At 59.3% G+C, this 70589-nt stretch overlaps 1 protein-coding gene across 1 annotated transcript; it reads right to left on the bottom strand.

The window, feature by feature from the left end:
• Positions 1 to 28523: 28523 nt before the first annotated feature.
• UMODL1 (uromodulin like 1) lies at positions 28524 to 68158 on the bottom strand. The gene is made up of 21 exons (XM_040986603.1): positions 68017 to 68158; positions 65360 to 65602; positions 61581 to 61748; positions 60496 to 60611; positions 59985 to 60171; positions 58946 to 59089; positions 51808 to 52062; positions 50107 to 50219; positions 48195 to 48414; positions 46648 to 46785; positions 45140 to 45661; positions 44043 to 44300; positions 42019 to 42131; positions 40254 to 40467; positions 36670 to 36883; positions 35660 to 35903; positions 32618 to 32763; positions 31807 to 32043; positions 31550 to 31709; positions 29686 to 29788; positions 28524 to 28687 (listed from the first exon to the last, which is right to left on the bottom strand). Exons 1-21 carry the CDS (start codon positions 68132 to 68134, stop codon positions 28524 to 28526), a joined length of 4077 nt encoding a protein of 1358 aa, XP_040842537.1. The 5' UTR covers positions 68135 to 68158.
• Positions 68159 to 70589: the final 2431 nt, after the last annotated feature.

Raw genomic sequence — 70589 nt, 5'->3', positions numbered from 1 at the left:
CCCTGCTGATGTGCCTGGGTAAATAGTGGAGGCCGGCCCAAGTGCGGGGGCACCTACACCTATGTGGGAGACCAGGATGGAGCTGCTGGCTTCCCCCTGGCCCAGCCCTGGCCACTGTGGCCACCTGGGAAAGAACCACAGGACAGAGCATGGCCACCATGGCTACCAGGAACAGCCAATCACAATCCCTCGCCTTGGTGCTCCACTCCAGAGAGCTCAAGGGTCAGGAAACAGGGCCTGCCTGTGGCCACTGCTGACCCTTCCTGTGTGGCTTGGGGACAGGAAGTGTGCAGGTGCCTGTGAGGATGGCCACAGGGGCACAGGGATGAGGACACGCAGAGAGGGAGGCGTCCTTGCCTCGGCTCCATCACCTCGGAAGGAGCCAAGACGGACACCTGTCCACCTGCCTGTCTGTCCGACTGTGTGCTCTGCCAAGTCCAAGTGTGCTGTTCTCAGCCTTCCAAACCCCTCCTTCCCAGCTCCCAGAACCTCATCCCTCATGACCGACCCCACACCCCATCTGCTGCCCTGGAGTGAGGGCCTCAGAGCAGCCGTGCCCCCCATGTTGTGCCCTGGTCTCTGTTCTTGGGACTGTGTAGTCTCTCCTATTTCTCACCCCCACAGCCACAGCGCCTCTTACAGCCTTCCGCAGTGAGCTTGCTGAACTTGGCCCCTGCCCCTGCCCAGGGGGTGCACCACAAGGCTGTGGGTGGAGCCAGACTGCTGACAGCATCACCCGGGGCGCCTGGCTGCACCCCATCCTGAGCCGTGAGTTAAGATCCAGGACTGGGGACTTGAGTGGGGTGCTCCAGCTGAGCCACAGGACCAAGGGCCCCACGCCCCCATGTCCAGTCCCCCACTTTTACAGCTTCCTCTTTGGCTAGCTCATCCTGTGCCTGTCCACTCAGCCGGGCAGCCCGAGGTCACCACAAGGCAGAACTGGGATGCGTCTGCTGAGACCCACGAGGACCTGAAGGATTTGGCCTCGAGCTCTGGGAAAGCAAGAAGTGAAGTGGACGCGCAGGGCAACTTCCCCATGACCGCTTCCGCAGGGCCTGTCCAGTTCTGCAAGGCCTGAGGGCACTAAAACACAGACGGCCACTGCTGCCTGATGAGGACCCTGGCCACACTGGGAAGGACAGGGTTGTGTCCTGGGGATGGGTGGGGAGGGGTCTGTCCATCACTCGGTCCTTGCTATGTAAAGAGTTTGATGCATAAATAACAGTAATGGCCACTGGGGATTCCAGCGTAAAAGGATGGCTTCCCCCCAGAGCAGTTGTTTTCAAACCCCTGGGTTGTTATTCTCTACCCCCCGGTGGAGTAACCGGGACAGGAGCTAGGTGAGGGGCCGCTGGCAGACAGCAGGATCATCCAACAGCACGTTTATTCCCTAAATGACTACAACAGGTGGACCTGAGCTGATCCAAAGCCAGGAGCCAGGAGCCTCTTCTGGATCTCCCACGTGGGTGCAAGGCTCCAAGGTCTTGGACCATCCTCTACTGCTTTCCCAGGCCCCAAACAAGGAGCTGTATGGGAAGTGGAGCAGCTGGGACTCGAACTGGTGCTCATATGGGATGCTGGCACCACGGACAGAGGATCAGCATACTGTGCCACCTTGCTGGTCCCACCTAAATTATTTTTTTAAACAGAATAAGCTCCCATCTTCTGACCGCTCCCACCTCAGAAGCCCAGGTCTCCCTGTGAGGGATAGAAATCCATCTGTTTGAACCACCTGTGGGGCCTAAGGAAGCCGGAACTAGGAGCAGAGCCGGGAGTTAAACCCCAATCATTCTGACAGGGGAGTGGGTGTCACGGCCCTGAGACCACACACACACACACACACACACACACACACACACAGCCCTGAGACCACACACACACACACACACACACAGCCCTGAGACCACACACACACACACACACACACACACACACACAGCCCTGAGACCACACACACACACACACACACACACACACAGCCCTGAGACCACACACACACACACACACAGCCCTGAGACCACACACACACACACACACACACACACACACACACACACTGGGAGTCACCCCAGTCATCCCAACAGGGAAGGCAGGTGTCACAGCCCTGAGACCAGACACGTGTACACACACACACACACACACAGCCCTGAGACCAGACACACACACACACACACACAGCCCTGAGACCAGACACACACACACAGACACACACAGCCCTGAGACCAGACACAGATACACCTCTAAACTCCAAGGCAATAGACTGGGAGCACTGGGCCTGGGAGCCCAGGGGCTGCACAGCCGCCAATTCCAGCTGTGGCTTTTCTTCCACAGGCTGCAGCTCCTGGTCACAGCCCACCCGCAGCGCGAGGCCTCGGGAAGGCCGTTCAGCAAAGGGTTGGGGCTGGGACCAGAACAGGGGGAGGTGCTGGAGGAATTGGACCGGGTGGGGACGAGGTGGGCCCCCTGATGCCTCACAGCAGGTGCATGCACGGACAAGGCAATAGCAGTGGGACCCGAGCCAGAAGCCGGGCTCCGTTGTTGGTCGTGGGGCCGCTGCCCTGGCTGGCTGGGCTCCAGTCTCCGAAGGAGCTGCCTGGACAGGCCGGCCGCGCACCCACAGACAGGGTTACATCTCACACGTGCAAGGATCTCCGTCCTCACGCAGTTTTTCCCAAGCTGTTTTTTATGCAAGATTTTTTGGCCTGAGTCAGGCGCACTAAAGACCCGCTTCAGACCGAGTTTCTTGCAGAGCCCACGAGGGGGTGCTGATGGAGGAAGCGGCTGCCCGTGAATTCCTCGTGGCCGAGCGAGGAAGCCGGAGACGGCGTGGTGGGCCACGAGGCCTCCCTCACAGAGCCGCTACCCCGTCCTGGCTGGCTGCCCACGCAGGACCCCAGTGGCCAGGTGGTGCTGGGATCCACTCTGCGGAGGCCAGCCAGGGGTTCTTGTGCGTCTGCTCCAGCCGGCAGGGGCTGCCACGGAAGCAACAATGAACATGGCTGCCATCCATCAAACCTGCGGTCGGGGTTGTGACATAGAGAGGGAGGAGGCCCAGCTGCTCCACTTCTCACCCAGCTCCCTGCTAATGCTCCTGGGAACGCGGAAGAGGATCACCCAACTCCCTTGACCCCTGCACCCTCATGGGAGATCCAGAAGAAGCCCCAGGCTCCTGGCTTCTGGTTAGCTAAGCTCTGGCTGTCGCAACCATTTGGGGAGGCCATTTTGAATCAGACCCTGACAATGGAAAACTGCATACATCCCGTCCATGGACTCTGTCAAGCTGGAAATGAATGTGTGGAAGAAGTGACTGCTTCCGTACTACACACTGAGCTGCCCTGACCAACTACTCCTTGCCCCTGCCAGGCTGGGAGGTAGGAGCCCCCTGGAAATGGTTGACAGCCGCCGAGGCCACGTGCTCTGCTGGGATGCAGATACTCTTCGTTAAGGGACTCGGACACCTGTGGGCTATGGTGTCCCGAGGAGCTGGGGACTAGCGCCCACTGTCCCATGGTTGGTCAGCTGCACATGGGAAGGCCCGTGCAGTGGGCAGTGCAGCGACCCCAGGCTCCTGGCTGTGAGTTCCAGAGCCAAGCCACGCAGCCTGCAGGTAAGGCACCCTGTGGAACAACATCCCCTTCCAAGTTGGAACCGTAGAAACCCTAACTTTAAAACCTAGAGTGTTGGGGCATAGTAGGCTAAGCCTCCAGCTGTGGCTTCAGCATTCCATACGGGTACCAGTGAGTCCCAGCTGCTCCACTTCCCATCTAGCTCCCTGTTTGTGGCCTGGGAAAGCAGTGGAGAATGTCCCAAAGCCTTTGGACCCTGCCCCCACATGGGAGACCTGGAAGAAGTTCCTGGCTTGTTCAAAACCTTGTGTGTTAGCACCTTCACCAGAGTCCTGCTCAGGTCCTGGAGGAGGGACTCTTGCAGCCGGGAGCCCTGGAGTCAGGCCCCAGGCTGCACCTGCGCTGCCAGAGCCCGCAGAACATCACCGGCACGGTCCCATCCACACATGGGGCTGCTCCCAGCCCAGCCAGTCGAAGCCCAGTTTTGCTTCTTCCATCGACGGCACTGTTCACGGGCACGAGGGCTGGTGCTCAGGGTGGCAAGCTCTCATAAGGCTGCAGGGACAGGAGATGCCAACCTCAGCCTGCAGCCTCTGCGAGGTGGGGTGCAGTCATGGTGACCCCCAAGAGCTGCAGCAGTCCACGCTCTCCCTGCCCTCTGTGACAAAGGTGCGGGGGGCCATGGCAGCCCAATGGCACCCACAGGGTGGGCTGCAGCTGGGGCCGGAGCTGGGGCCGGAGCTCTGGGGACCAAGGAGGTGAGGCAGGCAGCGAGGGCGGAGGGGAGCTGAGAGCCAGGCAGGATGGCGTTGTGGGGGGCACAAGGCTAGTGCTGGACAACTGGGCAATCCTGGAGGCAGAGGCTGCATGCTGCGCTGGCGTCTGAACTCCTATATGACCAGGGTGGATGGAGACCGCCCGGCCAGAGTCCCCTGTCAGCAGGAAGCTCCTGCCAGAGGAGGACGAGAAGGTGGAGGAGAGGAGGAGGAAGAGGAGGGCTGGGGGAAGGTGGAGGAGGCAGTGTCCATCTCCTTACCCAGCAGAGCAATCCTTTCAGTTGTCAGCTGAGCTGAGAACATTCAGCCAGCACCCACACCCTGATCAGCAGGGCGGACGGTGGGGCCAGTGCGCTGGTTCCCTGCCCGGAAGAGTCAGAACCTGCCAAGGTTTGGGAAGTCCCCACGGAGGATAAGCTATTGGGTAATTAACAGCCATGGTGGGGGAGGGGACTCAGAGGCCTGAGCCGGGAAGACGGCTGGTCAAAGATGCCTCCGTTCAAGTGTCCGTTGGGAATGTGGTTTCTGAGAGAACACCCAGCTGCAGGACAGCTCTTGCCCCCTCGGGTTGGCATAAGCAGGCTGGCTGAGGTCCCTCGTGTCGGGAGGTGGCTGGCTTTTCACCAGGATCACAACCCACTGTTTTCCCTCTGCTACAAGCTGTGGGGTTGCAAGCACACTGGGGGAAGTCTGATGTCTTACGGACTCGTCACGTCATCCAAAAATGTGTCATCCCCGCGGGGTTGCCTCCTGCAGGTCTCGCTTGCACATGTCTGCGACTGCCCCATGCTCTCTCAGAGGTGCCCCTGGGAAGCCACGTGGGAGTCTCGCATGGAGCTCCCGGCTCAACGCCCAGCCTTTTCTTCTTCTTTTTCTTAAAGATTTATTTATTTTTATTGGAAAGGCGGATATACAGAGAGGAGAGACAGAGAGGAAGATCTTGCATCTGATGGTTCACTCCCCAAGTGGCCAGAACAGTTGGAGCTGAGCCAATCTGAAGCCAGGAGCCAGGAGCTCTTCCAGGTCTCCCACAGGTGCAGGATCACAAGGCTTTGGGCCGTCCGCGACTGCTTTCCCAGGCCACAGACAGGGAGCTGGATGGGAAGAGGGGCCGCTGGGATTAGAACCGGCGCCCATATGGGATCCTGGCGCGTGCAAGACGAGGTCTTTAACCACTGTGCTATTGCGCCAGGCTGACATCCAGCCTTCTGCACAAGACTGACACCAGGAGCCCCAGCACCCGGGCCATCCTCTGCTGCTTCTCCAGTCACAGGGGCAGGGAACAGGTTCCGAAGCAGAGCAGCCAGGGCTCCATATGGGATGCCAGCATGGCAGGTGGCAGCTTGACTCGCTGTGCCCTGACGCTGCCCCTGGTGCATCCACAGTTTCTGCAGAGCTGGGGTGCTGGAACACGACCCCCCCGCAACGCTCTCTTGGATGGCACAGCGCAGTGAAGTGTGGGGCAGGGAGACGGGAACAGCTCGTTTTCTTCTAATCGCTGTGGGATCGTTCTAGCCACATCATCTTATCCTCAGCATGAATGCGTGGCCACATCATCTGAATGTTGTTCCAGTCACCACGTGAGCTTCCCTGGAGTTGGCAGCGCAGTAAGGCACCCCGCATCCCCTGGTGCCCGGGCACTAAGTCTGCTGCCAACAGTTTCCCCATCCACACAGGCCACCCTGGACAAGCCTTCTCTCATTTCGGAAAAAGATCAACGATGCCACACCCTTCCTCCAATAGGTGTGAGTTCCCTGTGCCTGGAGCCGGCCTCCCTGGAGCGGACTGCACCGAACGTTCCCTCCTGCCTGGAAAGGGTTTGGATTTCCATCTTTGGGATCCATTGCTTTGCTCACCCCCCAGTTTACCTGAGCAAGAAGCTGCTTCCTGTGTTGCTAAGTAACCACGAGAGGAGGCAAACAGGAAGATTCAGGAAGCCTGACTTGGAGTCAGAAGCCTGAGAATGCTGCCTGTGGTTCAGTGGCTAGCTGCCTGCTGAGGGACACGCACGCAGCTTGTAGAATCCCCCGCCATCAGCTGGTCTCAGGTTCCCAGCGCCGCATCCAGAGCAGGGCAGCAGCAGGAGGTGTGCAGGGCGACCCACGGTCCTTACTGGGGCGTTTCCTCCACCAGGTGCCCGTGGTGAAAGCACAGGTCACAGGAGCAGTCAGTGAGCAGTGAAGTGGAGCCCCGGCCACCTTCGGTTGTAAAGGAGTTCTTCATTGACGATGCTGGGCTTGGCCGCGGTCTGCCTTGCAGTGGAGCCCAGCCAGGCGCTCGGGGGCCTGGGCCCCGCTGCGGCTCCATCCTGGGCCCCATCTGTCTCTTTTCCCACCACCAGCCTGATGGCATCACAGCGTGAGCTCTGCCTCCCAGGAAGGCCCAGGAATTGTTCAGGGACATGAGAAGCCATTCTCCTGGCTGCCAACCCAAGGCTTGTTCAAAACACGAGGCTCGACTTTGCTGCCGATGTGTTGGCTTGGGAACTACTCTGCTTTTTTATTGAGTCACAGAAGACTCGTGACACTCATGACACACACTATATACAACACATACCCACCACACTCGCTACATATAACACAGCAATGTACTACATGCTATATGCATACCACATACAACAGCAACACTACACCCACTACACGCATCACAGTACTACATACTACACACACACACCATGTACGACACACACTACACAGCTCCCACACACTACGCTACACACATACCACGTGTAACACAGCCCAACCACGCTACACACAACACAGCACACATACACCACGTACAACACTCTCACACTGTATGCTACACACATTACACACCACATACACCACAGGCACGTACCACACACATCACACACACACACACCACAGGCATGTACCACACACCACACACATGCACACACCACAGGCACGTACCACACACATCACACACATGCACACACCACAGGCACGTACCACACACATCACACACATGCACACACCACAGGCACGTACCACACACATCACACACGCACACACCACAGGCACGTACCACACGCATCACACACACACACACCACAGGCACGTACCACACACATCACACACACGCACACACCACAGGCACGTACCACACACATCACACACATGCACACACCACAGGCACGTACCACACGCATCACACACATGCACACACTAAGGCATGTACCACACACATCACACACAGGCACACACACCACAGGCACGTACCACACACATCACACACACAGGCACACACACCACAGGCATGTACCACACACATCACACACATGCACACACTAAGGCATGTACCACACGCATCACACACACATGCACATACCACAGGCACGTACCACACCACACACATCACGCACACACATGCACACACCACAGGCACGTACCACACGCATCACACACACATGCACACACCACAGGCACGTACCACACACATCACACACATGCACACACCACAGGCACGTACCACACACATCACACACATGCACACACCACAGGGACGTACCACACACATCACACACATGCACACACCACAGGCACGTACCACACACATCACACACATGCACACACTAAGGCATGTACCACACGCATCACACACACATGCACACACCACAGGCACGTACCACATGCATCACACACACATGCACACACCACAGGCACGTACCACACACATCACACACATGCACACACCACAGGCACGTACCACACGCATCACACACACATGCACATACCACAGGCACGTACCACACACATCACACACATGCACACACCACAGGCACGTACCACACACATCACACGTACACACACTTCATGCAGCACACCACACATATATTCCACACATATAAGGCAGAGCACACTGGCGGCCATCGCTCAGGGTCCTGCGGCAGACCACTGAGCCCTGGAAGACACGGGCAGGACAGCACCCTTCCCTGGGGAGGCATCCTTCCTGGGCCTCCTGCTTCTGGGATTAGAGCATCACCCAACGAAAGAGGCTCCAGGACGCAGGTGGACCCCGGCGGTCTCTGGGACGCGAGAGGCCACAGGTGTCCCTTAGGCGAATCACATACATTGAGCCCAATTGACGCAAACTGTGGAAGCCCGCTCTCATTGACCTCATGTGCCTGTGGCTAAATCAGCAATAGGTGCACAAAAGACCACCGGGAGACAGGCAGCCTGGGGGCGGGTAAGTTCCCTCTGGCTCCCGAGTCAGGACGGAGATCTCCCAGCCCCGGGTTCATCCCCCTAAATGCCCACAGAGGAGACCAGGACCCCAGGATCCACCTGGGCCTCCCACAGGATTGACAGACCCAGTTCTCCAGCCCTCACCTGCTGCCTCTGGCACGTGCACCCGCAGAAAGCTGGGATCAAACCCAGACTCGGGACGTGGGGGTCCCCGCTGCCGCCCCTAAAGTGCCCTGTGAGTGTCTTAAAGAGCCATGCAAACCCCTTAAAGAGTTCTTCAGAGCAGATAGAAAAACCATGAGCAAAGCTTCCAACGTGAAAAGCTCAGAAAGAACAATGAGGAAGGTGAAGGGTGGCGAGGAGACAGAAGAAGCCCCGTGGGCCGACTGCTCCCCACACAGCCTCCCGGGGCCTGCAGGGTGCTTCCTGCATGGAGAAGCCCAAGAGAATTCCAATCCCCCACACTACCCCAGCGGGTCCCAGCAGGCTCGGGCACAGCAGCCAGAGCAGAGCCCAACACTTCCACAGCCAAGAACGAGAAGAATGTGTGCCCTTCGGGTGTTGCACAGAAGCGGGCTAGGTCACTGCCCTGAGGAATTTTCAAGATGAAGCTGCCGCACCTGTTTATGGTGGCTGTGACCCAGAGCCCACCAGGTCAGGGTGCACTTCAGCTGGCGGGCAGTGTCATCAACACCTCCTACAGGGCTGAAAAGGGACACTCCTGCCCAAGGGGACCACACTCCTGCCCAGGGGGACCTCACTCCTGTCCAGGGGGACCTCACTCCTGCCCAAGGGGACCACACTCCTGCCCAAGGGGACCACACTCCTGCCCAGGGGGACCTCACTCCTGCCCAGGGGGCCACAGTTCTGCCCAGGGGGACCACAGTCCTGCCCAGGGGGACCACACTCCTGCCCAGGGGGACCTCACTCCTGCCCAGGGGGACCTCACTCCTGTCCAGGGGGCCACACTCCTGCCCAGGGGGACCACACCCTGCCCAGGGGGACCACAGTCCTGCCCAAGGGGACCACACTCCTGTCCAGGGGGACCTCACTCCTGCCCAGGGGGACCTCACTCCTGCCCAGGGGGACCACAGTCCTGCCCAGGGGGACCTCACTCCTGCCTGGAGTGGTGCTCAGATCAGGAAGCCCTGAGCGGTGGTGTAGGTGGCTGTCGTTCCTGGGAACAGCCCTCATGTGTGGACTTGTAGGAGCACTGCACAGGTGACCCTTGGCTCAGATGAGCAGCTATGTGGGAGGAGGGGAAGGCAGGAGAAGTGAGAGAGCAGAAGATAGACCCCACATAACTTCATCCAGGCACCCTGAGAGCCACACCGGGATGAAGGACCCAAAACGTGATCCCAAAGCTCAAACAATCCTAGAAGGGCTGCAGCGATCGAGCGGGTGGTTCCAAGGCCTCTCCAAGATCTGGGGAGGTTGTTCCCATGCGTTTTAGCAAGTCTGAGAGCTCAGTCACCTTCATTCAGGTGGAAATGCTGTGAAAGGATCGTGGTTTTTGAATGCTAGTCTGGGTAGGACGCAGGAATCAGCCAGGTGCTTCCTATGACCTCATAACAAAGAGCAGCCCGACACGACAGTGTGCAAGGTGTATGTGAACAGGGCGTTCCCAGAGGAGTCACATACATCCAACACACACACGGGTGTTCAACCATGTCAGCAAGTGTGAACTCAGACATTACAACAGCGGCATACACACGCACGCTGTGTCAACTCTGCTTGCTCACGGCTCACTCAGCATACTTCTCACACACAGACACACACACACACACACACGTCAAGGCTGATGACAACACAGCACACCTCACACACACACACACAGGCACACACACACACGTCAAGGCTGATGACAACACAGCACACCTCACACACACACACACACGTCAAGGCTGATGACAACACAGCACACCTCTCACACACACACACACGTCAAGGCTGATGACAACACAGCACACCTCTCTCACACACACACACAGGCACACACACACACACACACGTCAAGGCTGATGACAACACAGCACACCTCTCACACACACATGTCCCTAAGTGTTGAGCGATCTTTCTGCCTCTGAAAAGTAGGAGTGTTAATGTCACCCCATCCAGGCTGGCATTTGAACCTGCAGCAAGTCTAGATTTTTTTTTCCACTCCAATGATTTTTTTTTGTAACTTAAAAAAAAAAAAACCTTTCAAAATGTTTAATCGAGGCGGAAAACCTAGCCATCAAGTGTCAGCTCTTTGTGTGTGTCAATACAAGCGATGTCACACTCGCAAGCGCAGAGAAGCCAGTGGGCGTGTTTTGAGCTGCAGCGTTTGCACAGGGTGCTTGGGCTGCCTCGTGAGTGGGATCGGAGGCACAGGGCGGCCACGTGAAGGCTGCCCGGCGTGGGTCTCTGTGGAGATCCCCCATCCTAAGAGGTCCAGGCGGGCCCTTCCTTCATCTGGGGGAAGCAGGTGCCGTTTCCCTCCCGGGGGGCTGGGCTGTGCGTGCTCAGCTGGCATCCCAGAGGACACCCAGAGCCAGGGAGCAGCCCACGCAAGGGAGGCCACCGCAAAGGATTCACTGTGTCCCTGCGGCACAGAGAGCTGTGGCAAACTCGGTCCCCATGACCCAGGCCCACAGCTCCACCCCGCGTGCTTGTCCATGCTTGAACACGCCAACACACTCCTCCTGCATAACTCATGGATGCGCAGCCTTGGGCCGAGCGTGGCAGACCCCGAGTAAAGCAGGTGCCTTCTGGGCGATGGAGTAAAGCCAAGGGGGGCAGCTCTGCAGTGGAGGGAGATACGCAGGCGTCACACACCTGCCGCGCAGAGGCAGCCCCAAGTGACCCAGGATAGGCTCTGGATTTGAAAGCCCCAGAGCTCCCCGTCTCTGCTTCATGGCCAACTCTGAAAGCCATCAGGTTAACAGGTGCAGATGCAGCCGGAGAAGGCTGGAGGAGCTGAGAAGTGGAGGGAAGGGAGCTTCCTGCCCCCCAGCTGTGCCCACCCTCAGCCTGCTCTGAGCCCCCCAACCCCAGCCCAGAGCTGCCCGCTGCTTCTGGATACGCAGGTGATTCATACTCTTTAAAAAATCAGTTATTTACTTTTATTGATTTGAAAGGCAGAACAGCAGAGAACAAGAGTGAGCAAATAAGAGAGGGATTGATCCTGCTTCTACTGACTCATCCCCTCAACTGCCTCGAGAGCCAAAGCCAGGAGCCCAAGCCTCCACCCAGCTCCCCGACACGAGCATCCGGGACCCAACGGCCTAGCCATCCCCTGCTGCCTCCCAGGACGCTGGGTGGGAAGCAGACAAGACTCAAAGCTGGGCACTTCAACGTGGGGGTGTCACGTCACGTGTGCTGCCCACCCTGCTGGGCCCCAACACCAGCTCCTGAGGGGTCATGCAGGACGTTTCCAACTCTGACCGTGAATAATCCTGCAGCAGCCGGACCCCAGACCGTGCCATTGTGGACGTGCAGAGACACGGCTTTGTCCCAGGCAAGACCTGGCTGGCCACTGCCTGCCGCTCACGGGTGATCTAAGAGGCCTCCAGGCCAGGTACACAGGGTCGGCGGGGAGGGGCAGTGTGTCCTCGGAAGCCAACCACCCCTTGCTTCCTGCCAGGAATCCTGGGAACAGCATGAAGGGTCGCCTTCCTCCACTCACATGGTCCAGCCCTGACCCACCGGCTACATGGTAGCTTGGGATCTGTCCATGGGGCTTGAGCTGGGCCACTGGGGGAGCTCTGACGTGGTTAACCTGGGGGGGCAGTAGAGGACAGTCCCCAGGACTTAGAGCCCCTCTCCACCCTGGACCCAAAGGATGAGGCAGCAGAACACCTTCACCCTGGAGGGGCACCGTCCCCCGAAGATGCTCCCACCCCACCCCCTACTCCCTGTTGTGGACCCTGGCCTTGGCCTTCAGGCCCATGGGTGCTGAGAGCCTGGGGACCCGAGGACAGCCACCGCTGCCGCAGTTCCCAGGCCTCTCCCGAAGCCTAGAGGTGCCGGCCACTTCCCTGCTGGCTGCTTTATTCCTACAGGTATGCCACCATGCTCTGATGTCTGAGCCTTTGCTGACCATGCTGGCTGGGAGCCAAGACTCTGAGGAAGGGAACAGTAGCATGGCATTGCAAGTAAAGCCACTCCTGCAGCACCACCGTCCCATACAGGCCCCAGTTCAAGTCCTAACTGCTCCACTTCCCATCCAGTGCTCCTGGGACAGCAGCTGAGGACAGCCCAAGGACATCCATGTGGGGGATCCAGATGAAGCTTCTGGCTCCTGCCTTCCACCTGGCCCAGCTCCTGCCATGTGGCCATTTCAGGAGTGAACCAATGGATGGAAGATCTCTCTGTGTTTCCCCACCTCTCTCTTTGACTCCATACCTCTGCCTATCAAATAAGTAAACAAATGTTTTCCTCAGAAGACCCTGTCTGGGTCCCCACTTCTGCCGTTTGAAGGACAGCTTTGGGTCCACAGGAGGAGGAGGGCACAGCTGTGGGCCTCTGTGCCCTGGGAGCCCTGGACAGCATTTCCTTGGTGACACAAGGTGTGGACCCGGCTGCCATGCAGGACTACCCAGCTCCGTGCTCCGGGGGCAGCAGCATGCCCACTGAGCCCAGGTGCATGGGGAGGGTAGAATGTTCCTGGAGTGAAGTGGGTGCCACTCGGCGTGCAACTCAGCCCCTACTGCAGCCCACCCAGCTCCACCCCAGGTCACCCTCCGTAAGTGGCCACTAATCAACAAAATGCAGGTGGACGGCCAAGCTGGCCTCCGCTCTGATAGCAAACCCTTGCTAGTTCTTCAAGGGAGCTTATGGCGCCACAAGGCTCCCACTCTGAAATCACATCCCTTCTCCCACCAAGACCCAGGCTAGCTGGAGGAAGGGGAATGTTCTGGAAGTGCCCATCCCAGCACACTGTGGACGTTCCCGGCAGCCAGCCCTTGGGGAACTGGAAAAGCAAAGGCCAACAACAAAGAAAATGCCACGGCATCCGCTCGTTCTCACTGCTGCTTCCGCATGCTCGAAACGGTGCATGCCCGGACGGTCACGACCAAAGGCTGCGTTGCCCACCCAGGGTCTGCTCTGGGTCTTTTGAAAGCCAGATATTTTTATTAAAAATAAATGGTGAGGTTGTTCATGTATCTGAGATGCAGAAGAGAGAAAAGCAAGTCTCTCACCCTTGGGTCCACCGCCCAGATGCCTGCCACAGCCAGGGCTGGGCCAAGCTGAAGCCAGGAGCCAGGAGCTCCGGCCGGGTCTCCAGGGATCCAAGCAGCTGCTTCCTCCCGTGGGAAGTGGGGATGCACTCCCAGGTCTCCCACATGGCAGACGCTGAAGTCCAGAATCTCCGAGTGTGGCCCCTCTCCCCTGTGGAAGAAGTGGGTTGCGAGAGGGAGGGTTGCGCAGGGGTGTGCAGACGCCACCGAGAGGCGGCTGGGGGATCTGGCTCGTCCGCCTGGTGCGTCCCAGTCTGGTCAGAATCTGTGACCCTTAAGCCTTCCCTGTTCCTCGGCTCAGCCAGCTGGCCGGTGCCAGGGCGCCCGGCGGGTGTTGGCCACTGGCCGAGTGCCAGGCATTGTGGGAAGGATAAGCCACGAGTAGGTATTGTCTCCGGGCTCAAGGAGCCCATTGTCTCGGGGAGAAGAAAGGCCCACTCGCAAGGACCGCCACGAAGCCCTCCCCTCCTCTGCACCCTGCCACAGGTGCGGGCCAGAGCCTTCTCCTGTGAGGGCGGCGTCTGAGGACGCTGAGCACGCCGGGTGCTTCACGCGTAGGACACGGCAGTGGAGGAAGCACGGAGCGAAGGAGGGCTGTATGCCATGGAGGCGGCCGGAGGAAGGGGGTGTTTGACGGCTGATTGTGACAAATGACGACACCACAGCACAGCAGAGGGCAGAGCACCCGAGCATGGAGGGGTGGCAGCCTACCAGCCTTGCAAGTGTGAGAGCGGTCCAGCTCGCACACCGCAGGGGACTCCAGCTAACCCAGAGGCACAGAGGTTTGTTTTTTAAAGCCAGAGACTGAATGATCGCACATCACACAACTTGTACCTGTGTCACCACATCACAGGGTGCCCCTCCCAGTAATGCACAGATTCGTGGACTGACCAAAAAATAAAAGTTAGGGCGCGGTGCTGTGGCATGGTGAGAAAAGCCACCGCCTGCAGCGTTGGCATCCCATATGAGTGCCGATTCAAGTCCCAGTTGCTCCACTTCCAATCCAGCTCTGTGCTAAAAGCCCTGGGAAAGGACAGAGGATGGCTCGAGTGCTTGGCTCCTGCAACATGTGGGAGACTAAGACAGAGCTCCTGGCCCCTGCTCTAGTGAGCCAGTGCACGGGAGCTTTCTCTCTCTCTCTCTCTCTCTCTCTGTTTGCAGCTCCAAGTTTCAAGTAAGTGAATAAATCTTCTTAAAAAGAAAAAAGTGATAACATTAAAATCCTCAGGCTGCCCGGGCCAGGGTGCCGTGTGTGAACCACAGGCTGGAATACTCGGGATGCAGTTCTTGATCTCAGCGTTTCATCCCTACGTTCAGACTCCCCACGATCGGTGCGTGGGGGACCCTGCTGTCCCCCCACCTCGCAGGCCGCCAGCTCCGCCTCTCCTGGCGTGTGTCGCCCCGCTTGGCCGCACCAGCTCCCGGCTTGTTCATTTGCCGTCAGTGACCCAGCACAGGGCTGCTCTGAGCTCTTGCACGCGTGTTTTGCAAAGCAACACGCGGCTCCCATCAGAATGTTTCACTGAGTGTGTGTCGGTGGGGACACTTGCCCACCCCGAGGCCCCAAGCAGTGGCCAGAGCGAGCATGCCTTCAGGGCCTCCTGACCCACACCCAGTGGCCGCTGCCCCGATGGCCCGGCCACCCGTCCCAGCACTGGACCTACTGGAGCAGGCACGAGGTTTTCTTTGCTCTTCTGCTCTTGCTGTTCGTGGGTCTGAGCTGTCACTTGCTAAGAAGTTACGAGCGAATGTACTTTCAATCATTGATTTTTTTTTTCCCCTAATGATCATTACGAGGCCGGGGACAGGGGCTGCAGACCCATGCAGGCCTCAGGTAAGATGGGGCAGGAAGGGAGGGGAGGAAGGTGAGAGTGTGTCCATATGGGAGTGGGGGCGGGTGCTCCTTGTTGTCAGCCCCCGTTAATGCTGGGGGATGGGGGATGTCCTCCTGGAGTCATGTAAGTCACACACTCCATCCGTCCCTCCTGTGTAAGTTCTGAGGCCTGTTGGTGTCCGCGTCTGCCTGCAGTGTCCCCAGGCCTGGGTGCTTTCCCTGTGACTTGGTCTGAGTTGCTCCATCCTTTGCAGAGGCACTTGAGCTCTTCTGTTGGTCAGAGGCCCGTGTATCTGTGTCCGTCCTTCCTCCTTCGTCCTCAGCGGGGCTGGCCAGCCCCAGCATGTGCTCCGCGGTTGGACCACACGTCCATGGTATTTCCTGACACTGGGGATCCCTTTGGCCCAAGGCACGTATGCAGTTCTGGGGCCCACTCCTGACCAGTCACCCTGCCCAGCTGGCCCCCAGCTCTGGTTCTAGCGTTCCTCACTGGGTGCAGCAGCCTGGTCCTGGCGGTGGTTTGCCCTGTCTCCTGGACATTTCTGCACATGCTTTTGCATAATAAGGGGGCCCCTCTAAAGCCCCTGCCAAGTTAGCCCCCAGCCCCAGTTCAGGGAGGCCTGGCAAGGGCAGTGGTCTGATCTGGTCCACCCCCAGCTCTCACACTCACCAGCAGGTAAAATGGCCTATGTAGGGTGACCCCTTGAGCCCCTTCTAGACCATTCCCCTGGCTCTGGTGTCCATATGGGAGTGGGGGCCTACCCCCAGACCCAACTCTCATGCCCACCAGCAGGTGCCTTGGCCTGGCTGAAGCAACCTTCCAGAACCCCCATCAGGCACACGCCATCAGGTGCTGTCCTCAGCTCTGGTTCTCGTAGCTGCCCAGTTGGGTGGACACCGACAGACCCCCCACTAGGAAATCCACAGCTGGTTCCCATGTGCAGTGGTGGCTGTGGCAGCGGCCCTGGCTCCTGTGTGCAGTGGTGGCAGCGGCCCTGGCTCCCGTGTATGTGGTGGCTGTGGCAGCGACCCTGGCTCCCTTGTGCAGTGGTGGCAGCGGCCCTGGCTCCCGTGTGCAGTGGTGGCTGTGGCAGCGGCCCAGGTCTTCCCACTTCCTGCCCTGACCCCCCGCCCAGCACCCAGCGCTGATGGCTGCAGTCGTAGGACGGATCCACCCCCAGGCCCACTGACAGACACCCCGGCCTGGACAGGGTACACCCCACCAAGCCAGCTCCCCAACAGGTGCTTAGTCCTACCAGCATGCGTGTGAGTTTAATTCTATTTCATGTCTTCTTTCTTTTAAGACCACACAGCATCTCCCTTCAAACATCCATTCATGCTTTCTTGGGTAAATAATGATAATGCTAGGTCAGAGGTCACCAGGGTGGGAAGTAAAGCCATGGTCCTCTAGCACCAGGGTAGTTTCTCAGCATCCACATGGAGCAAGCACGGTGTCCCCGGCAGGGCCATCTCCCGGGGACATGCCTTGCTGATCAGCAGCTCAGTGTGACAGCAGCAAGACGCCGGCTGTGATGCACGTGGCCTGGCTGTGGTCTCAAGTAACTGTGTGTGTTTCGTGTGTGCCACAGTTATGGCTGTGACCACCCACACCGCTGGCCGCCCTCATAGCCTACACCCAGTAGCAGGCTCAGACATTCCATGCCCACCACCCCTTCACCCAGAGCCCCCCCCATACGGGCTGCTCTGTGCCCGGGGCCCTAGTTCTGCCCAGGGGAGAGAGCAGCACAGCACGTGGGCTCCGAAGCAGCCCGGTGTTTCGGGCCACAGAGTCCAGCCCTCAGTCCAGGCTTCTCCCAGGAGAATCTGCTACCCGTGGCCAGGTGAATGTCCCAGGGTGGTGACCTTGGCAGGGTCACAGCTTCCACCCAGCTCACAGCCAGCAGATGCAGAAGAGAACCCACAGAGGAACCCCACCCCGATGTGCTCCAGGCTGCACACTCAGCTCTCCGTCGGCTATGCTTCACCTCCCACCTCCCAGTCCTTGGCGGGGAGAACTGCACTTGACCACCATGCGTGAGAACCTCCCAAGCCAGGCCGGTGGCAGCCCCTGCCCAGGACCCTGGCTCGGACCCACAGGAGGCAGTGTGACCCTTGGAACCTACTCGGGTCCCCACCGTGGGCAGTGTCTGTGGAGTCCTGTCTGGGCTAGGTGCTTCTGTTGGCCACTGCCCCGAGAGTCTCATGGCATCAAGGGTCTCTCACTGGTGCCCAGAGCCCCCTCCTGGCTCTGGTGTCCACTGCCTGTGTCTTCGGATGCCCTGTGTTTCTTTGTTTTCCCCTTTAGCTCCTTGGGAGTTTGTAGTGGTTGTCCTCTCTCTCTCAACTCTGTCTACATCTCTCATGTTGAACTCCAGCAGCCCCGCCCCGCCCCCCAGACCCGAGGATGCCCTCACCATGTTGCTCTGCATCCTAAACACAGAGTTACCCTGCCCAGGGTGGTGGACAAGGCTTCGAAGAGCCAACCTGGGCCCAGCGATTACAGCCATGGCCCTGGCCAAGGGGTCAGAGGCTGTGAACAGGCGTGGGGACCTCCACTGCCCCCAGCCCAGGCTGTGGAGGCTCTGGGTTGGTCCTGCCTGTCCTGGAGCCCGCTGTGTTCACCTAAGGCCACCTCTGTGCAGGCCGGAGGTTCAGGACACCCTGGTTAGGGGAGGCCGATCCTTGCTCGGCCCTATGGCCATTTCTGAGTCTGCAGCAGCATGTTGGCCCCCAACCCTGGCTGGCTCCCCACGTCAATACACAGCTGAGAACCAGGGGCTCGCCCTGCCCCAGGAGGGACCCAGCTGGGGCGGCAGGAGGTGCTGACTTCCCAGCAGCGGGGTTGGGGACAGGCAGGGTCTTCACAGAACTTGAGCTCTTGGGCTGGTCCCCTTGTGCAGCCCCCCCCCCCCCACACACACATGAGCTCCCTGCCCTCGGCACCACATGGTCTGTGTGCACTCAGGGGCTCCCCCAGTGAGTAGGGGGTTCAGACTCTGCGTATCCCAAGGGGCTGCCTCTCACTGGGTCCTGGGCATAGGCTCGAGGCCCCTGGGACATCTGATGCCTGGTTTGTGGAGTCCGAGGTCTTGGCACTCTGGGGCTGGGGGCAGTGCCCGTGTGACAGACTCTGAGGTCGAGCCTTGGTGGCCGCCCAGACTGGAGCCTTGCCCACCCCGAGCCGTTACCTCGTCCTGCTGCAGGAAGGGGTGTCCCAGGGGACCAGCAGGAGAGTGAGGCCATTTCTCTCCGCTTTCTCATTACTGCTGAAGCCATCTCGGTAAGTGTGTGCTGTACCTAATTTTTTCTTTGAGTTAAAAAATGATGTCTTGGGGCCAGCACCGTGGCATTACAGAATAAACTACCTGGAGCACTGACTGCCGTGTGGGCAAGGGTTCAAATCTCAGTTCATCCATTTCTGATTCAGCTTCCTGCTTTGGCCTGGGACATCAGCAGCAAATGACCCAAGTGCGTGGGCCCCTGCACCCACGTGGGAGACCTGGAGGAAGCTCCTGGTTCCTGGCTTCAGCCCTGCAGCCACTGGGGAGTACAGGAACAGAAGATTCTCTCTCTCTCTGTCTTCCAGTCTCTTTGATTCTGTAACTCTACTTTTCTTTTTTTTTTTTTAAAGATTTATTTTTATTATTTTTCATTGGAAAGGCGGATATACAGAGAGGAGAGACAGAGAGGAAGATCTTCCATCCGATGATTCACTCCCCAAGTGAGCCGCAACGGGCCGATACTATGCCGATCCGAAGCCAGGAGCCTCTTCCGGGTCTCCCACGCGGGTGCAGGGTCCCAAAGCTTTGGGCCGTCCTCAACTGCTTTCCCAGGCCACAGGCAGGGAGCTGGAAGGGAAGCGGGGCTGCCGGGATTAGAACCGGCGCCCATATGGGATCCCGGGCGTGCAAGGCGAGGACTTAACCACTTGCGCCACCGCGCCGGGCCCTGTAACTCTACTTTTCAAATAAAACAAATAAATCCTTAAAACATTAAGCCTGAGAAGTAGAATGTGCCTAAGAAATACTTAGGGATTTAACAACTTCAATAAATCGCAGATTAAATCTTCAAATATCTGGGAAAATGTTTTCAAATACTTTTTTAATTGGAAAGGAAGATTTTTTTTTTTCAGAGAAGGAAGGAGAGACAGAAAGATCTTTCTTCCATTGAGTGGTTCATTCCCCAAATGGAAGAAGCAGCCATAGCTGAGCTGATTCAAAGCCAGGAGCCAGGAGCTTCTTCTGGGTCTCCCACGCGGGTGCAGGGTCCCAAGGCTTTGGGCCGTCCTCCACTGCTTTCCCAGGCCAAGAGCAGGGAGCCGGATGGGAAGTGAGGCAGCTGAGACTTGAGCCGGCACACATATGGGATGCTGATGCCGCAAGTTGAAGGATTTTCTGGCTGAGCTATTGCACCAGACCCAGGAAGGTGCTTTCTGTACGTGGGCACTTCCTAGGCTGCAGAACAGCACCAGGCAGGTGGCTGGCGTCCAGCAGGGAGCCCAGGAGCCTGAGTGGCGGGGGGCAGAGGTACCAGGAGTGGGGTGGAGTGTGGCCACCTCTTCCCTCAGCTCAGGCCTTCTGCCTTTCCCTGGCAGGTGCTGGCTTGACTGCAGGTAAGCAGGTGGAGAGGTACGTGGCAGAGGGGACACCATTTTTGCACCCTGGTGATGGCCACCACCCTGCTCCTTCTAGGCTGTGAATGGAACCTTAATGAGAGTACCAGGACCCCACAATTCCAGGATCCCCAGGTACCTGCACTGCTCAGAGGCTCCTCCTGGTCCTACTGCTCCAAGGAGTGGGGCTCAGGGGAGGCCACAGCTGGGTCACATGGCCAGTACCTGTGGAGTCACAGCCTCACCCTGCAGGGCCCGTCACATGTGCTCACAGCTCACACCCCCACCGCAGCACTCACCCCTGGGACAGCCTGAGGGCCCAGGCAGAAGCAGGTGTGCGAGGTCCCACCAACACGGTGGCCTGTGGCCAGCTGTGCTCAGACCCGATGGTCGCTGCTGCTGCTTCTCACTCGGGTCACCCCCCACGTCGTGTGCATGTCCTGGGTGTGGGGGGACTCAGCCTGCCCTGAAGCCAACATGGACTCTCGAGGGCTCCATTCCCCAACCCCGTGGATGCTCAAGGCTGGGCGAGCCTCAGGCCCACACAGAAGCAGGGCTGCAGCCTCATGCACTGAGTGGTCACTTCACTGGCCACTAGCCCACTGCACTGAGAGACGTGTGTCAAGGTCCCCGCTGCCCTTCCCCCACTGGAGGCCAACAGCTGGCCCTGCAAGGCACAGATGTCTCCTGTGGACACACCTGTGACCACTGGGCACTGTGCCACTCCTCTCCTGGGGCAAGGCCGGGCCAGGGATGGTGGCAGGGCTCCCTGCGGGATCACAGCCAGCCTGCTTGCAGCTCCTTGACCAAGGACAGGCAGGAACCACGAGGGCCCAGAGCAGCCCCTTCCTTCCCTGCCCTCAGGGACGAGGCAGGAACTGCAGACCCCATCTGGTCTCCAAACTTCCTGTTTGCCTAACGACCGCGGCAGACCCTGCATCACCACCCAATCACACAGCACTGGATAGGAGCGCTCTGCTAAGGGCCACGCTGCTCCCACCAGCACCGGCCACTATATCAAGCAGAGGTGTAGCCCCAGGAGGCCAGCCATGGTCTTGCCACCAGGACTGCTGGTGTGAGCCGCTGTCACTCCATCTAGCAGTCACGTCACACCCAGGAGCAGGACGGACAACAACACCCTTTGAGCTGTGTCTGTCTACAGTCTCCAGGGCCTCACTCGAGTAGGCCAGGCGCTGGGGGACAACCACACACCGGTCCAGGCAGGAGACACCATCAGCAGAGGAAGGACCTGAGAGAATCAGGGATGGGGTGCTGCTCTGGGCCACGGTCACAGGTGTCTGCTGCCATCTGGTGGCAGGCAAGGGATGTGCAGGCTGGACCACTGGCGAAGAGAACTTCCTGAGCTCATGACTGCCCCCTCCATAGGATTAAATTCCTCCATCAGACAATCAGACCTCATCACCAGACCCTCCATCATCAGACCTCATCAACAGACCCTCCACCAACAGATCCTCCACCGTCAGACCTCATTACCACCAGACTCTCCACCACTAGACCCCACCACCAGATCCTCCACCATCGGACCTCATCAACAGACCCTCCACCGTCAGACCCTCCATTGTAGGGCAAATCACTTCCTGGGATCCTGACTGGGGACATTTGGGTCCCAGAGGTATCTTTGGCAGGTGGTGGTAACCCGGCAACCTACATCTCTCTTCCCATTCCCTCACGAGGCAGCAGGGGGCATTAAGGTTTGTTCTTGTCTCTGTACCTGGTGTGGACCAACCCGTAACATGTCCCCTCCCCCAGCGGGTGCTTGGCACACAGCAGGCTCTAGGTGAGGCCAAGCAGGAAGACACCTACGGCTGCGAGCTCGCTGCACCATCTCCCTCTGTCCATCTCAGGAGCGGCCTAGGCTGCTCTGTCTGGGGCAGAGTCTTCTGGAGCCATTCCTAGGGCACCACAGTCCCAGGCAGAGCAGTGAGTGACTCCACGGGCACCCCACGCCACTTTAGAACCCTCCCTGCTCTCTCCTTGGCTCCACATGCCATGGGTGTAATGCCTTGGGCCAGTCCAGCCAAGAGCCTGGGTGAAAGGTGCTGTGAATGCTGACACAGCAGTCAGGACGCTGGCCTTGTCTCAGCCCTCCCACACACACATACACACACACACACACACACACGTACACAACTCCTGTGTACAGAGGCTGTGTACACACTCCACACACATAGCTCATGTACACATGCACACACAGTATATGCATGCAGATTCGATGTACACATACACACTCATGTGTACACACGTACAGCATACACATGCACGTGCGTGTGCACCACTTACACACTCACGCAGTCACATGCTCCATGCACAGCTTATATCCACAGTCACATATGCACACCCCTATGTGTGCACAGCTCATAAACATGCACGCACTCATACACAGCTCACATGCACCCTCATGTAGTGGGGTTTTTTTCTGGTCTTTTCCCTGCTCCCTGCAGAGGCCTGGCTGGCTTTAGTGAGTGTCATTTACTCAGGAGGGTTTGTTCACATGGATGGGGACATGAAGGACTCACCTCAGGCTTCTCAGCTTCCAAGTGTCAGTGTAAGAACGAGGACCCAACACAGATACCTGGGCGTGTTTGTTGGATGGATGGATGGATGGATGGATGGACAGACGAATGGATGGATGGATGGACGGACGGATGGATGGACAGACGAATGGATGGATGGATGGACGGACGGATGGATGGACAGATGAATGGATGGATGGATGGATGGATGGTGGATAGATGGATGGATGGACAGACAAATGGATGGATGGACGGATGGATGGATGGACAGACGAATGGATGGATGGATGGATGGATGGATGGATGGATGGATGGACGGATGGATGGACAGATGAATGGATGGATGGATGGATGGATGGATGGATGGATGGATGGATGGATGGTGGATAGATGGATGGATGGACAGACAAATGGATGGATGGACGGATGGATGGATGGACAGACGAATGGATGGATGGATGGATGGATGGATGGATGGATGGACGGATGGATGGACAGATGAATGGATGGATGGATGGATGGATGGATGGATGGTGGATAGATGGTGGATAGATGGATGGATGGACAGACGAATGGATGGATGGATGGATGGACGGATGGATGGACAGACGAATGGAGGGATGGATGGATGGTGGATGGATGGTGGATAGATGGATAGATGGGTAGGTGGAGGGATGGATGGATAGTTGAGAGGATGAATGGTTAAGTAGATGAGTAGACAAGTGGATGGATAGACATATGGACACACGAAACAGGCCAGGGACACTTCACAGCACACATATGTTCATCCTGATCAGCGCTCAGATCCATACCACCTGCTGGCCAGAACGGCTGCCTCCCCATGGGGCCTCATGCTCTGTGGGGGCCAGGCTTAGGCCACCTCTACCTCTGTGTCATCCAAGGCACCGAGTTCTGGGCCTGGGGCTGGGGGCGGTGTTCAGGAAGTGTTAAAGAGGGGGCCAGGCCAGGGGAGGTGCAATGAGGTCACCACAGAGAGTACAGGTCATTACGACTGTGCGGGAACCGTGGATGGCCGGCAGCGGGGGTGCTCGGATATGCGGCAGCTGCTCCATCTCTGAGAGCCACACGAGGCCCCCAGCCCATGCCTCACACTTCTGGTGATGAGGGGCAAGTGACAGGTGCAGGGCTGATGCTGGGATGGGTGGGGCGACATAGGAAGAGCCCGAGGCAGTGCAGTCCTCCCAAGCCTGTGACATGAGCCAAGCCACGCCAGCACCCAGCCCAGCCAGCGCCCCGTCAGCAGCTCAGGATCAGCTGAATACACGGGCCACGTGTCATGGTTCCTCACAGATGCTGAAAACACCCAACACACCACAAGGCTCCGTGTTCCGTGAATAGCAGTCGCAGCCAACAGAATCAACCTTGTGCACAAAAAAGCTAAGGGCTCAGTGGATTCTAAATTCATCTAAGACCATCACACAGCTGTTAGCTAGCTCATATACTTCTTTTTAAAGTTTATTTATTTATTTATTTGAGAGAGAGTTACAGACAGAAGAGGAGAGAGATTTTCCATCGACTGGTTCACTCCCTAGATGACCATAACAGCCAGAAACTGGACCCTTCTGAAGCCAGAAGCCAGGAGCTCCTTCTGGGTCCACGATGTGGGTACAGGGGCCCAAAGACTTGAGCTTTCTACTGCTTCCCCAGGCCATAACAGGGAGTGGGTGGGAAACAGAGCAGCCAGGACATGAACCAGTGCCCATGTTGGCGCTGCAGTCACAGGGTTAACCTATTATGCCGTGGCACCAACCCCTACTCAAGCTCTTCTAATACACAGAGTAATGGCCAGTCGGGTGATGGCAAAGCATGCTGGTGCCAGCTTGGGGGACCCCACCCAGCACGCTGCCCTCAGCCACACCTGCCCTCCCTCTTCCTGGAGGAGCTTTGTGGGCATGAGCAGGGGCTGCTGTTGGTATCTTGGGGCTCAGAGTTTACATCTGTGAGCGCTGAACCAAGGAGAGGGCTTGACTCTCGGTGACCTGGGTGGGAGAGTTGGAAGTGGTGACATGGGTGGCATTGCACGCAGTGGAGGGAAAGTACGTCTGCGCTGAGCACACCCAGGCACGCTGCCCTTGCTTCCTGGATGTCACTCAGCAGCAACAAAGTGACACAAACATGACACTAAGTATTATGGGTAATACAGAGCTGGGAGGTTATGCCTGGGTGACACACAAACCTCCCATCATTTGGCATCAGGGACCCAAGTGCCATGGCTTGCTGGGACCAATCTCCCTGGATCCTGAAGCCCCAGGAGTTAATGGTAGTGGAGTTAATGGTAGTGGAGGTGACCGAAGGGGGCTTGAGGACATGACAGGTGATTGCTGGAGAGTGACGGGCCATGCCCAGAATGCAAGGCTAGTGACTCCCAGATGCCAAGAATGAGAGCCACGAGGTCGTGAGCCACACCTGGACCTCAGCACATCAGCACTATTTGTGGAGACACACTCAGGGCTGCTCTGGGAGGGGCTGCACCAAGTTCACCACCTCGCGGGGTGCAACTGGTGGGTGGGTGGTGAATTATTGGTGCCTGGTTGGTTAGTTTGGTGCCTGGTTGGTTAGTTTGGTGCCTGGTTGGTTGGCTAGCTACTGGTTAGTGGTTGGTTGGTTGGTTAGTTATTGGTTGGTGATTGGTTTGCTACTTGGTTATTGTTTGATGAGATAGTTAATGGTTGATTAGCTGGTTACCTATGTATTAGTTGGTTGATAATTGATTCATTGATTGATTATTGATTGGTTAAGTCAGTTACTGGTTGATGGTCAGTTGGTTTGTGATGGTTACTGTGGTTACAGAGAGTGGGTGGACACCACGGTGACCTCGGCCAGAGATCTGACACACCCGAAGGCAGCCAAGGTCCCATACGGGCTGATGATGGACAAAGGCCAACATTCCCTGTCCTATCAGGACCCAAGCAGGGCCGATGCCAGCACCCATGTCAGAGGTGGTATAAACCTTTGTCTCCGCTACCCAGCTTGTCTTTCCCACTTGCAGTCCTCTCCTCTGCTGTTCATTGCTCCAGCGCATGGGAAAGGCCCAGGAACGGACTTCTCTGCTTAATGAAGGCCTGTTTGTACTTGGATGGTATTTCCTTTCTCTGGTGGTCAGCAGATCTAACAGTTTAATTGGTTAGTTAGTTGGTTATTGGTGGGTTAGTTGATTGATGGTTAATTATTAAGTGGCTAGTTAGTTAATGATTGGCTGACTCATTATTGGTTAGTAGTTAGTTGGTTACTTGGTAATTGACAGTTACTGGTTGATTGGTTAGTTGGTTAATAGCTGGTTGTTGGTTAGCTGGTTAGTTATTGGTTGGTTTGTTGGTCAGTCGATGGCTACGTGGCTAGCTATTGGTTGGTGCTTAGTTGGTTAGCTGATGCTTGGTTAGTTATTAGCTGGTCAGTTGGTTGATGACTGGTTGATTGGTTAGTTGGTTGATGCTGGTTGTTGGTGTTAGTTGTTCAGTTATTGGTTGGCTAGTTGGTTGGTTGATTGGATAGTTGGTTGGTTAATGACCAACCTCCAGGGCTGGTCTCTGCTGTGCAGGTACCAACATCCAAAGTGACGTGCACATGGTGGTTGGGTGGAGGGGCATCAGGGCCCTCAGGGAGGAGGGGCTGTGGCAGACTTGAGGCAAACATCACTCTCACACTGGGGCCAGCAGATCCCCAGCAGGTGGCACCTGCACATCCTTCAGAGAAGGATGGCCCAGAGTGACTGGCTGGCTAGAGTGCTTGGGACCCAAATTCCCTGTCTGAGGAGGGAACTGGGGTGCACCCCTGGGGCAGAGCTGTTCCAATGTTCCATGTCTCCTAAGAGCAGAGGCAGGGAGCCAGGCTGGGAAAGCTGCCTGCTTGATGAGAAAGGACACATGGGCAGCTCAGGGCTGACGCCTGGCAATGGGTGAGGGAACAGGTTGGAGACAGGAAGGGGAAGGGGCCTCAGGACCCACCCTTCAGGAGATAATCTGGGGCCTAAAGAAGCATTTTGTTGTTCAGTAGTTGATATCAGGATGTGAGGCTGCACTGGGACGTGGCTCCTGTCTGCCCCTGTTTGGGACCCTCAGAATTGTCCCAAGGCTGGGACTAAGGTGGAGAAACAGCTGCTTGCTGGGTGGCTCTGTCCCTCCTGGCCACAGTAGTGGCTCCCTCCACCATGGATACCTGGGGCTGCTGCGAGAGCCAGGAGGCTCCTCAGAAAACCCCTACACAGGAGCCAGCTCTGTGGCTCGGGCAGCAGGCTAAGGTGTTGCATGTGAGCCAGTACCCCATACTGGAGAGCCAGTGCCTATCCCGGCTCCTCTCCTCATTCGGCTGCCTGCCAATGCCCTGAACCCATGTCGGAGACCAGGACAGAGCTCCTGACTCATGGCTTCAGGCTGGCCGGGCCTGGCCATCTGCAGTGGGAAGCAGAGGATGGAAGATCCTCCCCTCTGTTGAGCTGCCTTCAAACAGCCAGGAAGGCTGGAGGGCATCGCACCAAGTGTCACCAGTCAGGTGTGCACTTGTGCAAAACACCCAGCCCTGCCACGCCCCAGGTCGTGACTGTGTGGCGGGTCCCACGCCCTAGGCTTGTGACGCCCTAGGCCGTGACCTGTGTGGTGGGTCCCATGCCCCAGCCCTGCCATGCCCCAGGCTATGACCTGCATAGTGGGTCCCATGCCCCAGCCCAGCGACACTCCAGGCTGTGACCTGCGTGGTGGGTCCCACGCCCCAGGCCATGACCTGCGACACTTGGCACCTCCCTCTGCCCAGACCCCATCAGTAATGCAGGAGTGACAAGGACAGCACAGCTGGGTGGGGAGTGGCCACTGGGAAGTAGATGACTGACCGTGTGCTGGGGAGGGCAGAGTGGGGCCCACATGCTCTGTGGCCACAGGGCCCAGGAGAGGCTGGTGGGAATGCGGTCCCCTCCCCAGAGTCCCCACTGAACGGAAACAGGTGTGCTCAGGGCTCTGCTCACCCTGGGGCCCTTGCGAAAGGAAAGACATGGCAGGCACTGGTAACACATTGACCAGGACAGGAAGGTGGGGTGCACTCCCGCCCACGTCGCTCCAGCCAGGCCCCACGTCCACCCTAGCCACATGGTCCACACAGACCACGATGCCCTGATGCTGCCTGGTGCACCTTTGACGTTGGTGGATCTCAAAGCCTTCATGCAAATGATGACCATGGCACTCCCCACTAAGCACACACACCAAGAGCCCCACACTCCCACACCTGGGACACTGTGCGAGCAGAAGGACACCCCCACGGAGGACAAGAACAGAGCACAGCGTCCCCCAGCAGAGCCCAGTGTGCCAGGTGCACCAGGACACACAACCCACATTCACTTGTACACACGTGGGAACATTCACACACATGATACAGAAACAAGCACATCTACATGTGGGCATGGGCTCATGGCACACGCACACACGGGCATTCACACGTACACATACTCTGTGCATCAGAGCAGGGCCTTGGAGCATGTCCCCTCCACCACCTCACGCTCTCCTGCACCCTTCCGTGACATGCCGGGGGACCGGGAATGCTTGCACTATGGTGGTGCTCCATAAGAGGCTCGCAGAGCTGACCTTCGGGCTGGATGCTGGGTACTGCTCCATCCCTCCGCACTGCCCTGGCCCTGAGGTGCAAAGCCTGGCCGCCTGCTCCTCGCCCAGGGCCCCTCCCCGACTGTACACGGTCAGGTCCAGGAAGGTGGACCGCGCACATTGGAGCCCCGCCCACTGCACGGTCACCACTCGCGCTCCACCCACCTCTGGGTCGCTCACGAGCTCCTATTGGCTAAACTCCCGGTAGCTGAAGTTGTCCGAGCGGAGCTTGATGCTGTAATTTCCAGTCATCCTCTGGCAGCGTACGACCACCAGGGCAGCGGCCCCCGCCAGGACAGCGAGGACGCCCGCCACGATGAGGGCCACGTAGCCAGCGCCCAGGCCTGGCGCTGGACCCACAGGTGCACCTGCACGGAGCAGACAGGTGCAGAGTGAGCAGTGTGCCCAGGGTCCAGCACTATAGGCCAGAGCCACCATGGGGGACCCAAGGCTGCACCTGGAGCCCAGCAGCTGGCTCCCAGCTGGAGCCCAGTGAAGCCCTTCCTAGGAGACCATGACCTTGTGCATTCCCAAGGAGACGCAGCAGGGGCCCAAGAGCTGGGGTATCTCAGCCAGCCTCATGTCTGGGGTAGTTTGGAGAAAGAATGTGGAAGGGGGGTGCTGAGAGGGAGGGGTCATGCCAGATTCCAGCACAGAGGCCTGGGCTGAACCCACATGGACCCCTCATAGACTCAAAAGGCTGTGCACCCCAAAAGTTGGCAACCTCAGCCACTACACACACAGGCGTGCATGCACAGCCCCGTCCCTTGTGGGAGCTAGAGATGGATGTGGCCTGGGTGCACAGCCCCGTCCCTTGTGGGAGCTAGAGATGGATGTGGCCTGGGTGCACAGCCCCGTCCCTTGTGGGAGCTAGAGATGGATGTGGCCTGGGTGCACAGCCCCGTCCCTTGTGGGAGCTAGAGATGGATGTGGCCTGGGTGCACAGCCCCGTCCCTTGTGGGAGCTAGAGATGGATGTGGCCTGGCAGGTGAACAACTGGTCTGTGCAATAGATGAACTCATCCCACCAGCAGGCGAAGCAGCCAGACACCTGTTCTGGTCATACAAACACACGCTCCCAAGCACACACAGCAGGAATAGAACCTTCCCCATCATTACCTGCCCCATGGACCCCCAACCCGTGCAGCCAAGTTCCCTGACTGGCTCTAGGAAACCTCGGCCTGGGCCTCGCAGAGCCCAGATCTTCTTGTCCCTAGCTTGGGGCTGACAGACCTCTGCTGACGGGGCTGTGCAGCCTGGCAAGCCTGGAACATTCTGCATGGGGAGCCTTGCAGAAAAGTCTCAACAGTTTCTCACTCCAAAGGCACAACCTTGGGTGTTCCAACTGCCGCTGAAATGGGGCTCACCTGTGGAGCGAACGAGGGGCCCCCAGGACGTCTGGTGCATTGCAGAGGTCTCACCGCTCCTCAGCACACGGAGGTCATTGCAGTTCTGTGGGACCCAGGAGAGAAGCCAGAAGTGAGTGCACTGGCCCAGGCGTCCGGCTCAGGCCATTCTGTCCCACGGCAGCAGAGCCGGGTGGCAGGTGATCCTGCCCCAGGTGGGGGCCCCAGGGAGCCGGGGGCACTAGCAAGGCCAAAGGAGAGGGCGAGTGCAGAAGCACAAAGGTGGAGGACGCCCCTTGCACGCCCCGGGTTCCTGGCACCTGCCCCCTGTGAGGCCCCTCCTGCCCTCACAGTCTCCCCGCTTTCTCCAAGGTCATGGCCTTTGTCTGCTCCCCACAGCCTTCACATGATAAGCACATGACGACAGACATGTGCCCCAGCGGACACAAAGACTGTCTCCATCCTGGAGTTCCCAGGTTCAATTCCAAGCTCCTGTTTCTAATGCCCTCTTCCTGCTAATGCAGACCCTGGGGGCAGCGGTGGTGATGGCTCCAGCATCCGGGTTCAGCCACCCACAGGAGAGACCTAGACCGAGGTCCTGCCTGCCAGCTTTGGCCCAACCCAGCCACGGCTGCCTCAGACATTTGGGGAGCAAACCAGTGGCTGGGAGATCAACTTAGCTAGCGTCTATCAAATACTAATTTTTGAAAGGCTGCCTGGCTTGGTCCTCCAGCTGTTTGTGATCTTGTCATTTGGAGCTGGGAGAGGGCTGAAACAGATCTTCCCCACCCCCGGGACACCCTCTTGGCACAACCCCCATCCTAAGGGCACTCGGAGAGAGCTGCCGAGGTCACACACGGTAGGGCAGAACCACCTGCTCCCGGGAGCGGTCGGGGTCCCCCCACCCCCAAGCTCTGATGGGATGGGGCAAGCTCATCAGCTCTGAGTGGGAAAGGCGACAAGTTCAACCCGCCTCCGTGGAGGCTGAGCTCGGGGGAGCCACAAGCAGGGTCCTGGGCCAGCCAGCTCAGGGGCCAGCGCCTCTTTCTCGTAGAGAGCCAGGGACCTGGAGGCCTCAGACACACAGCTGACCGCCAGGCCACTCACACAGTGGATCCCCATGGAGAAGGGCTGTGGGACACCTAGTGACGTCCACGTGACATTTTCTTCATGTATGTGTACAGGTGTGCATGTAGGCGTGTATGTGTGTGTGTGCTGGCATTGCCATGAGCAAACCTACGGAACTGTCAGCCATGGAAAGGGGCAATGTGCCCACTCACACAGCATGCCCGGCCCGTGGCAGCAGTAAGGAATGGCTAGTGGTGACCCACACGCTTGCTGCACGGCGCGATTTGGCACCATGCAACAGAGGACACCTCCTCTTCCTCCACCTCCTCTTCCTCCTCTTCCTCCTTCTCATCCTGCTCCTCATAGGGGCAAGCTTACTGGGGACAGCTGTTGGGGGGCTCGGCCAGCACCCCAAAGCACCAGACCCTTCTGGGGTTAGTGTCAAGTCCACGCCGTCTAGGGGCTCTCCAAGTACCCTGTGACGTCTCCATGAACTCGCAGTCACCTAATGACACCTCAGGCGGCTGTCAGGCACGCGGAGGCATGGGGGCCGGACGGCAGCTGGACAGGGCCGTGTTGTACCGCAGTACACCCCCTCACCAAGGCAACCTCAGGAAGCGCTGCTAGAGTCCATGGTGACTGCCAAGGGCCCCTGCCCCAGCTTCCACAGGCCGCACACACACGGATACGCGTGGCTCTGACACTAAGTCTGCAGGCCCGGCAGCCACCGGGCCCTAGGCTCTGAGGCTAAAGCGACAGCGGGGACGGGGAGGGCAGCGTCCACCAGCCGGGCACTCACGATCTTGCACGAGGCTCCGGGCGCCTCCAGGCACACACGCAGCTGGCAGTGCAGGTAGACGAGTGAGGTGTTGATGAAGGAGAAGATCCTCAGCTTGAACTGCGCCTTGTGCGAGTCGCCGTTCTCAATGACGCGGGTGTAGGTGTTGGGCACCGGGCAGCTGGGGGCAGGGAGGGTGCATCCCCCGCACTTGCACCGGCAGCCCCCAGAACCCAGTCTGAACCCCTCTGCCCCGAAGCCCTGTGGCCCACCCTCACCTGTTGTTGATAAACCCAAAGGTGACCGGGTCCTGGGCGTTGCTGGACGGGGTGGCCCAGCACTCGGTCAGCACCACCTTGAGGTTGCCCTTGTGGGTGAAAAGCCCCACCTCGATCTTCACATCATCGCTGGCAGACACGCTGTGGTTCTGGGGGATGGGGGACTCCCCAACGAACAGCTGCATCTCGGTGACAAAGCTCCCCGCGCCGTGGAGATCTTCGATGACAGTGTAAACCCTGGGGCGGGTGGGCAGCCCTTAGGAGCCTCGCCCACGCGAGCCCCTAGAACGAGGACACCAGAGGCCAGCACTGCTGCCTCTTTCATTGCTCCACTTCCCATCCTGCCGATGCTCCTGGGAAAGCAGTGGAGGACGGCCCAGTGCCTGGGACCCTGCATCCCACATGGGAGACCCAGAAGAAGTCCTTGGCTCCTGGCTTCGGTCTGGCCTAACCTTGGCTAGTGCGGCCATTTGGGCAGTGAACCAACAGATGGAGGATCTCTTTGTCTCTCGCCTAAGAGAGGGCCGGCAGAGGGAAGAGCCAGCCCTCACTCCTTCAGGGGGAGATGTAAAGACAGGCGTTGGGAGGAGTTTATGGAAGAAGAGGAAAGCCCAGGAGACCCTGGTCAGGTCGCTGGAGGAGTGGGGGGTGGGTTGCAGCAGCCCCCCGGGGCCAGGGCCTCCTGCCAGCTACTGGAGACACCCCACCCAGAGCAGCAAGGGGGAAGCTGGCGGCCGCTCACCAGGCCCCTCTCGGCATCCGCCTATTTGTTCCCAAGAAGGGTCCCGGGTGGGCCGATGCCCCTGCTCACCCCCACTCCGGCGTGTACCCTGAGGACGTGAGCAGGTGGTTGCGGAAGGCGCAGTGGATGGGGCTGAGGATTCTGAGGTGCCGGATGACGCCGTCGGGGGACAGGTCACTCCTCAGTGTGGTCCTCACCACCGTGTCTGTTTTGTTCTGAACACACACAGGCGGGGTTGTGAGCCTGAGGCCCCCTGATCCCGCTGGGGACCCCGCTCTGGGCGTCATGGGGGGTGCGGAGGCAGCTGCCCTCCTTTACCTGCCCCTCCGATGTGAACACACCCCAAGGATCCACCGCGGCGCTCACCGTCACAGGCAGCGGAGGGCTGGACACCTGCTGTCCACCTGGGCACTGCACCTGCCACCACCCCACCCCCCACCGTGGCACTGCCCCAGGGCACCTGGCTGGGAAACTGAGACAAGGCAGCTCTGTATGTGAGGAAGGTCGCAGAGTCCCGGGATTCGGGCAGCAGGACACAGCTTGCATGGCTATTGTGTCACTCATGTCACCTGTCCCTCAGACCGGGATGCCCAGGACCACCCTGCAGGCTGTTCAGATGCCGCTACTGCAGCCTGCATGTCCTCCACGCTGTCCCTGGGGCCTAAGCTGCCACTCACCCCATGCCTGGGCAGCCCTAGCCGGCGGGAAGCAGAACCTCCAAGGTGCCTCTTAAGCCGTGTGGCTTTGAGGGTTCACAGTGAGGCAGGGAAGGACGCGGTCACGGCAGATGTGGGGGTTGCTTCTGCCACTCCAGGGCCCCTCTGAGCAGGCAGTGGGCTCCCCGGGGCAGTGGGCCTGTCACATAGGAGCCCACCGGCTCTGCCCCAGCCTCAGAATCTGCTGGGCCACAGGGCACGGGAACAAGCTGGACCTCCAGGTATCTGCCCTAAATGCCATTGGTAGAACAGGTCCAGGTGCCCTGGGGTCTAGGATGCCATCATGTCTGCACACGGATCACATGGCTCACGCATGCCCATGGGGTACTGGGGCACACAACCCCTCCCCATGCCCCCTCTTGAAAAGCCTGAACCACAGGGACCACGCTGAGCTCGCTTGTCAGCCTTCCGTCCCCCCACCCCCGGCTGTACCTGCAGGCCTCATCCTGCACCCCAGGACTGGCCCCTAGGCGCTGCCTGTCCCTGCAGGGCTTGGTGACAGGGACACAGGCAGACAAGCGGCAAAGCCTGGGGCCCATACCCACAGCCCGCAAGGGTGCTGCACCCCCAGCCTGCCCAGTGGACCCCACACAGGCTGCCCCATCATGCAGCCCCAATCCAGCGGGGCTCCTACCAGCCCCACCCCGGCCCCAGGCCCCCAGAGCCCGCAAGGGAACTGGGGACACCACCACAGGCCTCCCTGGGGGGCTCTGATGAACACTTCCACACACACACGTGTACCTTACATACCATACACAGCTCACACACATGCATTACACGCCAACTACATGCCTTATACACATACCCTTTACATACCTTATACATCGTACACACGTGCCCTACACACCTTACACACATGCATGCGTCCCTAACAAACCCTTCCTATACACATGCACACCCCTTACACACTCCCCCACGAGTCCCATACACACACGTACACACATTCCTTATGCATGCACACACGTGCACACTGGGACACCCTCACAGCTGCTCCATGCTTACACCTGCCTTTCTCACACACCTTAAGCAATCTGTACACTGTACATACCTCATACACACGTGCACACACAGCACACACACATTAACAAGACTCTCACACACACTCTCACGCTCTCTCACACACACTCACTCTCACACACTCACACTCACACACTCTCACACTCACACACTCTCACACACACTCTCACACACTCTCTTACACTCACACGTTAACAAGACTCTCACACTCACTCTCACACTCAAACACACTCACATACTCTCACACACTCTCACACTCACACACTCTCACACTCACACACACACTCTCACACACTCACACACTCTCACTCTCACACTCTCTCACACACACTCACACTCTCACACGCTCACACACACTCACACACTCACAACTCTCACATTCTCTCACACACTCTCTCACACACTCTCACTCTCTCACACACTCACACACTCACACACTCTCACTCTCTCACACACTCTCACTCTCTCACACTCTCTCACACACTCTCACACACTCACACACTCTCACACACTCACAACTCTCACATTCTCTCACACACTCTCTCACACACACTCACACTCTCACACGCTCACACACACTCACACACTCACAACTCTCACATTCTCTCACACACTCTCTCACACACACTCTCACACACTCACACACTCTCACACACTCACAACTCTCACCCTCACACACACTCACACACTCTCACACTCACACACTCACACACTCACAACTCTCACATTCTCTCACACACTCTCTCACACACACTCTCACACACTCTCACTCTCACACACTCTCACACACACACTCACACACTCTCACACACTCTCGCACACACACTCACTCTCACACACACACTCACACACTCTCACTCTCTCACACACTCACACACTCTAACACACACTCTCACACATTCTCTCACACACACTCTCACACACTCACACTCTCACATTCTGTCACACTCTCACACACTCTCACACTCACACACTCACACACACTCTCACACAGTGTTCACACAGATGTACACATGCATTCACGTGTGTTCCCCACGGTCACATGATGCAAGCATGCAGTATGTGTACCCTTGAATCCCCTCACGGTGGCACACAAGCACAACCACACACACATGCACGTGGTCACACTGTGCGCACACTCACATGTGTGTACTGCTTGGACACACATGTGCGCACACACAAACCTAGACACATACACAACTCCCGTCTTTCCTGTCGTCCACTCCCCCTGCTCCTCCAACCCTCACGGGGCCGCTCACCCCTGACTCTGAAGCTGCCCCAAGCCCTTGGCTTCCCTGTGTCCCTGTTGGGACCAGAGCCCTGGGGGTGCAGATCCCACCCCTCCCATAGGCGCCCCCTCTCTGGGCCCAGGCCTTACACTCTGCACGAGGGTCCCGCACTCGCCCCAGCCGGCCACCAGGAGCACGTGGCTGCTGTTGCTGTGGCTCACATTGCAGGCGGGCTGGCCCAGGTAGAGGGACGACTCGGGGACGGCCTCCTGCCGCAGGAACTGCTTCTGCACGGCCACGACCACCTTCTCCATCTCGCACAGCACCCTGACGGCGCTGCTCAGTGTCAGCCGAGGGGACGGGCCTGAGGGTGCAGGGCTGCTTGCCCCAGGGCTGGGGGCTGGGACAGTGCTGTCAGGGGAGTCACCTGCAAGGCACAGGAGGAAGGAATGTGGGTCTGTGCTCTGGGGCCTGTGGCGGCTGCACCTGCAGGATTGCACAGTGCGGGGACCATGGCTGCACGCTTGCACCTGTGCGTGTTTCTGCCAGCCCAGGCCTCGCTGCTCCACACCTCGCTGCTCCACATCTTGGCCTACTCCTGTCTCCTGTGGGCGTCTAATGTCCAGCATGCGCCCTGCCCACCTTCACCAGCCCTGTTTTCATGGTGCGCCTGCCCACTCTGCCAGGGGCCACCTCAGCCTTCCCCTGTCAGCTGCTCCAAGACACCTCCTCCAGGAAGTCCTCCCTAACCACACTCATTGGACAGGAATAGCTTCGCCTCCCCTGTACCTCCTGTTTCCAGCCTGAGGCTGAATGTCCTCAGAGGTGGCCCCAGCCCATCTCTGGACTCCAGCTCTCCCAGGAGCTAAGGGTTGCTAAACCCGGAGGCCGAGCACATGAGGAGAGCAGGGAACACACGGAGGGCTGAGAAGTGCTGCCTCTGGGGTTGGTCACGCACACTGCACGTCGGCCAGGCAGCCAGGAGCGTCCCAGTGCACACGCCTGGGGCAAGTGAACCCCAGGAGTGCCTGGAGCGGTGCATGAGTGAAGGGACGGGAAGGGAAAAACACACATGCATACAAACACACGCGTGTGGTGCAACATTCACACATACGCACACGCGTGCACACAGGACAGCTGCCTAGGACCTCACTGGGACAAGCAGGCCTTCGTGAACGAGTGTCCTGAGAGAAGACGCTGTGGGGCAGGATCGTGGAAGAAGGAATAGAGCACTCCACCTTCACAGGATCTTCCAGAATATTCTATGGGGAAGTCGAGTTCTTCCTCGCAGTCGCAGGAGAAGGAGCCGAGGGTGTTCCTGCAGGTGGTCCCGGGTGCACAGTCATCCTCGCCTGCTGCACACTCGTCATAATCTGTGGGATATCGGGACACAAAACAGTGCCGTGGGCCCGGAGTACCACAGTTCCCACGCGGCCCAGGGGCTGCCAGCAGAGAGCAGCGCCGTGGGCCCTGAGTATCACAGCTCCCACGTGGCCCAGGGGCTGCCAGCAGAGAGCAGCGCCGTGGGCCCTGAGTATCACAGCTCCCACGCGGCCCAGGGGCTGCCAGCAGAGAGCAGCGCCGTGGGCCCTGAGTATCACAGCTCCCACGCGGCCCAGGGGCTGCCAGCAGAGAGCAGCGCCGTGGGCCCTGAGTATCACAGCTCCCACGCGGCCCAGGGGCTGCCAGCAGAGAGCAGCGCCGTGGGCCCTGAGTATCACAGCTCCCACGTGGCCCAGGGGCTGCCAGCAGAGAGCAGCGCTGTGGGCCCGGAGTACCACAGCTCCCACGCGGCCCAGGGGCTGCCAGCAGAGAGCAGCACCGTGGACCCTGGGTATCCATCACCCCACGTGGCCCAGGGGCTCCAGCAGAGAGCAGGGCCAGGGTGCCCTCACACAGCCTTGTGGGGCTGTTTCTCCCAGCGGGGGGTATAGCACAGGAGCCAGTGCAGCTCTGGGGACACAAAGGACATGTGTCTGCAGGGGCTGATCCAGAAGGAGCCTGGGCCCAGGGTGGAGTGTCCCCCCATCCCCCCTGAGGCGGCCAGCAGACAGGAGGGGCCCGCACCCACCCCTGGTAAGTTGGAAGAGGCCCTTGGTCACTGCCCCTGTCTGCATCCAGGACCAAGAGCGGCACAGACTGCTGGAAGCGGGTCAAACCAGGAAAGCCCAGCACAGAATTGCCGGCTGGTGCTCGAGGGACTGGCACTGTGGGGTGGCAGAAAAGCTACCACCAGGAATGCCAGTCTGCCATATGGGCACCAGTTCATGCCCTGGCTGCTCTGCTCCCAGTCCAGCTGTTAGTGTGCCTGGGGAGACACCAGCGGAGGGCCCGATCACTTGGGCCCTGGCACCGATGTGAGAGAACCAGAGAAAGCTCCAGGCTTCGGTGTGGCCCAGCCCCGGACACTGAAGCCGACTGCAGAGTGAGCCAGCGGGTGGAGACCTTCCCTCTCGCCGCGATGTGTGTCTCCCTGGAGCACTAACTTGTTCATCCATTAATCACTATTTTTAAAATAAAACGCAGGTTGAGGGGGCAGTTAAGCCAGCCCATGTCACGTGGCACAGTGCCTGGGTCCAACTCCTGACTCAGCTCCCTGCATGGGGCCTTCCGGAAGCCTCTGTAACAGCAGACATGCAAGACAGCATGTGGGGCCGGCGCAATGGCTCAGCTGACTAATCCTCCACCTCCAGTGCCGGCATCCCATAGGGGCACAGGTTCATCCCAGCTGCTCCACTTCCCATCCAGCTCCCTGCCTGTGGCCTGGGAAAGCAGCAGAGGACGGCCCAAAGCCTTGGGACCCTGCACCCATGTGGGAGACCTGGAAGAAGCTCCTGGCTTCCAATTTAGCTCTGGCTGCTGTGGCCATTTAGGGAGTAGACCAAACAGATGGAAGATCTTTCTCTCTCTCCTTCTCTCTGTAAATGTGTTTTTCCAATAAAAATAATGACTCTTAAAAAAAAAAACTTGGGTGCTGTCACCAAAGTAGCCCATTAGATATTTGCCAGTATTCCAGAATCTGAAAGATTTTGGTCCCATGCCCAGGGGTCTTTGGGTCCCCTGGCCTGTACAGACCACACTGTAGCCAGGATGGCAGTGGCCACGTTCCTCATCCAGTTGAACCAACACCCTTCCAGCTCAGAAGTCTGCTTGGGGCCCACATTGTGCACGGCAGGTTAAGCCAGATCAAGGACCTGGTGAGAGTCCCGGCTGTCCCACTTCCGATCCAGCTCCTGCTAATGCACCTGGGAAAGCGGCAGAGGGTGTCCTGGTGCTTGCGCCTGCACCACGTGGGAAACGCAGGGGTTCCTGGCTCCTGCCTGATCCGGTCCTGGCCACTGCAACTGTATGGGGAGTGAACCAGTGGATGGAAACTCTCTCTCTTTCTCTCTCCCTCTCTCTCCCTCCTACTGCTCTGCCCTTCAATAAATAAATAAATCTGAAAAGAAAGCAGATACCTCTCTTGTTCTAATTGACAACAGTCCTTGGCGCGGACCAAGCACCGTCTGGCACCCCTCCTGCCTCGGGACCGTCAGGTCCTCCAGGCCCTTGGCTTTGACGTCACACTGAGACCTGGTCCCTGACGTCTCAGAAGCTCTAGGCAGCAGTCCCGTGGGTGAGCATGGGTCCAGCTGAGGCCACCTGCTGCCAAATGCACTGCCGGGTGGAGACCAGCCCCGCCCCTCCAACAGGTGCATGCCCCGCCCCTGGGGCCAGGACTTTTGACAGCAGTTGTCATGCGCCTGGATGAACCAAGCGAGCAGCTTGCCAACGCAGGGGGCCCAGCAGAGGCGGCCATTTGTGGCACAGGCTCTCGCACGTAGTTCTCAGGTCTCAGCATTCATCATCTGTTTCTACGGGCTTGCTGTAACTTTAGAACATTAAGCCTCCGACAAGTCATGGAGACTACTGGGGAGTTTTGCTTGCCCCGTAAGGACACCTGGACGGTTGGGGGTGAAACAGGAAATCTACATATGCTTACGGATCTCGACGTCTGCGACTGTATACAGTCCCCAGTCTCCCGCCCCCCCTTCACACTTGTCACTGATGGGTTAATATCTGTTTTCTGATGTGAGGTGAGACAAGAAGCTGCGCTGCCTTCTTCGCTGTCTTACCTCTCAGTTATTTTTAAAGATAGATTTGCTTTTATTTGAAAGAATTTTTTTTTTTCGGAAAGGGAAGGAGAGACACAAAGAGAAAGGTCTTCCATCACCTGCTAGTTCACTCCCCAAATAAGCATGACAGCCGGAGCTGCGCCCAGCCGAGCCAGGAGCCAGGAGCTCTTCCGGGTCTCCTACACAAATGCAGGGTCCCAAGCCTTTGGGCTGTCCCCCACTGCTTTCCCAGGCCACAGGCAGGGAGCTGGGTGGGAAGCGGGGCAGCCGGGACACAAACTGGTGCCCATATGGGAAACCAGTGCCACAGGGCAGAGGACCAGCTGGCTGCACCATGGCACTGACCCCACCTCTCAATGATTCTTCTCAGAACCTAGGGGGAAGAGGGGGCTGTACAGGGAGTGACCCAGCACCCCTCAGCCCTGGGGCAAGTGCAAGGGTAGGACTGGGACAGCGCCCTGGGGAGCTTCCAGACTGCCTGCCATCTGGAGCCTCGAGAGAAAGTTCCCAATCACAGTGAGAAATGAAAGAGGATCCTGTCTTATCCAACTCATACGCAGGGAGGCCCCGAGAGGCACCTTGGGGTGTCCACTGTCTCCCCTCCCCTCGGGACCCTGCCCCCACGTACCCTGCAGGAAGGTGTCGCTGGGGACCACCTCCAGCACGGTCATGTTCTGCAGGGCAGCCAGGAACGCAGCAGACACCTCCCCCACGTCCACGTCGGCAATGATCAGCACGTGGAACTCCACCATGACACTGCCGTTGGTGATACGGGTCACCTCCAGCCTGACCCCGCCGGTGTCCAGCTGCTGGCACAGCTCAGTTGGCAAGGAACCCCGCACCTTCAGAGAAATGCCACTTGTGAGCAGAGCCACCTGCAGCCCAGGGCATGGGGACCTGCCAAAGGGCGGCCTCTGGTGAGACGCTGTCCCGCGGCAGGCCTGGCCCTCACTGAGAAGATGGCACACCATGCTATCCCATGCCAGCCCAGAAAGGCCAGATGAAACAGGCTGTCATGCTAAGCTCCTGCAGGGCCGTGACCTCCCAGAGAACAGCTGGGAGGGCAACCCAGGACCCAGGAGTCAGCGTCATGTTCCCCAGTGTCTGAGGGATCCAAGGGACAAGTCCATTGTCACCCAACAATGGTTGTGGACCCAGAGAGAGCCCTGGCTGGCTTTGATCGGCCTCATCATGTCTGCTGCCACCTCTTTCAATCAAACCCCCAACATCTCCTGTATGCACGTGCTGGGCTGGGAACTGGGGACCCCTAGACAGCTGACAGCCAAGATCCCAGGGCCAGCACCAGACGGCTGCGGGAGGCAGGGGCCGTCCCTGGCCGGCAACACTGCAGTGTCATTGCAGTATTACACCCTCCCTCTAGGGGGCACTGCAAAGCTCGTCATTATCACACTCTGCCCCTAGGAGGCGATGTCGAGTTCTGCAGTATCGCAGCCTGCCTCTAGGTGGCAGGAAACAATAGGAAACGCGGGATCACATGGGGTCTCCGTGCAGTGGAGTGGTGCCATTCAGCCGGAACACTGCAGGTGGACGGGGCTTGAGACCACGCTGAGCGAGAGCAGCCAGGCAGGCTGTCACGCGTGGCATGACCCTGTGCGTCTCAGCTTCGCCCGCAGAGACGGATATCAAGCCTGGGCCCAGGAGGGGTGACCAGCAACCTCTCAGCCACAGGGTTTCCTTTCAAAAGGGTGGCGATCCATGGTCATTGCACGATTGTGCAAGATAATCTAACCTCTGCTGTGCACTCAGGGCCAGCACAGTGGCTGAACAGGCTAATCCTCAGCCCGCAGTGCCGGCATCCCATACCAGCACTGGTTCAACTGTTCAAATGGAACCAACTGTTCCATTTCCAATCCATCATGCTGCTTGTGGCCTGGAAAAGCAGCAGAGGAGGGTCCAAGTCCTTGGCACCCTGTACCCACGCTAGAGACCTGGAAGAAGCCCCTGGCTCCTGACTTCAGATCCACCCAGCCATCACAGCCATTTGGGGAGTGATCCAGCAGACAGAAGATCTCTCTCTCTCTCTATCTATATATATAGATATCTGTCTCTATACAATCTTTCTTTCACATGAGAATGATTAAATCTTACAAAATTTAAAAGTACGTTTTTACGGTATGTGAAATATATCTCAATTTTTTCAAGATTTTTTTTAAGCAGGAGGTGGGGGCTGTGTGTCCCCAGGACCCCACTGCGGGCAGAAGCGGTATAACACAGGACAGAAAAGATGGGTCCTTCCTGCTGATGCGCCTCCCCCTTGGCAAGCCAGGAGCCTGGGGACCTCCCCGCCTCCTCCAGCACACAGCCCAGGGGCCCGTGGGGCCGATTCCTGGGCCTTGGACTCCACCTGCCGTTACCTGCAGCAGGACACTCACCGCCTTGAGGAAGAGCTGCAGGAACTCGCGGTGCTCACGGCTGCTGGTGTTGCGCAGCGACTCGGAGAATGAGACGTTGGCGAGCCTCACCTGGCCGCCGAGTTTCCTGGCCTCTGCGGGAACAGGCGTGGGCACATGGCTGAGGGCAGCAGAATGCCCCGTGCAGCCTCCTCGCCCAGGGCGAATGACAAGCCAAGGCTGGCCTGAGCCCAGGAAGGAGGATCTGGACCTGCTGCCCTGAAGGGGGAGTGTGGGCACAGAGGGAGAACCTTCCAGGGGCTGCAGAACCAGCTCCCCATCTTCCCCTCCCCCACCTTGATGCCGTCTTCTGTACACAGGGTTCCAGCAACTTCACAGCAAGTCAAAACAACTCCAATTGGCCTAGGAAGGCACCGTCGCCTGCCAATGCCAGGGCCTGAGAGGTGAGCCAGTTGTCCCTGGCCACCCAGGATGCCCCTCCGCTGGGCCGTCCCTGCTCTAGCTTCCTCTGGCTGAATCTTTTCCCCACATGAGCTTTCTGGGACCACATGGGATGCACAGCCTGGAATCCCAGCCCCATAGCAGCCCGGCTCCAGCATGTGGTTGCCTGTGCCCCCTGCCAGTCCTGCCTCCACCAGACATTCCTGCAGTACCTGTCATGTGCCAAGGGTTATGTGGGCAGCGACAGAGAAAGACATGGGTGAGGAGCTTACAGCCTGCCCCCCATCCCACCGCCACTACTGCCAAGAGTTCCTTGCTCAGGTTGGAGACAAACCACTGAGCCATCCAGCCCCACATGTTGCTGTCTCCGAGCCGAGTCACAACAGCTGGCATGGCGAGCTCTGCTCTCAGTCCCACGGCTGGCCTGTCTGACCAGCCAGTGCCACCCACTGCCCCTCCTCCAGCTCACCATGAGCCTGAGCCAGCAGGGTCACAAGGACTTGGGTCTAATCTCCCAAGCAGAGGCCCCTTAGCACATCAAAGGACAGCGACAGAACCCCAAAGATCTTGCTGCACCCCAGGAGGTCACCTTCAGGCTCCCCCAAGAATGCAGTCCCCCTCTCAGTGCTTGGGAAGCAACCTGAGGGGTGAGGACTTGCCTGCAAACCTTGTACAACCTTGGGTCTTCGGGGGACACGGGTAAGGAAGTGGCCCAGGAAACACAGGACACACTGAGTTCAAGTCCCAGCTCCCCCCACCCCCACTTCTAGCTTCCTGCTAAGGTGCACCCTGGCGGGCAGCAGGTGCACCTGCTGGTGGAGGCTCAGGCACCTGGGCGCCCTCTCCCCCCACTATCTGGACAGGGAGCTAGGATGGGTTTCTGGCCTCCTGGCTTTGGCCTGGCTTGACCCCATCTGGTACAGTTAGGAAAGGAACCGGCAGTTGGATCTCTGCCTCTCTCTCTCATTCAAATTCCACGAAAATAAGCAATGAAAATTTTTGAAATTGCAACTGCCTCAGGTAACAGGGAGAAGAGAGGAATTTTATCTGAATCTACATCAGCAGGGACAAAGTTGACTGTGAACTCGCGGTGCCTCCATCCAATCTCAGCCCCTACTGTGGGGACCCGGGCTCAGGACAGTCACTCGCAGGTCTCCACTGCCCTTCCTGAAGGCCAAGTCCACCGAGCAAGGCAAGAGGGGCACAGCTCAACAGATGAACACTGCAAAAGTTCTCCTCAGTTCTCCCCGTGCTCTGGGCAGGCAGTGGGCTGCTCTGGGACACCCCAGCCCGGCCCGCAGCCTGCCCAGCTTACCCTGAAAGCAGTCTCCGGCCAGCCTGTGTCCAGCTAGCAAAATGAGCAGACACACCAATGCGGAGGAGAAAATGGAACCCCAGGGCTCCTGGGTAAATCAGTCCTCTGAAACCTCTGCCAGCGCGAAGTCCTCCTCCTCCTCTCCCTTTCTTCCTCTCCCTCCTCCCCCTCTCCTTCCCTCCCTCCTTCTTCTCTCCCTCCTCCTCCCCCCTCTCTCCTCCTTTTCCCTCCTCCCCTCTTCCTCTTCCTGTCCTCCTGGGCAGAGGAAGGCACGCTCCAAAGCCATTACCTGTCCTCACTTTGAGGTGTGCTGGGGCACCTTCCTTCCCACATGCTTTGGCCACCAGCTCCACCAGATGCAGGACGCCTGGCTGCAGCCCCGACAACACCACACGCGTGTCCTGGGTCTCTAGACCCACAGTGGAGCTCGGCGCAGGGCTCAGGGTGAGCTGGAAGGTGGGGCGCAGAGCGAGACTCGCCACCCATGCCAGGTGGAAGCCAGAGCTGGTCACGTTGGAGACGGTGACCCGCTCAATGAGGACAGGAGCTGCGAGCAGAACACCAAATGGAGACCACCGTCAGTGAGCCGCCGCAGGGGAGCCTGGTTCAGGCTGGGAGTCGGACAGCAGTCGCCCTGGGATGCACCTGCACGCCCCAGGGATTTGGGGGAATGGCTTCAGGGGGTAGGTCCTGAGCCCTCTGGACCCCGACAATGAGGAAGCAGGCTCTGGGTCCCTTGTCATCAGGGCTGCCCAGCTCCCACCCTGGTGGGACACACGGAGGGGATAGAGCTGTGTGTGCATACAGGGATGTCCTGGGGGCCACGGGAGGTCAAACAGAGGCTGGCTTCTGCTGGGCAGCAGCCAAGTCTGGGCACTGATCAAGGCCAGCCAGTGCCGTGAGCTCACGACAGACACCTCTGTAGGGCGGCCATGGCCCGGGCTGTTTCCTGCCCTGAGTCTCCTGCGTGTCACCCGGGGGTTTGGGGACAGCCACACTTCTGTACATGACAGGATCTGGTGGGGAGAGGAAGGAGGTGGACCAGGCTGGAGTGTGTCCCCATTGAGTGCAGTGCCCCACTGGGGGTGGCGCTGGACCAGAGCTCAGCCCAGCTGGATATGCAGCATAATTGTGGTACGGGATAACTGGGGTGCCCAATAGCCAGGGTTGCTGCTGCTGAGGCTGGTCCCACACAGGGTCCCCCAGGGCTCCTCTGCACTCCTGCACACCGGGAGCTCAGGAAGTGGTAGCAGAGGGCTGAGATGGGGAGGGGTCACACCCTCTCCCCACCCAGACCAGCACAGCTGCAGAGTGCCAGCCCACTGGGTGTCCTCATGCCCCAGAGGAGAGAGGCCTCTGCCCACTGCGGGGTTCCCCAGTACTCACCGCAGGTGGGGGTCCTCAGAGATGCCAGAGTCGGGGTCCGTGGCAAGGCTGGGGAGCCAGGGAGGCTGGGGTCCTCGTTCTTCCACTGTGTGGGGCTCAGGGGGGTCTCCCACATGGGCAGGGTGGTGTGCCACACGACGTGGCCCGTGGGGTCCTCAGGGGGTGGCTTCGTGGTAAGTGCTCCCAGAAACTGTCCATTGGTGTCCAGCAGGTCAGCTGTTGCCCCCTGGTGGGAACTGGGAACTGAGCTGGGAGCCCTGGAGGGGGCAGTGCTCCCCAGGCCGGGGGCTGTGCTGGGCTCTGCCTCGGCCACCCCTCGCCCTGTGCTGCCCCACCGTTCCTCGTGCTGCTGCGTTGAGATGCTGGGCGGGGGCCCAGCGGTCTGGGTATCCTGCAGGTGCCTTGGGCTGGATGCCAAGGTAAGGTTCTCTGCGTTGAGTGCTGCTGTTCCTATGCCCAGCAATGGGGCCGTGACCCCTGCCGCTGCAGATGGCACAGCTCCCGTGGGGCTCCCCATGTCCCCTGCAAGACACAGCCACCATCAGTCAGACAGGCGCCTGGTGCACAAGAAGTGCAGCCACGCCCACAGAAGCTAGCCCTCCACAAGAACACTCCCCGGAGGGAGGCATGGCCGGTCCGTGCTCTGTCCCCATCTGTGCCCAGCAGGGAAGCATGGCCGGTCTGCGTTCTGTGCCCATCTGTGCCCAGCAGGGAAGCATGGCCGGTCTGCGCTCTGTGCCCGTCTGTGCCCAGCAGGGAGGCATGGCCGGTCCGCGCTCTGTGCCCGTCTGTGCCCAAGGGCAGACACAGCTAATCAACTGTAGACTTGGCTAGCCAATCAACCCTAGCTTCTCAGCTCAGCGGCCCAAAAGCCCCCACTGGGGACAGAGATACGGCAGGTCTGGGCCTTTGGCCAGAGCCCACCCAGAATCCCACCCTCTAGGGCATGATATTGTCTACGGAGGAGCAGTAGCATACGGAGTCTTCATGCCTTGATTCAAAAGGAAATCACATTTGTGACTACTAGAATGAAGATAGCAGCAGGCTGCGTCGTGGTTTACGTGCTTTACTGCCTTTATTTTAATGTCTCTCGTCTGCTTTTAAAAGAACTGAAATCAGGGCCAACATTGCGGCCTAGCAAGCAAAGCCTCCACTTCCCATCCCGCTCCCTGCTGGTGGCCTGGAAAAGCAGCAGAGGACGGCCCGGGCCTTGGGACCTGTGCCCCAGGGGACAGCCAGAAGAGGCTCCTGGGTCTTGACCTTGGACATGTCCAGCTCTGGCCAGCTGAGATGAAAGCTTGCTCACTCACTCTTTCTCTCTCTCCTCCTCTCTGTAACTCTTTCAAATAATTAAATAATAATTCTTTAAATGCATTTGCTCCCATGATGGTACTGTCTCTCATCCACTTTTTAAAAGAAGCTAAAATACGAGCATTGCCGTGGGCCCTTGGCACCGTGCATGGTGGGGAAGTGGCCGTGTCCACCAGGGCCTGGGCAGGGACACGCACCCTCGCAGGCCCGGCCCGACCGGCTGGGGTTGACATCCCTGGCCACGCGGCACTGGCAGCTGTAGGATCCTTCGAGGTTGATGCAGCGGGCGGCTGGCGAGCAGTCATTCTCCGAGCTGTCTGCACACTCGTCCCAGTCTGCAGTGGGTGGGAAAGGGAGACACTGACCAGAGGACAGGGGCTGAGGCTGGGAGGCAGAAGGTCACGGTCAGGGCTGCGTGGGCACTGTGCATGCTGCTGGGCCAGCCAGCCAGGGGCTGTACCCTACTCCCACCCCTGTGCATTGTGTGGGAAACCTGATCCCTAAGGATGGATGAGCCCAAGGCCAGTGAGGTCACAGGACCCGGTGCCCTTGCCTTCCAGCCGCAACTGCCCAGCAGGTGCCAACTGGGACCCACTGGGGCCAGGTGGGTGGCACACTCAAGGTGTGTCACCACCTCCAGGCAGCCTGGACAGCGTCCTGAGGCCTGGGGTGCTAGGACAGCCTGACCAACCATTATGCATGTGAGACCTTCCATGCCTGGGGCGGCCGTCACCCATCAGCACCCATCAGCACCCACTGGGCAGCTTGAGGCAGCCCTGGGGACCCCACATGAGCAGGGCTGTGCTTCCTTGGAAGGGGCAGGCTCCAGGGGGGCTCCCTGCGGCCTCCTGGCCCTGGGGGCTCATGGCCACATCACTCAGGACCTTGTCTTTGTCGTCATGTGGCTCTCACCCACCCTGCATGCCTGCGCGTCTTCCCAGTTTCTTGGAAGGATGCCTGTGTGCACTGGGACCCTGAGCCCACCGCGGGGTGGCCGGACCCGGAGACTTGTGTCCCTCAAAGACTTCGTGTTAACTGAGCACATCCCCACTCTGCAGGCGGACATAACCCAGTCCTCATCCAACTAGGATGTGGGACAGTCTACACTGACGGCTCTGTAGCAGGAGGGAGGGGGAGCCAGGGGAGCCTGGGTGGCCACGCTGGGCTGCACACCACGGAGGGTTCCATCTCAGAACCCCATGCACCAGGCCCCAGCCCTGAGCCAGCCAGGCAGACCTCTCCGCTGGGACAGGGGCTCCGGGCAGCGTGCCTGGGAGGGGAACGGGGACCAACAGGTGTCTGAGCTCTGAGGAAATGATCCCGCCCTCGCAGCCAGAGCCTGTGTGTGCTCAAGCCCTGGGACAGCCAGGCTGTGGCTGCAGCCCCTCCAGCTCCCCCTGCGTCCCAGGCAAGGCCACACCAGATGCCATGGAACACCGGGAGAGTGGACAATGTTCCATCCTCTCCCCCTTGTCAGGCCCCAAGTCCCATTGCTTCTGCCTCCAGGCCAAGGGCACCACCAGAAGGGAGGAGGCCCCAGTCCCGCGTGTCCTGCGGGGGCCGGGTGTGCAGTGGGGGCCCTCTCTTCCAGCGGAAGCAGCACTCGAGGGCCTGGCGTTTCCCAGGCCAGGGTCAGGTTCCAGCAAAGAACCAGACTCGTCTCGCTTGATTTCCCTTTAAAGATGGCCGCCTAAACCCCTGGGGAGGGAGGAGACCCCGTGGGGAGAGAGAGGCCCGCCCGTACCTTGCACCTGCGTTCCCTGCCGGTCAATCTGGAACACCGTGCTGGCCCACAGCGGCCCCAGCATGGGCGACAGCGTGGACACCTGCAGTGGGAACTCGGGGTCCTGCACGGTCAGTCTCAGCGTGGCAACCACACTTCCCGCTTGCAGGGACACGAGGTGTATCCACAGCTTCCCGCGCCTGCGCAGGTCGGACACGGCAGGCGGCAAGGACTTCTCCACCTGCCCGAGGAAGAGGAGAGTGTGGGACGGGCAGGTGTCCCAGTCGTGTCACCAGGGCACGGCACTGGGCAGGGCACAGGGGTCGCCGCTCCCCTCTGCCATCAACAGGCTGCAAAGACACAGCGCCACTGCCCCCACGGGCTCACAGCCCCTCTCCACCAGGCTTCTCGAGGGACAGAGGGCCCCCCAAGCCTGGGCTGTCACCGTGTGTGCTCATGCGAGAACCGAACCCGGAGACCCCGTGGCTGTTCGGGGTGGTCTCTTTGCCTCACTGGGCTGCATCCAACAGGAAACACGCAGAGCCGGGCGCTCTGGGGTCAGCACACCTCCTGCAGGGAGTCCTTGCAGTCCAGGAAGTGAAACTCCCAGGCCCTCGGCACTGACCCCTGCTGGCAGATGGAGGAAACGCCCTTGGCAAATAGCAACTCCATCTCCTGCCTCTCGAGGGCGCTAGGTTATGAGATGCTTGAACAAGCTCATGGAAATACACATGGGCTTCAAACACTCCCGATGGCATCGAGGCACTGTCGGCCAAGCTGCTGCCTGGGACCTGGGCATCCCATAGCGGCACCGGTCCAATCCAGCTCCCTGTTCATGTGTCTGGGAAAGCATCAGAGGATGGTCTGTGTCCTCGGGCCTCTGCCCCCACGTGAGACCCCTGGGAGAAGCTGCTGGCTCCTGATCTCAGCTTGGTCTAGACCCAGGTAACGCAGCCATTTGGAGAGTGAGTCAGCACATGCAAGACCTTTGTCTTTCAAACAAATGAGTCCATCTAAAAATGACTGAATCAAAATCAACTTTTAATCCCACTTTTCCATGAACTGAGCCAGGCCCACAGGTGCATATCGCCCACTGGACCCTCCACCTCACGTTCCTGGGACTGTGCCCTAAACAACAAGCCCTGTATCTGGGGTTGGCACCGTGGTGGGGTTAGTTAAACCTCTGCCTGTGGTGCCAGCATCCCATATGGGCGCCAGTTCTAGCCCCAGCTGCTCTCTTCTGGTCCAGCTCCCTGCTGATGGCCTGAAGAAGTAGCAGAGGACAGTCCAAGTCCTTGGGCCCCTGCACCACGTGGGAGACTGGGAAGAAGCTCCTGGCTCCTGGCTGCAGCTAGGCCAGACCCAGCTGTTATAGACATCCGGGCAGTGACCCAGTGGGTAAAAGACCGTTCTCTCTTCTCGCTCTCATTCTCTCTCCTCTCTCTCTCTTTATCTTCCAAATAAATAATTTTTTTAAAAAAGTGCTTGGCCTCACCCAGGAATCCCATGTCTTCTGTCAACTATGGTTATTGCGCTAGTTGGCAAGAAGGGTTGCAATCTCAAACTTTTTATGTAATTCCTGTGTCTCAGATTCGTCGGAAGACAGAGAGCGTGGAACCTGGCTCAGCTGTCCTATGCCACGCATTGGCATTGCCCATTAGCCAAACGGCAGGAACAGAGGCTGTGGTTCCCGGCAAATGCTTATCCCAGGAAGGCACACCAAAGTCGGGAAATAGATTTCCCAGACAGAAGGTCTGGTCGGACGACCGAGCGTTGCACATGGCCAAAAGACAGGATGTCACCGAGGAGCGAGGGGCCCCCTCAGAGCAGAAGCCATGGTGGGCGAGGGGTGGGAGAGCCATGGTGGGCGAGGGGTGGGGGAGTCGCGTGGCCCGGGCACCTGCGGGAAGGGGCGGACCGCAGGTGCCTGTACCTCCTGCAGCAGCTGGCTGACGAAGGCCTGGTACTCGCTACTGCTGGGGTCCTGCAGCTCGACTGTCAGGTTGCGGTCCACGATCCTCAGGGTGACTCTGAACAGCTGGGCCTCTGAGAGGAGAAGCACATGAATGAGCTCGGATCCCGGGAGCATGCGCCACGGGCGCTTCTGCCGCAAAGGTCGCCTGTTTGCACAGACACGCAGGGACAACAGTGGAGGCTCGGCCCTCAGCAGGGAGTGGGAGGCAGGAGAGGGCTCTGTCTCTCCCGCAGTTAGCCAAGGAAATGCTGACCCCAACCCACGCGTGCAGGCGTGCTTCTCCTGAGAGCCCCTCGGAAGCACCCATCTCAGTCGCGGAGGTGGCGGATAAACACCCTTGTGTCCTGAGACGGTCGGGCCTCAGCCTAGAGCCTCATGGACAGTCAGTACCCAGCACTGCCCAGGCACCGGCTGCACCATGTGCACTGGCATCCCAGCTGGCCGCAAAGTAGCCTCAGACAAGGCCAATGCGATGGCAGGAGGGCACCCCCCACTCCCAGAGCTGCTGTGGTGAGGACTCAGGCCCCTGGACAGCAGGTGTCAGCAGGTGGGCCTGGAAGGGGAGGTCGGGTCCCTCCTGAGTGCAGTCACATGGTGACTGCAAGGGTGGATTTGCTGTGGAGTGAGCTGCCCCCTTGCTGCTCCGTCACCCAAGCTGCCACCTACTCTGCGAGGACTCTGCAGGGAAGACCTTCCCACAAAACCCCCCTGCCCCAGGCCTTCTGCCAACCACTCTCCTGCAGAAAGGGCCCAGGATAGGCACCTGGCTCAGCAGCTAAAAGGCCATTGGGATACCTTATCCACGCTCCAGGCCCTGCGCTGAGCCCAGCTGCCATGTGCAACCCCAGCTTCCCGCTAATGCAGATGCCCTGGATGGCAGTGACAGCCTGGGTGTCGGGGTTCACGCCGCTCCAGAGGGACACATCTACAGAGCCCCCCCCCACTCCAGCGCAGTCCGTCAGAGCAGGCGTTTGGGGGTGAGGGTGTGAGCCAGCAAACAGGGCGCTCGCTCTGCATGTGTGTGTGTGCCTCTGTTGGGGGAGCAGCATATGTACATGTGTTTTTGCTTTTCAAATAATCTTTTAATTTGTTGTTATTAGAAAGGCAGATTTACAGAGAAGAGACAGGGAAAGATGTTCTGTCTGCTGGTTCACTCCCCAAATAGCCGCAATGACCAGAGCTGAGCTGATCCGAAGCCAGGAGTCAGGAGCTGCTTCCGGGTCTCCCACGTGAGTGCAGAAGCCAAAGGCCTAGGGCCACCATCTGCCACTTTCCCAGGACATAAGCAGGGAGCTGGATGGAAGTGGAACAGTCAGGACACAAACCAGCACCCACATGGGATGCCAGCTCTTGCAGGTAGAGGATTAGCCCGTTGATCCATGATGCCAGCCCCTTCTCAATAACTTTTTAAAGCTAGGGGCACCATTGCATAGTAGGTTAAGCCTCCACTTGCAGCACCAGTATCCCACATGGTCTCTGCTCTCACAATATAACTGGGAAAGTAGCAGAAGATGGCTTGAGCCCTTGGGCCCCCTGCCACCCCTGTGAGAGACTTGGATGGAATGTCCCTGCCCTAATGTGCTCTGGGACATTGTGGGGCAGCCATACTGGGTCCCCAGAACAGGGCCAGGATGACCCGCAATCCATTTGGCAGCTCACCAGTTTTGACGGTCAGCACGGCCGAGATGTTAGCCCCGCAGCCCTGGTAGCTGGTCTTGACCTCGTAGAGGACCCCTGCCTCCAGCCCGGCCACCGCCACGGTCTGGGCCCGGGTCCAGGAGCTGCTGAGCGGGACCCCGCCCCTGGACACCTGGACGTGGAAGGTGCGGTTCTGGGCGGGACTGGAGCTCCAGGACACGCGGAAGCCAGTGCTGGTGACATTGTGCGCCACGTGGTCACCGACAGGAGGGCAGTCTGTAGGGGAGAGGAGACGTCAGGGAGAGCTCCCTGAAGCACAGGTGGATCCTCACCTCCCGTGGCCAAGCCGGCCCACGCACGACTGTAAACCAAACCCGGTCGTCCGAGGCGGGGGGCCAAGCCCTCTCTCCCCGAAGCTGCCAGAGCATGCGAGCAGCAGGGCAAGATGTCAAAGTGCTGCCACTGAGACAAACAAGAAACAAGAGGTGTCGATGCGGGTGGCACAGCATGCCAGTCATCCACCCGTAGTGCCAACATTACCAGTTCGTGTCCCAGCTGCTCCATGCCTGTGGCCCGGGAAAGCAGTCGAGGACGGCCCAAAGCCTTGGGATCCTGCACCTGCGTGGGAGACCCTGAAGAGGCCCCAGGCTCCTCCTGGCTATGGATCAACTCAGCTCCAGCCACAGTGGCCACTTGGGGAGTGAACTAGCAAATGCAATCTCTCTCTCTCTCTCTCTCTCTCTCTCTCTGTAACCCTGACTTCAAGAAAAAATAAATACATCTTTAAAAACGAATGGAAGTCTGAGGTTGAAATCTCAGACACTCTCCGGCTGAGCCAAATGTGTGATTCACCCAAGGTGCTGGGTCCAGGCTGTGGATAACACTGTGGCCTTTAAAAGAACAAAAGTGTATTTATTTGTTTTGAAATAATTGTAGAGATAGAGAGGGAGAAGCAGAGAGAGAGCTCGTCCATCTTCTGGCTAACTCCCTAGATGACCACAAGGCCATAGCTGGACTTGCCCAAAGTCAGCAGGCAGGCGCTTCATCCAGGTCTTCCACACGAACGCAGGGGCCCAAGCGTTTGGGCCATCCCTTGCTGCTTTCCCAGGCCACAAGCTAGATGAGAAGTGGAACAGCTGGGACTTGAACCAACACCCATAGAGGATGCTGGTGCCACAGGTGGCAGCTTAACCCACACTACCACCATGCTGGCCCCACATGTGGCCTTTTATGCAATACAGAATCAGTGTTTGGCAGAATGCCAAGACAAGTTCTGCAGACTGCTGACCATGACACCGTGCCAAGACACGGGCAGCAATGACCCCCACGGCAGCTTGCCCCCGCACCGTGCCCACAGGCACTGCATGCAGATTCATACCTGAGGCCGCCAGGCTAAACCCCGTGGTCAGCTGACCGAGAACACTGAGCCTGTGCCCCCACATGTGTCCACGGGAGGACAGTGGGCACGGCCACCTCCCTCGGCCCTCAGTGCACTTCCCTACCAACAGCCGCGCTCTGGGATGCACTCCGAGGTAGCTGCCCAAATCCACCCTCCTGCCTGGTGGAAAGCTCAGCTCTCTTTGGATTAAAAGGGGGAAAGGTGGGGGACTGCTGGCTCCCCAGCAGCTGTGGGTTACAGGGGAAGTGAGTGGCCCTCGGGCTAGGCGCCAGGTTCCATCCGAACGCTGGTTACCTGGCACGTTAGTTCCGGCTGGGGCTGGGCTCTCTTCCCGCAGCTGGAGTTCCAGGCAGCCTTTCCCGAAGCAAAGGGCCTAAGTGGTGAAGCCCCACGCCCTCCTCCCCCACCGCCATGAGTCTGCAGCGTCCACCTGAAGTCAGACGCTGCGGCCACTGGACGCCCAGCCTCTCCCTCCCCGCCTTAAGTGGAGCCGGTGTTGTGGCGGAGCTGGCTAAGGCACTGCCAGGAGCACCTGCATTCTAGGTGAGCGCCAGTTTGCGTGCCGGCTGCTCCACTTCCCTCCCAGCTCCTGGCCCTGCGCCCACGTGGTGGACCTGGAAGGAGAGTGCATGGCACTCTGGCCACCGCAGCCACGTGCGGAGTGAACAGTTCTCCCTTTCTCTCTCCCCTCTCTCTCCACACTTGTCTGGACACCCCTAAAGCCGCTCACAAAAGCAAAGACAGGCCCAGCCATCCCACCTTTCTAGCATTTTCTTTCATGCTCTACTCATGTGCAGCCCATGGCCTGGGCCCTGCACTGTGGACCTCGTCACAACTCCATGTCAAGGGACTCTGAGATGGAGAGGACTCCACCCTAGCCCAGGCTTCAGATGCCACCCCCCTGCATTTCTGTTGCCTCCTAGGATCCCAATGGATCACAGGTGGATCCCAGGATCCCAGTGGATCTCTGTGGGCCGCAGTGCCTAATCCACCTGCCAGAAGCGCTATGTGCTACATTCGTGCTGCCCATGCACGCAGCACCAAGCAGCGCTCTCCACAGCTCAGGAGGCCACAGTGGGCAGGTGGGGGTCACAGGCTGCTCTGGCCCTGGCCCCCTGGCCCCTTGCTCCCCCACCATCCCTCGCTATTCTACCACCCATGGGAGTTAGTGGACGGTGACTTCTCCCTGGAGCAGGTTTTGGGGCAAGTACGTGGACCTGGCACCTGTCCAGCCGCAAAGAAACACAGGCTCTGGAAGTGGGCAGGCTATCTTGGGTCACTCGGTGGCCCTAGGGACAAGCACCAGTGTCCTGCTCAGCCAGAGCCAGGGGAGGTGGAGTGCTGAAGGGCAGAGGACGGAGTGAAAACAGGACATGGCCTTGAAGCTGGAAGGAGACTGTCTGAGTTGGCAGCTGCCAGCCAGGAGGCCAGGGCGGGGTTAGTCCGACAGCACCGCGGTCCCGGGAGGCCAGGGCGGGGTTAGTCCGACAGCACCGCGGTCCCGGGAGGCCAGGGCGGGGTTAGTCCGACAGCACCGCGGTCCCGGGAGCTGTGGCACCTTTTGTGGACCTCAGATCTGAGCAGCTGGTGCCACTAAGTGGCTATGTGATCCCAGGGAAAACACACTTTCATTTCCAAGGAAACAATCCAAAGGTTGAGCAGCGCCACTGTCCTGCCATCCTGCCTATAAAGGCAAGGCTGGGGCATTGAAGTGACAGTGCCCACTGCCCCCTGGGGAGCCTTGGATGCGCATGCTCCCCTGGCACTGCCCGCCAGACCAGCAGCAGCAGCAGCAGCTTGGCCGGCTCATCCAGGGCCAGGGCCGTCTGGGAGGTGGCCACAGCAACAGCTCCAGCCAGGGAGCCCCTGGGGGAGGAGAGGGCCTGCTTTGCCGTGCTATCTGGGCTGGCAGCTGAGTTGGGGGGTCTCAGAGGGCTGCAGGCAGGCAGGGTGCCCTGCCTCGGCGCTGCCCCGCCCAGTGGGAAGCAGGGTTTGTCCAGGCACTGAGTAGCTGTTCCATCCCAGCTGTGCACAGAGGCAATGTGCGGGGTGTGAGGGTGACCCCAAGGACGCCCTGGGACATGACATGGGAGCGTGAAATGATTTCCTGCGGCTTTCCACTGCTGCACGAACCCGGCCGCCCTGCGTGTCACCAGCCGGCTGCCTAATTTCCTAAGAAAAGGATCCGACATGTGCGTGTATTTTCCAAGGCCTGGTGCCTCCGCGCCGAGCCAGCCCATTGCTCATCTGCATTGGCGTCCAAATGGAAACCCCCTGCTGCTCCCCTGCCCACTGGGGGTCAGGACGCAGCTGGCATCTCTCAGCTGGACATCCGACCGTCCCTCCTAGCAGCCATCCTCACCGCCAGCAGAAACACTCAGGAAACAGGGACCCAAGGTTCCCGCTACAGGCTGGATTCTGGAACATGAAGGAAAGCAGCTCTGCTGGCCCTAGACTGCGTGGTTCCCGGGGCCACGCGCCCAGGGCCTCAGAGGAGGGAATGGCTGTGGCATGGCTCAGCTCCGGTGGTGCTGCCCCCTGGAGCACACTGTGAGGATGGCAGCCATCTTAGGGCTGTCCCGCCAGTGTCCCCACTGACAGGCCAGCGCAGCCTGGACCACAGGCCTCTGCACAGAACAAGCTGTGGGCCTGAGGCAAGAAAGGGGCCTGCCTCAGCTCTTATTTCCCATAAAGGTAGCTGCCTCCGGGCCCGCAGTGTGGCATTGTGGGTGAAGCCACAGCCTGCAGAGCCGACATCCCACATGAGTGATGGTTCGAGTCCTGGGTGTGCCACTTTCCAGTCAGCTTCATGCTTAATGAAGCTTCATGCTTAATGAGCTTCGTGCTCTCCCAGGTGGGAGAGCAGTGGAGGATGGCCCAAATGGTTGGACTCTTGCACCCAGAGGGAGACCTTGATGAAGCTCCTGGCTTCTGCCATTGTGCCCATTTGGGAAGAAACACTTTTATATAAACATTTTTTAAAAGAGTAGTTGCCTCCCAGGGCTGTTCTAAAAATTAAACGAGGCAACACCCAACACGTGCTTAGCACACAGCCCGCATGCCAAGTGCCAGTTACCAGCACAAAGGGAGGGAACTGCCTCTGGAAGTCCCTGCAACAGGACAGCCTGCTTGTTACACTGGCCACGCCCCCACCCTGGGGGGAGAGCAAGACCCCCTGCGCCCGTGTCACGAGGCAGAAGGTCGGGCAGGAAGCGGGCTACTGCCCTGGCAACAGGAACGGCTAAGAGCATGGCAGCATGGCCAGTCCACCTAAGCAAATCCCAGTCACGGAGGCCAGTTGATTTCCTGGGGGCTCGACATGGCAGACTGGTCACCCGCGGCAGAGGGCCATGCCGTAGGATTTACACGCGGCGATGGCCAGCCCGGTGAGGAGTGATGTGTCCTCCACTGGAATGACAGGAGACGCAGTCACACCTGCCAGCCGCATAGGGCGACCCAGTGTGTCCAAGGACCCATGGAACTCTGGTCCATCCCAGGGCTGTCCACAGCCATCCCACCCCGTGGAACTCTGGTCCATCCCATGGCCGTCCCACCCTGGATCTCTGGTCCATCCCACGGCTGTCCTACCCTGGAACTCTGGTCCATCCCACCCTGGCTGCTGTTGGGGACACCCTCAGCTCTCTGAGTCTTTTCTGTATCTTACTGGCTGCTGACCACCTCCTTCCTGCCAGCTGCACCCACACCTCAGTGCTGCGTGGAGCTCACTTAGCAGCCCTGCTGACGTACCTGCTCACTGTGCCTCCACCCCGCCTCCTGCGGCCTGCCACCTGCCCTGTGCCCTGTGCCGGGTCTCCCGTGGCCTGCCGCCTGCCCTGTGCCCGGTCTCCTGTGGCCTGCCCTGTGCCCTGTGCCCTGTGCCGGGTCTCCTGTGGCCTGCCGCCTGCCCTGTGCCGGGTCTCCTGTGGCCTGCCCTGTGCCCTGTGCCCTGTGCCGGGTCTCCTGCGGCCTGCCCTGTGCCCTGTGCCCTGTGCCCTGTGCCGGGTCTCCTGCGGCCTGCCCTGTGCCCTGTGCCCTGTGCCCTGTGCCGGGTCTCCTGCGGCCTGCGGCCTGCCCTCTGCCTGCCCTGTGCCGGGTCTCCTGCGGCCTGCCGCCTGCCCTGTGCTTTGTGCCAGGTCAGCTGGCATGGGGATTGGCTACCACACCTGGTCACTCTGCCCATGGCTGCAAGCTTCGCGTCGTCCCAGTCCCCATCACATCGTTCCCTGGAGCTCTGGCAGAAAGTACTTCCGACGGGGCAGGGGGTGCTGTTAAAACACTAGAAGCCACAGCCCCGTTACCTCCACTTACGGAACCTAAGATTCCCTAATGTGACCAAATACCCCATCTTCTGAAAAACCCGGTGTCAGGGCTGCCAGACGTGCTCACGAGTTCCCTCTGGAAGCGGCAGGGTGGGCCATGCCCAGGCCCCACCAGCCTTCAGCACCACCTCTGCTCCAGTCTACGCCCTAGCGCCTGCATCAGCACCCAGGACCTCAGCACATCCCTCCTCTGTGCCCAGCAGCTGGCGTGCCCCACCGCCAGGAGCCCCAGGTGCAAGTGACTCCCTGTGCCCCCGTTACACCCTTCACAGCTACTGCCGGCTTGCTGAGCTCTGCCCTCTGGCTTCGCTTTGGAACTGGTCCTTCTTGGTCCACTCCTCAACACCCCGCAGATCCACACAGCTGCCGGGGCTCCTGGTCTACATGCCCAGGGCCCCTATCCTTCCCTCCAAGTCCACAGTTAAGTGTTGCCTAAGGAGCCTGCCTCCTTCACAGCCCAGCCCCTCACTCTGCACCTGCCTCAGCCGTGGGCACGCTGGCTGCCACACACAGTGCCAGCTCCCTGCCAGTTCCCTGCCAGCTCCAAGCCCAGCCCTGTCTCCCTGTCCCCTTCCTTGGAGCCACCCGACTGCTCCAGCAGGATGTCACGGCCCCCTGCTTCCTCCTCCTCCTCTGATTCACCTGTGGTCTCCAGGGTTCCTCCTCTAGCCTGCTCTTAGCCCCTCTCCCCTGCTTCCTAACCCGCCGCTGGACACCCCACTTTCCTGCTTCTTGAATCTCGCTCATGCCCTCAACCCTGCTGCCTCCAGGGATGGACTCCAGGAGCCCCCAGCTGGTACCAAGTTCCCTTGGCTTCTCACAAGTGCTGGACTGGTCACAGTGAGAGATGACTGAAGAAGCTGGGCTCGGGCTCAGTGCGGTGGCCTAGCAGTTAAAGCCCTCACCTTGAACGCACCAGGATCCCATATGGGTACTGGTTCTAATTCCAGCACCACTTCCCATCCAGCTCCCTGCCTGTGGCCTGGGAAAGCAATCGAGGATGACCCAAAGCCTCAGGACCCTACACCCTCGACCTGGAGTAGGTTCCTGGCTCCTCGCTTCAGATCGGCGCAGCATTGGCCATCACGGTCACTTGGGGAGTGAATCATCGGGTGGAAGATCTTCTCTGTCTCTCTTCCTCTCTGTATATCTGGCTATGCAATAAAAATAAATAAATCTTAAAAAAAAAAAGAAGGAAGAAGGTGGGCTCAGTGCCGTCTGCCAGGTTAGCACCTCAGAGCCCTGAAGTTCCAGCCTGCCTGAGCCCAGGCCTCCCAGAGCCACCTGCAAAGCACCTGGAAAAGCCACCTGCAAAGCCACCTGGAAGCAGCCAGGGTGGCCAGCACCCTGTTAGGGAACCTGCCGTTCCCTCAAGTTACTTCTGCTTGATATGGATCAGCTGCACCCAGCACCTGGCATGGCTCCCTTCCCTGGGCACTACCTTCCTCCAGGTGACTCCGCAGCTGGGGAGGCGGGCCCGCCGAGGACCCCTGCACGCCAGCGCACCGGTGCCAGCCCTCCTCGTTGACGCACAGCTCCGCCCCCAAGCAGGTGCTGAGTTCTTCATACAGGCATTCGTTCACATCTGAGGACAAAGAGGACAGGCCCACCTCCTCACTCCCCCGGCCCCTCACCCTTCGCCGCTGCTGTGGGTCCCAGCAGCGAGAGGGGGGCAGGTGTGTTGGGCAGTGGCCCCAGGACATGCTGCAAAAGGCTGGCACTGGCCTCCCTCCCAGCAGCTGCCAACACCTGGGCAGGGCACGCCAGTGCCCAGCTGGCATCAGCACTCTGAGAAGTTGGGGCACCAGGGAATGACACAGCAGTTTTCACCGTCATGAAGACAGTTTAAGAATCCGCACTTGAAGTCTTCAAGAAGTTCATGGAAATGGTATTTTGCAAGTTTTCTTTGTGGGAAAAAAAAAAGAAGAAATCCATGCGATCCATACGCGGGAGGGGTCACCCAGCTCACAGAAACGCGAGTTGCAGAAAAACTGAATCAATGGATCTTTTCCATGACCACGTGCCACGAACTGTGCAAGGGTGGTTACGGATGAAACCAGGGCCACCCAGCCACAGACGGAGTGCAGCTGGCTTCTGGATTGACAACCAAAACTCATGCAGCGCCACCCTGCCCAGCGGGGCCTGCCCTCCGTGGTGGTCCTATCGGGCAGCAACAGTTCCCGGAGCAGCGACCTCAGCGAGGCGCTGCCAAGTGCAGGGAGCAGGCGGACACAGCCCGACCCCTTGCTGCTGTCATGAGGCCCAGACGGGGCACCCACCGAACACCACAGCCCCGCTCCTGGCCAGGGTGAGGGATCAGTTCCCGCTTCCTTGTTTTTTTCTTTTTAATTAAAGATTTATTTGTTTGAAAGGCAGAGTGCCAGAGAGCTCCCACCCACTGGTTTAGTTCCAGCCCTCAAGTCCACCTTGCACATGGATGTCCAGGTGCCCCTCCCACCCCGCCCCAAGGGAGCACTGACCTTGCACCTGGACGCTGACCACCTCGTAGACGCGCCGCACCAGCTCATCCAGCATGCCAGAGATGCTGGCCATGGGCAGCAGCTGCCGCAGGCCCAGCAGCAGCCGCGACAGCGTGGTGGAGGGGTCGCTGCTGGCCGAGTGCAGGTGATGGACGGAGGCGTTCAGCGGCTGCAGGGCATTGATAACCTGTGAAGCCAGGATGAGAGCGTCACGCAGTAGGAAGGTACCCCCAGCCTCAGACGAGGAAACTGAGGCCCCTGTGGTGGCAGCCGGTGCTGTGGCACAGCACGTTAAGCCACCAGCTGTGATGTCAGCATCCCACAGTGTCACCAGTTCGAGTCCTGGCTGCTCCACAACTGATCCAGCTTCCTGCTTATGGCCTGGGAAAGCAGCTGAGATGGACCTCTCTCCTGCACCCCTAACTGGGTGTCACCTGCTGCCTCCTGCACCCTAGCAATGCTGAGCAGCCTGCCATGCCCTCAGTGGTCCCCCACCCTTCTCCCCACTTACCAGGGAGCCCAGGAGGCGCGTGTGGTTCAAGAGGCGGGGGTCCTCTCGCAGCAGGTCCTGGAAGTCCATCTTCACCAGGATGGTCACGTTGTACCAGGCCAACATGTTCTCGGGGGCTGCATCTACACCCCAAACACCGTTGAGGAAGGAGCCCGGGGGCACGGAGGGAACCCCAGAGCCAATGGAGTCGGGGACAAGAAGCTGGGAAGCAGAGTACTGGCCAGCACTGGCCTCTCTGCACACACACCTGCAGCACAGTGAGAACCTCCCAGGCCCCGCCCACACATCTGCGGCACAGGTGAGACCTGCCCGGTCCCTGCCTCACTCCTTTCCTCCAGTGGCCGTGGACACCTGTCCCTGGGCAGTCAGGAAAGCTGGGAACCACAGAGCCGGCCTTCCCTTGAAGAGATTATCTGGGAGTATAAATCCACCTGCTAGTTCTCGGTGTAGCATAATGTCTTCCCGACATATAGAAGTACTGTAGACTGTGCCACATCCTGTTTGTACTCTCAAACTGTATCATTGCACAGATGTACCCTTCTGATGATGGGATTCTATCATCATTTAACAGCAGAGTGGACATATAGTATCACAATACGCCAACTATGGTGCCACTTATGCCCATAGTAGCCCATACCAAGCACCTGTCGGGTGGGGTATTTTTGAGCACCTGTTTCGCTGGCTCTGACCCTGGCTCACCTGTTCTCCCCTGGTCACAGGAAAACATTCAAGGCTGGCAGCTTGGACACAGAGGGGGCAGTGTCCTAAGCATAGGGCTGGGAGGACGTCAGCCAAGTCTGGGGGCACGCTTCAGATGCCCACACACCCCACTGGGAGCACTGAGCAACTCGCCTGAGCACTCACCTCCCCTGCCCATGAGGCCCTGGGAACTCTGCCCTACAAGGGACGTCTCCCACTCCAGGATACCCAGGCCGGCTGCTGGTGCTCACCTGCTGATGCCGCAGTGGCAGGATTTTGACAGTGCACATGCCATGTGTGCCCATGGGGGAGGGCATCCCTGCCCCCTCTCCTGAGCCCTAATCCCCCAGTTTGCATGACTGATTGTGCATCTACAGCAGCCCTACCTTGGAGTGTGGGGGTCACACAGCGGTGGCCCCCCAGCCAGGGGCAGCACTTGTTAAGTCCAGGACAGTCGGTGTCTATGCTGCATCGGGACGCGGATGCTCCTGGCCCGGTCCCCGCCGCCGGGCAGACCCCGGGTCTGGAGGTGAACTTTCCAGAGCGATTCAGAGCTGGGGGAGGAGTGGAAACACAAGGTTAATAAAGTGCAGTGGTGGTGCCCTCAATGCAGCCCCCAGGGAGCAGCAGGCCTGAGGGGCTGGTGCCCCAAGCGCAGGCTCCAGGCCTCCTCCTGGAGGGCCCCGCCCATCCTCCCACTCACTCAGGACTGGGCACAGTGCTAGGCACCTGCCCCATCCCGGGAGCCAAAGGCAAGTCCTGCCTTCAGCAAGGACTCCAGCTGGGGGCACAAGCCTGCAAGCCAGACTAGGTAGGAGCCGCAGGGCCAGGCAGAGCTGCAGGGTTGGGGGGTCAGCAAGGCCATGTGGGAGAGGAGGAATGGAGTGTAGGGGGTCAGAGAGCGGCAGTGTCCAGGGCTGCTCCCCAGCCAGGACCCCATGTGCCGGAGCAGCTTACGGGAGCAGAGACTGGACCGGCCATGGAGCACGGGACCCCATGTGCCGGTGCTGGGAGCAGCTTACGGGAGCAGAGACTGGACCGGCCATGGAGCACGGGACCCCATGTGCCGGTGCTGGGAGCAGCTGACAGGAGCAGAGACTGGACCGGCCATGGAGCACGGGACCCCATGTGCCGGTGCTGGGAGCAGCTGACAGGAGCAGAGACTGGACCGGCCATGGAGCACGGGACCCCATGTGCCAGTGCTGGGAGCAGAGACTGGACCGGCCATGGATCACGGGACCCCATGTGCCGGTGCTGGGAGCAGCTTACGGGAGCAGAGACTGGACCGGCCATGGATCACGGGACCCCATGTGCCGGTGCTGGGAGCAGCTTACGGGAGCAGAGACTGGACCGGCCATGGAGCACGGGACCCCATGTGCCAGTGCTGGGAGCAGCTTACGGGAGCAGAGACTGGACCGGCCATGGAGCACGGGACCCCATGTGCCGGTGCTGGGAGCAGCTGACAGGAGCAGAGACTGGACCGGCCATGGAGCACGGGACCCCATGTGCCAGTGCTGGGAGCAGAGACTGGACCGGCCATGGATCACGGGACCCCATGTGCCGGTGCTGGGAGCAGCTTACGGGAGCAGAGACTGGACCGGCCATGGAGCACGGGACCCCATGTGCCGGTGCTGGGAGCAGCTTACGGGAGCAGAGACTGGACCGGCCATGGAGCACGGGACCCCATGTGCCGGTGCTGGGAGCAGCTTACGGGAGCAGAGACTGGACCGGCCATGGAGCACGGGACCCCATGTGCCGGTGCTGGGAGCAGCTGACAGGAGCAGAGACTGGACCGGCCATGGAGCACGGGACCCCATGTGCCAGTGCTGGGAGCAGAGACTGGACCGGCCATGGATCACGGGACCCCATGTGCCGGTGCTGGGAGCAGCTTACGGGAGCAGAGACTGGACCGGCCATGGATCACGGGACCCTCTGTGCTCTTCACAGCTTCTCCATGGGTGTAAAATCACCCTAAACTCAGGGATCCACTTAAACAAACAGAAAACACAGGGGCCGGCACTGTGGCAGAGAGGGAAGCAGCATCTCAGATGGACACCAGTTTAAGTCTGCTTTGCTCCACTTCCGTTCCAGCTCCCTGTTTGTGGCCCGGGAAAGCAGTGGAACATGGACCAAGGCACGGGGACCCTGCACCTGCATGGGAAACCCAGAAGAAGTTCCTGGCTGTTGGCTTTGGATCAGCTCAGCTCTGGCTGTTGCAGCCAGTTAGGAAGTGGACCAGGGGATGGAGACACGCTCTTGTTCTCTGTCTCTCTCTCTGCAATTCTGCTTTCTAATAATTAAAATAAATCTTCAAAAAACAAAGCAAATTCAGCCATCACCCCCAAAACGGTGGCTTCCATCAAGGGTTGCTCATCCTGAGGCAGGTTTTTTGTCTGCATCTGCACAGAGCTTGGGGTCGGCGCTCCACTCGGCACCGCAGAGAGCAGCGGGGCAAAGTCCCTGGCAGATGTTGCATACAGTGGAACGGAGTGCCCAGTGCCTGGCAAGCACTAGTGGACTGTGCCCAGAGCCGTGCCTCAGGGACAGCAATGCCCAGGAGAGGCAGTGGCACCCACTAGAAAACCATCACCCACTGCTTCCTCTCGCTGGCATCCCTGACCTGGTCAGCACAGGATGTACTCACAGAAAAGGCCCCAGCAACCAGCAAGGGGGCAGGAAGTTTAGGGGGTGTCTCCAGCCCCCCAAGGGGTCCTAGGCTTGCCCTCCCCAGCCGTGGAGGCTGTGAGGAGGACTGTGTAGTGAGTGGGTATTAGCTGAGAGGTCGGACTCCACATGCCAGGTGCTGAGATGGTGTTGGGACCGCAGGGCAGCGGAGGTGATCTCTCGCAGAAGTGACCTGCATTGTCCTCCCTCTGAGGGGTGCCTGCTCACCACCAGGGGCAGAAGGAAAAAAAAAACATGCTGGGGTCCTGGGCAAATGGCAAGTGGCCAGGACACATGTCACCCATACCTGACAACCAGCTGCAGAGCAGCAACTTTCACCTTTTCCCTCTCCTCAGTCCCTGGCGGCCCCTCACATTCACCATGGCAGCACCAGCCCCTCCCTGCCTTAAGCCGCACAAAGCCGAGGGGCTGTTAACTGACTTCTGCGGCCACTGCCTCACTTATGGCTGCAAACACCTTTCGCCCATCTTGTGGCTAACTTGAGCTTCAACCCAGAGAGCAGCACCTGCCGGCAGGTAGAGGAAGTGCAGCTGCCTTGGGTGCCCTCCACGGAGCAGCACAGTGAGGTCCAGTGTGCCTGGTCCCAGGGTCCTCTCAGGTGATGCCCGTGGACCCCATCACCCCAGGAAGGGAGCTGCTCCAGGACCACGGACAGCAGTAAGCACAGCTCAAGGCTGCAACCCTGGTGCCTGCTGGGAAAGGAACAGGTGTCAGGCAGGAGGGGCCCCTGAGACCAGCGCCTGGCAGCCTGGCTCTGAAAAAAATAACCCCAGGGCTGGAGCCAGCTCCTCGAGTGGCTGGGGCGCTGGCACTGGTGGTGGCCTGGGGACATCACTGGTGGAGGAGCATGCCTTATAAACGGCTTCTCCTGAGCCATCTGACCTCTGAACAGGGTTCCCAGGGGACAGCTGCTGCTCTGTCCCGGGGAAAACCTCCTTGGGGTGCCCAGGTGGCCCTGCAGCAATGTTCTGGCCCAGGACTCTGCCGCGTGTCGCCTCCTGGTTTGAGGAGAAGGCCCCGGAGTAGCAGGGTCCACCATGCAGGTGATACGGACCCACTCCAGGTGAGCACCTGACCTCACAGTCTCACTTCCCACCCCCACCTTGTAACAGGAGAGGGAACAGGACCTGCTCCCAGAGCTCATGTCACACCCAGCCACCCGGGTCACCACCTGCTCCCCAGTGGAGGTCCCCTACACCACTGCGCCTTTCCTGTTTGGGCACTGATGGCTGAGCCACTCTGCCCCGTGACCAGCTCCAACATCCTGCAGGTGGCAGTAGCCCCAAACTGCCCGGAGCAAGCAAGAGGATGGTGAGGAACTGGGGACTCTGGGTAGAAAAGAGCCAAGTCTCAGGGCCCCTGCTGCCACCCTCAAATGATCCTGATGCCTGGTCGAGGTGGAGGACCAGCATTCTAGAAAGTTCCAGCAAGTCCTGAACTTCTGGGCTTCCTCCTAGGGGAGCCTGTGTCCTGGACTCACGTAGGACGCAGTAGAAGCCCAGCTGCTCGTAGCCTTCACAGCAGCTGGTCACATTCCTGGCCTCGGGGACGTCCACCGCCACGTACTGTGTGCTGTACACAGTCTTGGGGCATCGTCGCCAGGGGATCCAGCCGCCGCAGGACACAGAGGTGACGCGGGACGACTGCGTGGCCTCCACCCGGCGGGTGTGCTGGGTCACCAGGCGCTCACACAGCTGATAGCCCAACAAGGACAGGCCGGTCTCTGCAGCAGGGATAGGGTGGGGAGAATAAAGGAAGAACTCCAGGGTCAAGTCCACCAGGGGCTTCAGGCAGGCGGACAAAGACCCCTGCACTGAGCCAAAGCTTGGGCTCCACCTACGAACCACACCCCAGCAGGATTGTGTCCACAGGTTCTAATCCCAGCTGCTCCACTTCCCGCCCAGCTCCCTGCCGTGGCCTGGGAGAGCAGTGGGGGACAGCCCAAAGCCTTGGGACCCTGCACCCATGTGGAGATTCAAACTGAGCTGCAGGCTCCTGGGTTCAGATCAGCCCAACTCCAGCCACTGTGCCATTTGGGGAGTAAACTAGCAAATGAAAGAGCTTTCTCTCTGTGACTCTGCCTTTCAAATAAATAAATAAATTTTTAAAAACCAAAAACCCTCACACATGGTGATGGTTTATTTGACTGTAATACCAACAGGGGTACACAGTCACCAGCCAGGACATGGGGTGCAGGACAGAGCTGCTAGGAGATGGGGTGCAGGACAGAGCTGCTAGGAGATGGGGTGCAGGACACACCTGCTAGGAGATGGGGTGCAGGACAGAGCTGCTAGGAGATGGGGTGCAGGACAGACCTGCTAGGAGATGGGGTGCAGGACAGAGCTGCTAGGAGATGGGGTGCAGGACAGAGCTGCTAGGAGATGGGGTGCAGGACAGACCCTCCCTTATCTCTTGCCTGGAGCCTGCTTCCTATCAGCAAGGACCCCACAATCACACCCCTCTGTTGTGGGCTGCTCTCCACATCGCTCCTGGAGCTTCCCTCCTTGCTCTCCCAAGAGTCTGTCTCTCCTGTGACAAGGACTGCTCTAGTTGACCCGCAGATGTATGCACTGGATGGAGGTGGACTGCAGGGCTTCAGTACCAAGCCTGTGCCACCCACAGACCACAGGCACAAGACCAGGAGTCACTGGCACCTCGAGGTTGTGGGATTTGGGGTGAGGAACCAGCCCCATCCACCAGCCTCGCTCCTCCCCTTGCCCCAAAGCCCTCAGGAGCCTCAGGACAGGGTAAACAGCTGGCTGGGCACATCCGCATTTGCCAATCCTCAATTTCTCAGCGCTGGGTGGGCGCTGCTAAACCCAGCAGCCTGCAGGCCAAGGCTCCAGGTCCGGGTTTGTTTCCTTCTGAGAGCAGCAGGACTGGCTCATGGGGAGAGAGATGGGGAGAGATGCAGGGATGAAGACAGCAGCCATCGGCATCCCACAGTGGGGCAGTGGCTGGGACCCCCCAGTGGAGACCTCACAGCACCCCTCGCCCCACCCCTGCCATACACACAAGGATACAGACTGCAAGGCTATCCCATATCCTGGGAAGCTGATGGGAGGGGCCTCAGAGCCAGCCCCCTGCAGCAGCAATAGCCTGGGGTCTTCTGGTTGCTAACCAGCCCTGTGGGGTCAGCCTGGGGAGCCGGCTGACTCCAACATGGGAAAGGAGCTGGCAGAGAAACCCTATGAGGGGCAGGAGGCATGAGGCCTGGGCTGGGGCAGAACTCAGTGTCAGGGACCGGGGCAGCTGGGCCTTGAGCTTGGGAGTGGGTGAGGGGCTACATGTGCTCACTGATCGGGGGACACACCCAGGGCTCCCTGCACTGTCAGCCAGGCAGGGCGGGCATGCGCTTTCCACCCTGACCTGTGGGCAGGTGCTGCTGTGATACAGTTAGGGGTCCCGGGCCCCTGGGAGTCAAGGGGCTGGTAGGCACAGGACTGCAGCTGGGCACCAGCATGGCCCTCACACACCTACACAGGCACACTCACACCTACACACACACACACGCATCTCCTGGGAAACCTGGGAGGTGTTTGTCACATTTGGTCTCTCGAGTCCCTGGGCTGCCTCCGGGCCTGGTGCTTAGCAGCGCCCAGAGAGGAATGTCCTGCAGCTCCTGCCGTCTGTCTGAGAGCCGACAGCCCAGGCGTCCAGGTCCTGGGTCTGATCTCAGAGATGAGAGAGCCCAGTGCCCTAGGGTCAGACCCCTGCCTGAAGACACCCACTCCTCCAGTGCCAACCACAGGAGCTTACACCCATGCCGCAGCCTCTGTGCCCCAGCCATGCCTGGCAGCTACGGAAGGACCCAGTGAGATGAGGCCTGGGCAGCCAGCAGTGCACACGGCAAGAAGCCGAGCCAGACTGCAGCTCTTGAGGTTGGCAGCAGGTGCCACGGCAGCTAAAGAGAGACCCACGACAGCTACATCACCCCCAGTAATGCAGAACGGGGGGCTCCTTCAGACCCTTGTGACCCTGTCTGTCCAGGCGTGTGGAGGCCCCTGTGTGCGTGCCAGAGGAGCTGGCCTCCGTGCCACCGCACCCCCCTCCGTGGCCTGCCCCTGCAAGGCCAGCTGGAGCATTCACCACGTCTCAGCAGAGCCCTCCTCCTCCAGGGTCTCCCGAACACCTCACCTGTGAAGCCACTGGCCCAGCTCAAGCTCACAAGGTTGACCAGAGCCAGGAGGGCCAGCCCTGAGGCCCTGAGCATGGTCCAGCGCTGGTGGCACAGGGTTCTGACCTCCCCTGGCATAGCCCAAGTCTCCCCAAGCAGGGCCGTGAAAGGAGCTGAGTTGCTGGGCTGGGAGCAAAGACCTTCTGTCCCCCGGGCTGCTGATGGTGGCAATGGCTTCACAGGAAGCCCGCCCCTTAAGCCTGCTCGGGAACGCCTGCCACCGTAGCCGTGCCCCTCGGGGCATCTGCGTGCCATGGGCCATTCTTGCTTGGCACAGATGGCATATCTCGCAGGAAAGTTGAGTCCCCAATGGCCCCAGCCACCTCACTGGAAGCCGTCTCGTTGCCATGCAGACAGCGCATCCTGGCCCTGAACCTGACTCCCTCCATCAAAGCATTCTCAGAGCTGGCGAGGGAGCCAGAGTCCCCATCAAAGAGGTCCGTTGGTTCACAGAGGCGGCCTTCACATGGTGGGACAATGGGGGTCAGAGGTCAGGAGCTCAGCCCCCACCTCTCCCCCTCTTCCTGCTCAGCAGCTGTGAAGTCCAGCTGAAACTGAGGAAATGGATACATCACCGACACAGGCGTGTCCACGGCAGCCAGGTCTCAGCGGTGCTGAGGAATGCTGAGTCCGAAGGCTGAGCTGTGCCACGTGCCACGTCCACGCAGATGGCAGCTCCGGCCAGGAGGACAGAGGTCTCTGGAAGCGTCCCTGGCCATGGGGACGTGGGGAGGACTGGCAGTGCTGTAGGGGACTGGGGGTTTTTCTCCTAGGCCATTGTGCAATACATGCTTAGATTCACAGCCCATGCTGTGTAGCTGGCAGCGCCCTTGCCCTGGGCCGCGGCTGGGACAGCCAAAGCCCTCCTACAGCCCATGGAGGAAGTCCCGTGGGTCTGATGGAGCCCCATGGTGGTTGTTTGGCTTCTCGGCCAAATCCCTAAGCGCCCTAAACAAGAAGATTCTTCCAGAAGGGACCCCCTAGGCTAACGCCCGAGTGCTGTTGCTACAGCTTTTATTCCCAGGGGATGAATATTGCCTGATCACCTGCCGTGTCTTCCCCACCCTCATCTCCGCCCCCGGTGGCTGAAGGAGAGATGCTGAGACAGGCACACAGAGCAGACCCTGGCGGGGAGGGGGCTTGGTGCTGGGGTTGGCCCCTTGGAACACCTGAGACCCTCATCACAGTGCAGTGCCTACCTGGGTGCAGTGCCGGCTTAGCTCCTGACTCCAACTTGCTACTCAAGTGCACCTGGGGAGGCGGCAGGTGCTGGCTGTGGTCCCTGTCGCCCCTGTGGGTGACATGGCTGCCCTTCCAGGCTCCTGGCTGCAGCCCTTGGCTGTTGCCTGGGGTGTGGACCAGAGGGGATGGAAGAATATTTGGTCTCCCACTCTCTGTCTCTCCAGCTCTCACACAACTACACCTAGATAAACAAATGAGCAAACAAAAATTGTTTAATAAAATGGAAAGCAGAAAACACCCCCACAATTCAGGGGTCCCCACAGTGAGGAGCCCCAGAACACAGCGGCCCCCAAACTCACGTGCTGTGCTGCCCATCAAGGTATCGTCTTCTTTCTGTTTCAAGCAGAAGAGAATCCATGTCAAAGCTATAATGCAATATTTGAAAAATAAAAATGTATTCGTAGTAATGAATGAGTGAGTGAATGCAGGACCAGGTGGATGGTTAGGAGGTCCATATAGAGCTGTGACAGAGTGGGCGCCATCTCAGAACCAGTGTTCCAGTAGTGTCAGGGCCCAAGCACATGAGCCATCCCCCACTGCTTTCCCAGGCACATCAGCAGGGAGCCGGATGGGAAGTGCAGCAGTCGGAACTCAAACCAGTATACAAATGGGATGCTGGTATCTCAGTGGTGGCTTAACCCACAGCAGCCCCATGAGGACCTTGGCTTTCCTCCTCACCACCCCACTGAGGGAGAGGCCCTTGCTCCCCATTACCCAGATGCAGAAAATGTTCAAAAATTACCCCTGGGTTTGCTCCAGCCTGAAGCCCAGGTGCCTCCCACACCACTCCCCTGCCCCCCTGGTCATGACCCAAAGAAACCACACACCATGGAGAGAAGGGCCTGCATCGAGGCAGCTTTCCACTTGGGGACGTACTGGGTTTTGGGGTCACCCACACAGTGCCATAATTCACTTTCTTTTCATACTGTACTAGAGGGTTTTGAAAAACTTCCAAGAGCTGGTGCTGTGGCACGGCAGCCCTTCCACTGTGCCACTAGCATCCCCTATGGGCACTTGTTCATGTCCTGGCTGCTCCACTTCTCATCCAGCTACCTGCTTGTAGGCCAGGAAAGCGGTAGAGGATGGCCCACGTCCTAGGGACCCTGCACTCCCGGGGGGGACCCAGAGGCTCCTGACTCCTGGCTTTGGCCCAGCACAGCCCTGGCCACTGCACACATTTGCAGAGAGAACCAGCAGGTAGAAGCTCTCTTTCTCCTTTCTTCCATACGGCAGTGTCCTTCCGGCCTGGCCTTCCAGCTCCCGGAGAGCTGATGTAACCCCCAGTATGGCG

The sequence above is a fragment of the Ochotona curzoniae genome, unplaced genomic scaffold (genome assembly GCF_017591425.1).
Source record: "Ochotona curzoniae isolate NIBS_2020 unplaced genomic scaffold, NIBS_Ocur_1.0 contig_4516, whole genome shotgun sequence".
NCBI classification, from domain to species: domain Eukaryota; kingdom Metazoa; phylum Chordata; class Mammalia; order Lagomorpha; family Ochotonidae; genus Ochotona; species Ochotona curzoniae.
Note: the sequence above shows the minus strand (reverse complement) of the source record. Positions and strands in the feature narration are given on the sequence as shown.

Excerpts from the sequence above, each read along its gene's own strand:
- UMODL1 (XM_040986603.1), bottom strand. The coding sequence starts at position 68,134 with ATGCCAGGGGAGGTCAGAACCCTGTGCCACCAGCGCTGGACCATGCTC. Across the intron at positions 32,764-35,659 it reads GCGGGACCCTCGTGCAGAGT|AACAAAACAGACACGGTGGT; the intron begins GTAAGGCCTGGG and ends GTGTGTGTTCAG. Across the intron at positions 28,688-29,685 it reads AGGTGAGCCCCATTTCAGCG|CGCCAGGCCTGGGCGCTGGC; the intron begins GCAGTTGGAACA and ends CTGTGGGTCCAG.